Consider the following 72,089-nt stretch of genomic DNA (forward strand, 5'->3'; position numbering starts at 1 on the left):
AATTTATATGTAACCGCATTATGTAACATTTCCTTGACCCTAACTATGATTTTGTTAACATGGACTGACGTTAAATCAATAAAGAACTATTACAGTATCTGGAGCCTAGATTTTGCATCTAATATTAGAGTAAAGCGCCTATAACTGCGGTCTGACCGAAAATGTGGAGTCTTATCAATTTATGCTATTTGAATCTACACAGTCTGCAGTTTGCACCAGTGGCCGATACCATAAGCCTCAATATGGCTCTGAGGTCTGAGTTTTCTGATGTTTCCGATAGGAATCTTACATAAGTCACATCATAAGCTTCTACAGTCCGAAATGTTTATTTCTGCAGAAATGTAAACCGAGGCCTATATAAGAACGGAGTCGTAGTCTGAGCTTTTAAGGGGGGGGTAGGGTCTAACGGGTATAAAAAAACACCATTTTCACGATTTTTTTCTAGAGCTATTGTTCAAACAAATGTATTCAAATTTTTTGCATTATGCAAAGCATTGTTAAAAGAACATTAAGTAATTTTTTCGTAGAAAAATATTGAAAAATGAGCCGGTGACGGAGCATTTTCGAGGATGCCTTTTAGAAAACAGGATTTGCGGTGGACACTGTATCTCAGCACAGAATCATCTGAATTAAAAAAATCAGAGCAAAATATTTTTAATAGATGTTTTTCTGGACCCCAACGTTTTTATTTAACTAAAAAAATTTTTTTCTGAAATTTTTGTGACTGTTTGAAGTAAAAACTACGATTTTTCACTTAAAAATCCGCAATTTTTCACCTATAAAATCTCCCCAAAGTAAAAAAATCAAAAAAGAAAAACGTTGGGGTCTGGTATTTTATATGTAGAAACTATGTTCCAAATTTGAAAAGAATCGGATAAGTAGTTTTCAAATGACGATGTCCACGGACTTTAAAAATGTGCTTTCGAGAAAAACGCGATTGAAGTTTCTGCTCTTGCTTTCTTGCAGTATTAGATAGGAGGAGATAAAGGCATATAACTTCTACAGTTTTGCTTCAATTGACTTGAAAATTTGACACAACATTCTTGAAATGTTTAACAATAAGAAAATAAAAAAATAAAAAAATCGATTTTTTGAAAGTGTTAGACCCTACCCCCCCCTTCAGTGAAAGCGAGATCCCAAAATCAGAATTGTAATCCAGAAGAAATATTGAAATAAGTCTTGAATGATTTAAAGGTCCAACTTTTAACGCAGTAAAAAAACTATAAATTTTAAGTACCGGAATCAGATAAAATTCAGTTTAAATTCTAGTTTTGGAGTTGTAAAATGCTTATTTGAAATTTTGGAAGTGTTCTTGTTTATAAATGCTTTTTGCTCATTTCGGCAACTCCATAAGAAAAGAAATGTTTCTGATGGATGATCGAATTCGCTTTGCTTTGGTCCAAGTCCATTTTTGGACAAATAATTGAAAAATATAAATAATAAAGAAAATCTTCACTTTAATTAATTAATCATGTTTCGGATAACAGACTTGTATAACTTTCATAATAAGAAAAGTAAAAATCCATTTGATTAATCATCAAGCTTTGATGAGATGATAAGCTGTTAAGTGTGATGATAGCTTATTGATCTAATAGCCTTTTATCCAAAAAGAATTGAAAGAGCTATGAAAAAGTTAACTTGAGAGGCAATCAAATTAATCTAAAACCTAAAACGTGGAAAGAATTTATATATTAAGTAACATTGAAAGAAGTAATTAGAAATTTAAACCTAAAAAAATCCTGCTTCTGATGGTGATATTGAATGCGTCAGTTTGGTCCTGCTGAGATATAAATGATGAATGTCTATGGTGTCAAATCGGATTCAATGTGGTGTGTTCCTTTGGCTTGAAAATGTATCTGAGTATGTGATGTGATCTAGTTGTATACCTAATACAGGTTCAAATGTGATTTGAACGCTAAACCGTGTTGGTTTTTACCGTAGATGCCCCAACTGTTTGCTTCTCGGTTCGAGGGCAAGGTGTGAAATTCAGAGATACTGATAAAAGGTCTCAGTGATTGGAGGTGGCTGCTGATATGTAGTGTAGCTCCGCTTTGTATCTAAGTTCGAGGACAGAGTTTTGGATCTGATTGAGGCCGTCTTTTTTCACAATCTCAAAAGATGTTATTCTATCAGTGGGAATGCATGGTGGGGTTGTTCATATTCCTATATCTGATCCTAGCTGGGACCTTCTTCATATTCCTATATCTAATTGCCGTCTGAGTTGAAGTTGGGGAATATAAACAGAATTCTATTCTCCAGTTTAAGTGCTGAAAAGAAAAAAAAGATGTACTAACTCAAGAGCACTGGAATATGATGAAACTGGATCCAAGCCATAAAATGCTGATACTGGTAATTTTTTAACTATCAAAGAGGATGATTGGCGTTCTCTAGCAGATGTTCGATAATTGGATTGTGCAGTTTTGTCTTTGCTAGTGGTGATCCAAAATTCACTGTTTTCAGTGAAATTGGTTTAAAGATGCACGTACACTTCGTTCAACGACTTATTTTGTGTATTTCCAGAACGGTAGGAAGTAGCAAACAGGGTTTTCGCACTATTTTGCCTGTATAGAAGCCACACAGATGAGTTGATTGGCAGAGGTTTACAATAATCGACTTTTTTTTCATTGAGTTGGATAAAAATTAATTGGGCAGCAAACGTTTTGATTATCCCTGCCAACCGGAACGGTGTTGTGTTGTTGTTGTTGTGTTTTGACAGATTGGCACATATTGACAGATTGGCGTTATACTGCGTTACTCTCGACGTAACTCCTCATGAAAAAAAAAAAACAATATACACTGAAATACAGAATAATGTAATTTAGTTATTATTTTAACCCTGCTTATGAATTAGGGCTCAATATATTAAAGAATGTTAGGTCTGTTCAGTGTTGCAAATAAAACATAAGGAGAATATTTTTATAAATTGGTCCTAATATTGATAATGCCATTCGAAAGAATCGTATTTTTTTTTTTTTTAAAGTTGAAATAAATTGAGTTGATTATAGTTCTAGATGATTTTGATGTAGATGATCATTGCTCGAAGAATTGAAGCAGTATAATGATTTAATTGTTTGCTGTTGTGTGAAATTCAAGACGGCGTTTATAGAAACCGACATGTGTTTAATGAAAATATTGTTTTGTTTTAAATTGAAATACTTTTGATCCAAATAAAAGTTAGTTCATAAAAGAAATCATCAGCTGACAGTTCGTCATGTGCCGCAGAAAAGAAAAGGTATTATTCTGATGAATTAAAAAGAGAAATGAAAGAATTCTTTGATTTCATAAATCAATAAACGGATGTGAAATACGAATTAACTAAAAAAATCTTTTCATATTTTATGAATGCGGTTATTCCGAGCATTGGAAAAGAATTAAAACATTAAAAAAATTATCTTTTTTTAAATGATCGATCAGTACTCCGAAAACAAGTAAATTTTGAATTAATATGAAATCGAACTTCAGAATAGGGGTGAAGGCGAATGTAGGGAATAAGATAAGTAGAAATAAAGACATGAATAATATGAACATAAAACAGAGTAGGAAATAAATAACAGGAATATAATTAAAATAATAAAAAGAATTAAATTAAATGAAATTTAATAAATGGCAACACTTTTATAAAAAGTCGCCGAGCACAAGGATCAACCCTGCGGTTGATAGGTTGAGTTGAAAGTTGACAGCACAAGTATCAACCCTGAGATTGAAAGGCGAAGCCGTTAAACGGAAAGGATCTGAGACGCAGCGAGATTGAGAAAAATCAGTTTACTGACTAGTTTTGCGAAGTGATGATGTTATTTGAAGCAGTGAAAAAAAATCGACGGGAAAAAGACCAAATATACCGGTCGATCACGACAAAGTGGTTTTTTTTAGAATCAAAACGAGTTAGAAATTGTCAACGAATGTTTACTATATATATCCTACAACACCAAAAAGAGTATATTGAAATGATATTTCAAAATATTAAGGAGAAATGGGAGAAACCAGGATATTTTAGGCCATTAAAATAGTGACAATTAGTTGCTAGTTATGTGACTTACCTGGCAATTATGACTTTTAAAAAATATTTTCTCTAATTGAAAATTATCGTTTTCAGTTTTTGTTCATTTTGTTGCCAATTTTTAATGAAAAGTCAAAATGTTATTTTTTTTTCGGACTATTCGAAGAAATAGAGATTAGAAAATATCATTCATGAGAAAATGTTTAATTTCGAAAAGTGTTTTGCAAAGAGGAGTACCGTGAAACGGGGTAACATTGATCACCGGGGTAAATTTGACCAACAATAATTTTTTTCACATTATCATCAATAACTCAGTCTATTGTTTGAATTTTTAAAAAATGTGTTCAATGTTTGAAACCTTATAAATTGAGTATAAAATAGGAAAAATTTGGTTTGTGTTTGATTTTTTTTCTGTTTTAAAAAATGTAATTTAAAAATTTTAAAATACCTATTTTTTTAAGACTCGCAAACAAACAGCTCTCCTGATGATACCAAAAAGCATTTAGAAGCAAACGGGTTGTTGATTGTGATAGAACAACTTTATTTTCTTGTATATGTATAGTTAGAGTGTTATTTTTATAGTTATTGAATGATAAATTTGTGATATTTAAAAAATAAGGATATTTTCATAGAGTAAGCCGGTATTGGACAAATGGATAGAAACCCTGTCAAATGGTTAACTTTGAAGAAAAAATTAAAATGAAAATAATGGGAGAGCCTAGGGGAATGTGTGATGTTAAAATTTCATTTGTATTTCTAAGCCAAAACTATTTAGCAATTGTTATAATTTTTGCCCCTATATGGTATCCCTATATTAAACCCAAACTTTTTATTTTGAATTTTGCTTGCATTTGATTTGCCCAATATTTTTTTTTTATCTTTTCCGACATCCTTGCTCTAGGAAAGCTTCAAGGTGATGCAAACATACTTACAGAGGTAAAAATTACCCTTCCCTTTTGCTTGCAGTGAAAATTGAAATGCACTATGTTCTGAAAAATTTTGAATATCTTTTGAATGACTAATCTGAGCCAAACATTAAACTTCTTCTGCTTTTGAATTCCGACTTCTGCATTCCTGAATTTTAAAAGTTCAAATACTCTTTTTCGATCGAGAAATCATCTTTTTGTGAATTTTTGCCAAATGTACTCTTGTTTTGTTGAAAGACATTTGATCAGAAAAACTAACGTATTTTTTCCATTTTATGAAGTTGTTACACATCTTATGAAAAAAACTACGAAGGAAATACAGCTTACAGCTTGCGCCTTTGAGTATGCAGACAGTAATCAATATGCACAATTTTCTTCTTATGTCATCTATAAATTGTGAAATGAGAACAAACATGACCAAAATAGTCGATTAACATTCTATCTTGGGGTTTTGTTTGATTTTTATACAAGGATTAGGGCTTCCAGAATAAAAGATCAAGTCTTCTTCAAAAGGGGATCAAGTCTCCCCTAACTTCAGAAAAATCGCAATTTTTTTACTCCCACGAAAATGCTTCTTGTTCATCAACGGGTTCAAGTATCGTTCTAATTTTTGGAGCATAGAAACTTGAAGTTACAAGCTGTCAGAAAATGTCAAATACGGCGAGTTGCTAAATTTTTCCAAAAAGATATGGTGAAAATAAGAAAAGGGGATCAAGTATCCCCACTCTCCCCTATTGAGCACGTAAACATTGAAAATCATTGGATACATTTAGGGGTATTTAATTCAACAGAATACCTTGCAGGGGCAATTTGAGTTGAGCTACGAACCAAGAAACAGTTTGTTTACATTTCCAAGCACCCAACCGATGTTTGTTCAATAATTGGTACATGCATTTCTTTTCGAAAAATATATGGCAAGATTGAACGTTCAATAATTGAAACATTGGCGTTTGCGGTGATCCAATGATTGAACACTTTTATTTGTAAAATTTTAAGAACATACAGATAATAAAGGCTGCCACTCTTATAGAAATCATTAGAGAACACTTGTTGGAAAAAAGTCAGGATATTACTACCGCGTTTTATTTGATTTTTATCCAAATTTTCACCAAACCAAAAAAGGGCTGTTTTCTTCATCCAGTCAAAAAATCATGTCAAAATTTGAACAAATATTAAAGTTTCACAGATCGTGGCTTTTAGAATCCAAAATTCTTGCTAAAAATTCGAACCGAGGTAGAAAATGCTTCAACAGTGACACTACGATTTTTGTTTGATTTTTCTACCGTATATAATTGTGTTAACTGGTTTATTTTTTACTAGTGCTCAATATCTGGTACATGTTCAATAACTAGTGCTTCTACCCTATTTGAAAGTCTTTCATTTCTCTTTAAAATAAAAAAAAAATCCAATCAAAAACTTTACTCAGTATGACGGATTGGCTTAATGATAAAACCTACAAAGTTTTAACTGGTTTAATCATCCTAATCCAACATTGTTGGTGTAAACCAGGCATGTCAAACTCGTTTAAGTGTGCGGGCCGCATTAAAAATTTTCTATGACGTAGAGGGCCGCAGCCAAAATCAGTTAGAAAACCAAACATATTAGTTTTGCGGAGATAAGATGTAAGCTTTTAATGTTTAATATTCTTATATTATAATGCATTAGGGCTAAGTGGGGTAATTCTGAACAAACGCCGTAAGCGCCGTTAAGGACATAGTAGGGACTCAAATCTGATCAAATGTCATAGTCTGTCATTCTATTGATAAGTTACAGTTACAACTTGCAAACCAAACTGTATAAATTTCGTAGTTAGAATTATTAAAATAAAATAATGTCTCTGAGAAACGAAAATCGTGTTGAGACGTGTCTTATAAATTGACTCCCTCTTCAATGTGAATGGAGATAAAATGTTTTTTTTTTAAGTTTTACGTTTGGTAATTGATGCTTCATGTGGTGTGATATGATTTTATGATGAAAAAAAATTCCACCCACGCACAAAGAAGTGTTCATATTTACTTCATAATTTTCAAGATGCGGGGTTCTCTGCATGCATTGGTTTATGATTAAAATTTACTTTTATCTTCAAAATCACGAAAACCATCCAAACCTTGAAAATAAGCCTAAAACATTACTTCATATCGTTTTTAGAATTGTGGATCTGTGATTATTTGAAAAGATGCCTTCCAGCTATGTAAAGCTGAAAATAACCAATAACTTCTCAACAGTAAATTTAAAAAATCAACAAATCTCAGTACAATGCTACAGGAATAAAGGATACAATGCAATAGGAATAAATCCAATTCCAAAAGTCGTCACATAACAAGAATCGTTACAGTATTCAAAATTACCCCATAGACAAAGGGGTAATTATGAACAAGCGTTCTACGCCCATAATCTGCAACTTAAAAATTAGAAAAAAATCTTAAAATGAAGAAGGGAACAAGCCATTCATTTTTGGTTACTTTCCAGAATTCCAAAATTAAAGAGCTACTTGTTTGAGCTGATAGTATGAAAAACTGAGTAATTTTGTTCATAATTTCCCCACCTAGCCCTATATCTATTGTCAGGTTGACTTTATTTGTCACTGACACTTTCATTTTTGATGATAAATTTTTATCAGATAATCTCGAACGATGAGGAGTTTTTCTAGCTTACATTTTGGAAAGAAAACTGTTCACATAGATAGCTACTTGCAAACATAGCAAGAATTCTGGCAACAAATTTCCATAACTCAACGTAGCGTTCAAGCAAATAGCTGTAAAATTTTGGTACAGCCACTTCAATGTATTTAGCTTATAATAAAGAATCGCACTGCAGCAGCTCTATCAACTCTAGTTGCAAATTATCTGCAGCATTTTAGGAGCAAACGAAAATGGAGATACAAACAACGAAAATTCTTGCTCGTAGAATTATAGTTACGAAAATCGCTTAGAATTCATCTAGTAACGATTCTAGGTGAAGTACGTATTTATCAAATGATGCAGCCTCATTTATTCTTTTCAGTTCTTGACACGTAGAGAAGTGCACAAGGTTTTCTTTGAAAATTTGGTTCATCCATCAACTTAACTTCGCTTGAAAGTATTTTACATCATCACAAGCAGTTATGATATTATTTTTTTCTTTTCCTTTAAACATTAAGTTCAAATCTTGCAGGTGGCCATTGACATCAATGTCAAATGCCAAATCCTGAACCCAGTCGTCTGCTTGAAAATGTTCAACAGGTTCACCTTTCATTTCCAAAAATAATATTAATATTTCCTCTCGTAGCCAAAAAATCTTTTTAATATTTTGTGGCAGGAGAGCCAGCGTTCTTCTGTGTAGTATGGAATTTTGTGAAAATTTAAGACAGGGCTACGCGGGCCGCGTGGACCAAAGCCGCGGGCCGCATGCGGCCCGCGAACCCCCAGTTTGACATGCCTGGTGTAAACATATTTTTCAAACAATCAACACGCCTTTGCATGCATTCCGGCGCACTGCTCGGTTCTTGATACATTTTATTTATCTATTTAACCGACGTTTCTGGCAAAATCAGGTTTAGACTTGCCAAAAATGTCAATTTAATACCGTTTTTAGATATTTATTCCATGCAGGTCATTCTTCCTCAAGATTTTACCATATGGTGATGGTAAAACACATATTTGCATGCATAAGCAGGGTTCTACTGTAGGGGAGAGTGGGGATACTTGATCCCCTTTTCTTATTTTCACCATATCTTTTTAGAAAAATTTAGCAACTCGCCGTCTTTGACATTTTCTGACAGCTTGTAACTTCAAGTTTCTATGCTCCAAAAATTAGAACGATACTTGAACCCGTTGATGAACTAGAAGCATTTTCGTGGGAGTAAAAAAATTGCGATTTTTCTGAAGTTAGGGGAGACTTGATCCCCTATTGAAGGAGACTTGATCTTTTATTCAGGAAGCCCTAATCCTTGTATAAAAATCAAACAAAACCCCAAGATAGTATGTTAATTGACTATTTTGGTCATGTTTGTTCTCATTTCACAATTTATAGCAGACATAAGAAGAAAATTCTATAACTTTGTTTCAACGCTAATAACATTGCATACTTAAAGGCGCTATTTTTTTATAATTAGGAGAAAATTAATTATTTTTGCTCTTTTCTTCAGACAATTGGTTGATAAATATTAGTTTTTGGATAAATATTAGTAATTTCGTAATCAGCAATCATAACGATCAATTCAGAAGAAGAATATGCCGTTTGGAAGGGGGATCAATTGTACCCAACTCTAGGGGATCAATTGTACCCATAATCAACATTTTAGAAAACTTTTCCTGAAAAAAGTTGAGAGTTTTCCATTACTTTGAAAATATGGAATTATGAAGTTCATTTTACGCTCGAACGATTGATACATTGGAACAAATATTTTTTTCATAATTTTCCCATGTAAGGAACATTTTAAAGTGATGAAAAAAGATCTTCAAGTTACATTTTGTTAAATTTTTCAAACAAAGTTCAATTACTCAAACAATTATTTTGTTAAAATTTTTTTAACTGCAAGCATTGTTATTTTGCTCATTTTGGCACATTTTTCTAGAACATTTGATCTTCGTAAGACATTCCAGTTTCGAGATATAGCTAAGGAATCAAGTATCCCCAGGGATCAAGTATCCTCATTCTCCCCTACATATTACGTGCTACCTGAGGCACCGAGATTTTTCAATCCAATCAAAAACTGTAAATATGTATCTTAGAGGTTATGTGACTTAGATGACAATCAAAAAATTTCTTCCAAAATATTCTAGTACTACACCTAAATTTTGTGCATATTCAAATTTTGTGCATAAAATTTCACAATAAAAAAGCACACCAATTTCTTGAACGCAAAAGAGTACATGTACCTACTCTTGAAAGAGTACGTAAGGTATCCTTAGTAAACGTCAAATTATCAAAATTTAAATCGCAATATTCAAAGTCCTTCTATCGATTCGTTACAATGCAATGTGCTAGATCTCGATTCGATTGAACTTGACCTACGATCTTGGCGCATTGAAGAGTCGCGTGCCACATTGCCCTACATTCCAGGCTGTCCAATGTCGGTGGGATTTATCTCTATCGCTATGATTGATTTCTTATCTGTACACCCGACAGTTAGATGGGCTGTAGAATATGTCGTTTGATTGTTTCAAGATTTGAACATTTTTCTTCCCTAGGCACACTTGATAACAAAAAAAAACTAAGATTGTATTTGAGAATTGACACTTGAAAAGAAAGCTTCGAGCTTTGGGTGTAGATCGATTAAAACAAAAAATCAACAATTCGTTGATTGGTTGACCATATCCGTTCTTTACGACAGAAGCGATTTGTTTTGCAAAACCCTTGCTGTTTCCATGATTATAAAAATCTGATGACTTTCTCTTGTCATCATCAGTATCGATAGACATTTCATACCTATAGCTTAAAAAGTTTTTCTCAAAAAAATGCTAGTCATTATAATAAGCTTAGTGCTTCTAGTAGAAAGCTCATTTGGTAAGCTTCGCGAAGTAATTCTTAAAAAATAAAAATATATATTTTTCGTTCGTTCTTCTAGCTGCTCCATCGAATCTTATAATCAACGGAACAGATGCTTCCATTGAAGATTTTCCATTCATGATTTCGCTCAGGAGTTACGGTGGATCGCACTCATGTGGAGGGAGTATACTTTCCAAAAAATGGATTTTGACTGCGGCGCATTGTGTTAATGCTGGAACAACCCCATTGACCCAAACTATTCAGATTGGGCGTACGAATATTTCTCAAACAGAGGACTATTCTGTGTATACAATTGAACAAGTCATCAGACATCCCAACTACACAGCCGGCGGAAGTTACCGCAATGACATAGCCGTTGTAAAGTTATTTGATGAATTACAATTTTCGGACACTATCCAACCAGTGAAACTCCCGGAGCCTTGTTTTGAGGTCAGCGAAAATGACAACGGAGTAACTTTGATAGGATGGGGTATAACGGATAGTGGAATGGTAGCAGAAACATTACAAAAAGTTCAATACTACGTTGTACCCAATGAAGAGTGTAATGAACTTCTCTGGACAACGACAATCTATCCCAGTCAGATCTGTGCTGCGTATCCGGGTGGAGGAAAAGGTCAATGCAGTGTAAGTTTCTTGTTATTAAAGTAAGAGATTTACAGCTTATTATTGTGTATCATCTCTTCTAGGGAGATTCTGGTGGGCCGCTTTTACATGACGGGATCCAAGTTGGAATAGTTTCGTGGAGTATCAAACCCTGTACTGTTGCGCCGTATCCAGGAGTTCTGACTAAGGTGTCACACCATCTACCATTTATCTATGAACATACCGACTTAGATTCAACAGGTATAGATCTTCGCAGCTGTGATGAAATTTGAACTAGAGTTTGAAGTTTCCTGATAAAATAAATTTTGAAACGCGAAATTATGCTTTTTTTAATGGATTAATTTGGACCCTCTGCATATTATACCGATAGAGGAAAATGACTACCTACATATGTTATCTTTTGCATCTACAAACAAACTAATTGCTGATCAGATCAGCATCAGATCAGATTTTTGGGCTGGTCGTAATGGAAGTTGATGAGCTGAAGTCTCTCGTCCCGAGCTTTCCTCCCAGGGGTGGGCTTCCAAAGAAGACTAAACAAAATGGTGTTGGTGAAATGAGGGAAGTTTGTGTAGGTTCACAAACTTATCGTACTTTCACTTGCACACAAGCTACCGCCAGAGAACTTTGACGACTTTGACGCGATGGGGTCGTCGTAGACTAGGGATACCATACGTACTCTTTTAAGAGTACATGTACTCTTTTCCGATCGATGAATGTGCGTACTCTTCTTGTGAAATTTGACCAAATGTACTCTTTTCTTGTTGAAAGACATTTGATCAGAAAATCAAACGAATTTCTTCCATTTCATGAAGTTTCACATCTTATTCAAAAACTTAAAAAGGAATACAGCTTACGGAGAATTACTTTAATTTTGTTTTTAAATAAAGAAGCACTGCAGGCGATAAGCGCCTTTGAGTATGCAAATAGTAATCAATATGCACAAAATTTAGGTATAGTGCAAGAAAATTTAAAAAAAAAAGTTTCAAATTGTCATGTTAGTCACATAACATCCAAGACATAAGCAGTATTTAATTAAATTGATATATCTCGGTGCCATATCAGAGAGCACAAAATATGTACATTAGAACTCCGCTCATCCCAACTCCGGTTATCTGGGCCACAATTTTTATCTAAAATCCGCATAAAATGTGTTTTATCATAGCGATATATTTGAAATTGATGTCTCTGTCAAGTTTATCATCCAAACTTGCCAGAAACGTTGAATAAATAGAAAAATAAAATCCAAGTAAGAACCGAGCTATGCGCCTGGATGATATGCAATACCAGAACAAAAAGGTTTGTCAATGTATTTCGTTTAATCCGAGGAGGTCCCTCCTCCAAAGATCTCGGGTAAACAGGGTTCTACTGTACATCATTTTGCATACCATTCGGGCGCGGAGCATTGATAATATTATATGGACGTTTTTCTTGATTTTTGGATAAATGATCTCAATGTACTCTTTTTGGTGTCACGAGATATGGTAACCCTACCGTAGACTCGATTCACAACTTGCGCGACACCTACTACTATGACGAATCTCAAAAATCGACTGAATAACTTTTCCTTTTGGTCTCCAAGAATACTCCATTTTCCATCCTTCCATAGGAAAGCCACCTTTGGTAGCTGATGGTGACTGTCAGAATAACGATAAGTTATTCCGCAGTTCTTATGGGTGGAATTTACATTTTACCGAAATATCACATTTCAGTACATAAAGATCCACTCCCTACAAGACTGACATTATACATGTTCAAATTATGCATTGGAGAAACTACGGATATTACCACTTTGCCAAATACGAGCCGTTACCGGCTTCAGAAAACTTAATGTCCATTAGAGTGCCCCAAATGACCCGACTTTTGAGAAAGTTATGCGCTGCAGGCTAATTATTGTTTATTAGAATAAAATCAACGGATCATATGTAGATCCTAATGATAACTTAATAGTAATTACAATACAAGATAAAAAATTAATACAGGTCTATACAGTTCTTGAAATATTTAAAATTTTTCTCCGGAACACGTTCCTCGAAACATCGAAGTCGAAATGCGCAGAAAAGCGATTGAACGTTTTCAATATGCCGATAAATGCGCTGTTCGCTCCGTAGTTGTTGAGACGAATAGGAACATAGAGCTGCAAAAGCTGGTTTCTCAATCCTCGGGGACGCACGCTGAGAGGAATGGCAAAACGGGACAGTCGACTCTGGACGTTAAGAGATCAGCAACAAATAGAGCGCGCGTAGCGTTTCTGCGAGCTTGAAGCGTATCTAGGTTTATGAGGCGGCAGCGATTCTCATAACTTGGTAAAGTGAACGGGTCTTGCCAGTTCAGATGACGTAGGGCATACCGCATGAAGCGACGCTGGATAGCCTCGATTCGTTCAACCCCATTCTGGTAGAAAGGGCACCAAACAGCTGAAGCATACTCGAGGATGGAACGAACTATACAGCAGTAAAGACTTTTCAGGCAATACACGTCTTTGAAGTCTTTGGCCATGCGAAATAAGAATCCAAGGTTTCTGGAAGCTTTGTCGACGATGTAGTTTGTGTAAGTCTTAAACTCCACCCGTTGATCGAGAATAACGCCCAGATCGTTGATGTGGTCCACCCGAGAAATGATTCCATCTCCGAGAGCGTACTCCGCATAAAGAGGGTGTCGCTTACGAGAAAATGATACGACCGAGCATTTACTGCGATTCAGGGGCAGGCAATTCAAGGGGCCGTTCACTAATTACGTAAGTACATAGAGGGGGTGGGGGGTTTCACATTTGCTTACGATCTCTTACTAGGGGGGTAGGGGAGGTTTCCAAAAATCTTACGTAAGAAAGGTTACATTGATAAATTCGTCACACCCATACGAAACCATATTACTCAGGTTTTTTTCACTACCTATTTGTTGGCAAAAATTGCCAGTTCCAAAAAATTTATAGTGAACCAATTCAAACCAACATGCCATCGAAAACACTATATCACGTTATTCGAAAAGATCGTCGCTTTACACTTTTCATCACCCGAGCAGACTTTTATGGCAAAATTATAGCAAATTTTGCTATCACGCCCTGAGAGCCGAATTTGCTCTCATTTTGCTTGACATAAGGTGGTACACAGCAAAAATGAGAGCAAAGATTTTCATACTTGGTTAGCAAAGTGATGCCTAATTTTGCTAAAACTGAGAGCCGAACTACACCTCATTTTCCGATAGCTTGGAGAGCACAATGATGCCAGTATAAGGTATCACATAATTTTGCCTGACATCAAAATTTGGCATTATTTTGCTTTCAAAATTTTATCAAAACTACAGCAAAATGAAGTATAATTTTGTTATCCCTGTTTAAAAATTGCGTTTTATTTTTGCTATGTTCTACCTTAAGTCAACCGAAATGAGAACGAACTTGCTGATCAAGGCGTGATAGCAAAGTTCAATCTTGTAATTTTGTCACATTTTAAATAATAATTATTGTACTACTTGGGTGCAAACAGTTGCTAAAATCGCCTGCACTTATGCAATATACCGGTCTTAGGCAGCGAATATGAAATAATTCTTCATGTATAGGAAAATCGCCTTTTGTTATGCAATGTTTTTTACGAGAATTCACCACTACGTGGCATTTTTGCCCAACACAATGATTAAACAAAAAATCATTCTATAATTTGGGCATCAAAATCTACTTGGGATATGGCATTCGTGTCGTGTTAATGCAAATCTTTCTAACCTCGGATAATTGAATAAATTTATTTCAAAAAAAAGTTTTCCTGGCCCAACTTTTAAAAAATAGCATGTTCCTATTTCTAATATTCTAAATTAAAAAACATCAAACATGTTCCTTTTTTGTCTCCGTTAAATCAATAAAAAAAAATCAAAGCAATCGAGAGACTCCTATGAATTCAACCACGGTATAAGAAAAGATCTAATAGCGGAATTTCGACAGCGTCTTCTTCAGTGATTCGATCGAAAACACTTAGGTACTGAAGATAATAAGTAACTTTTCTTATAACGTAGTTGAATTAGAAGGAATCTTTCGATTACTTTGATTCAGTAGATCATTGTATAAATTACATTGCGATGTGTAAAATTTGGTTACATAAACTTCCAGGGACAAACATTTTTAGAGAAAAAATGTTGTTGACAGAATTTCGGACAATTTTCATCATTTTCTAAAATACCGATTACTTAACGTTATTCTAATTAACATTATTGGAATTGCAAAAAATTAATCATTAGAAATTTTAAAAACCTGATTTAACAAACTGTAAATTAATCAAGCTAAACAAATTCTATCAGCATATCTACTTATTGATAATACAAATCGATGTTCCAATCCTTTTTCAATACATCTATCTTTAATTTTTAAAGAATAAAATTAATGATACTTTACACGCTCACGAATCAGACGCTGTTAGGACTGAAGAATGCGTCCGACTACACAAAACGTCTGATTTCAAATAGTAACGTAGAAAATACTTGGCATTATTTCGCCCAAATACCGTATTTTTTTATCATATCGAAAAACCGATCGATTTGTGAATATTAAACGGACAAATGAAAACGTCTTCTTTGAAAAACATTTTTAATGCACGTTGAATTTTTAAGAAAATTTTGAATTATGTAATTGAACGAAACGTACACTAACAAATGGACTCGACCTCACCTCTCACCTTGGCGTGTATTATTTATACTAATGAAGGCAATATCCATGATGGCAATGAGTAATGAAAACCGCAACTTCATTCATGCAAATTCTTGTGCAACATGCTACATTCCTATGAATATTTCGTACTCTAAACCTGACAAGTCGATATTCATACTACTTTGCAATTATAGTTAAATCGCCTTTACTTATGCAACTGCTACAGTGAAGACGCTTTTCGTAATGGCACTGATAAGTTCAGCGCACTGTAACGACTTAATGTATAGGAATGTTATGTCTTCATAAATGTGTTTGCTCAGAAATTGGTCGAATCCAAAATATTGTCTTTGGCAATATACCATTCGTTAGCAGAATCTCGCAAAGCGTTTAACGATGTACATTGTACGATGATACAAGAAATGTATCCAAGGGCTTTCTAAAATTATTTGACAAACTGCTCCCGAACGTTTATTAAACCATAATTCAAACTTTAAAATGTATTCGCGAGAAGGAAAATCAATGTCTTGGGAATAAAGAATAAGAAATGGTTCTTGATTGAATTAAAATATATTCTACTTACTAATTATTTTAGGAATTATGTTCGTTAAGTTATGTTGTGAGACGCAATATTATGAAAATAAAATTTAAAAAATCTACTAACCTTTTTACTGGTCCAATACCCACGCTGGACTGAATAAAGAAATGTTCCTGGAACCGCAATTGTGAACGTAGAATGATTGATCCACTTCCGGCAGAAAGAAATAACCAAAGGCAGCTGTATCGATTACTCGTGTGTGATACCGTCACTAAAAAGAACAGTATGGTATGTTGTTGGATTCAGCCAATTTGAAAATAAATTTGTTCCTAGTTGGTGGAACAGCTGCCGAAGTTCATAACGTGACAAAAGAACGTGAATTTCAGTGAAGTTCTGCCAATTCTGCAAGAAAAAATTAAAAAAATGTCAAGGAAAAGTATTATTCAACTAAAGTTCTTACCACTATAAATTTGGCGCGGGATGTTCATGTCATTTTTAGATGTTTCGACTGCTCCTGCAGTTCCAACTGGTTCCTGTGATGCTGGAAACGTTTTTGTCGGGAACAGTGGAAGTATCCGAATGAGCCGAGAGGAAAAACTATTCTTCCTCTGTGTTGATTGTTGTTGTCTGTCCATCAGTCTTGCATGAATTCGTCCACCTATAGATTCGTCCGTGGCGAATTGTTTCCTCCAGGAGTCTATCGCTACGAAAACCGGCAAGCAGGAATAGAACCTTTGGGAGAAGCTCTTCATTTTTGTCATCGTCTTCTGCCACTACATCCAGTACGACATTCTTTTCTGGAATCCACTGTGAAAGGCAACAGTCAACTTCTGTTGTTTTAACACTTTCGGAACCGCGAGTAAACAACAACAGTTCGAAACGAGCGAAAAAAAACCAAATAAAACAAAACAATCTTTAGACCATGATGAATCTAGTATGGTGGTCTCAAATGCCAAATCGCATGATCAGCCATATTGAACAATTTTTGACAGCTGGCTGAAGTGTTTACGAAAAAGGGGGTCCATGGATGCCTGGTGTTTGAGATAAAAAATCAGAGAAATTTAGAAAAAAAAGTTTATGTTTTTTTTGGATGCTCCGAAATAGCTGTGACTAACCGTGATAATAGGAAGGACCTTTTAAGTGTGGACCAAACAATCAAAATCCTAAACCGAATGTTGCTTGTCTGATCGATGGCATCAAGGTCGAACTCAGGGTGTTCATCATCGAAGCGGCAGTCGAGGCTACGTCACTGCCACCGCTGTCGCCGCCCTCTCCATAACCCTTCAGCTCATCGGTTCCCTCGTTCAGAAGGGCCAAAAACTCCATCTGGTTCTCCCAAATGATACCCATCAGATAGCAACAGACGGGGGTCCCCCTGAAGCAGCTGTTTCATCTCGATGAAGATCAGATGTTCCTGCAGGAAGGCCAGCCGCTTCTCGGACGATGGAATGTCATGCCTCGCCATGTTACCATCCGATTCGATGACTTTTCGCTGCACCGTCATCTATTGGTCAAACGACTTCCAGCAGAGCACCTGGCATCCCAGCCAGCTGTCAAATTTCGGCTGCGTTTCGCCCCCACCATCGCATCCAACTCGCCTCTACTTTTTTTCCAAAGTGAGACCACCATACTAGATTCATCATGCTTTTGACATTACGCTTGTTGATGCCTACAAAGATGCCAGGTGCATTAAAATTGCAGTTAGGTGCAAATAGTAGTGTAAAATTAAATGCAGGTTCAACCGAAAATAGGTCTTTAAAACTGAAAACTAGATCTTTTCCGTATTAGATCCGTATTAATTAATCATAACGAAAATTGATGATGTCTAATTTTGCTACAGGGAATAATTGACATCCTATGATGCTATCGTTTAGGTCTCTGATTTTTACTGTTATAAAATTAAAATCTAATTTCAACCAAGTTTTACTATCAGATGCTAATCTACATCAAATTGTGCTAACATCTAGTGGTGGTAGCGTATTGTGGTTTCATAATGGTATCAAATAAGTTTTTTTTCGTCATAAGGATGCCTAGTTTTGCTATCAAAGTCTACCCGGGTTGTTTCCTTTTTAATAAAACGATAGTTTCTTGATAGGAGTTGAATGAGTTAAAAGTAAATAAAATTTCAGAAATTTTCGGTTCTAACCAAAATTTCTTTCGTTAAATTGTGAATTATCTGTGCTTGTATTGATTCTGAAAAATATGGATAGCTCATTGATCCTTATTTTTGCTACCAATATCAAATTTTACACAGAAACATTACATTCTTTACCAGTTTTTCCTGTCGGGGTTTTTTTTTGTAAGTAATATTTGAAACCTCCATTATACCTTGTTTTGCTGTCAAATTAATTTCTATACCAAATTTTGCTTACTGTTTGCTACCGATACCTAAATGTGGTCTCAGCTTGCTGTCAAATGAAAATATATGAAACCTTATTTATGCCTTATTTTGCTCTCATACAAAATTTAAAAGCAAAAGATGCTATCAGTTAGCTGTTGACACCTTATTATGGTTTCAGTTTGCTATCAATTTGGGCATCAAAGTCTGCTCGGGCAATAACAAACTTTTTAATTGAGAAACTTATAGAAACAAAAAGGAAAGTGGTATGTTGTGGCACCACGATTTGTAAACATCATATTTAGAAAACGGCTTCATCAAGAAAAAATATTTAAAAAAAAATATGAGGCGTTTTAAATAATGATTTTCTTGACAGTTTTTTCAGTGATAGACACTACCAACTCTAAATATTACAAACGATTTACCAAAAAAGCCTCAAACTTTATCGATCACCGATGAAATCAGTCCGAGCTTTTAAGTTAGTTGACAACGTAATTGTCGTTAACCGTTTGGCACCAATTCAAGAAGTATAAAATGAATTTTTATGGTTTTCAGTTATAAAGAATTATAAAGAATTTTTACTTAAAATGAGCTTTGCCTTGAAGCATGGATGTCACATTGTAATATATTCAACCTATTTTTGTAAAAAAAAAGTGTCAATTTCTGAAAGAATGAAAAACGTAAGATCTTACTAGGGGGGGAGGGGGGGGTTTCGGAAAATCTTACTTTTTCTTACCAGGGGGGGAGGGAGGGTTAAAAATTTCCAAAATCGTGCTTACGTAATTAGTGAACGGCCCTCAAGTCACACCATTGAGCAAACACATTGAACTACTGCTGCAGGAAATTGATGTCCTCTTGGCCGTTTATGGTGTGAAAGAGTTTCAGGTCGTGGGCATATACAAGTTTTTTGCAGTCAAGGAGCGAGAGTACGTCGTTAAAATATATCACGAAAATTAGTGGTCCTAAATGACTTCCTTGAGGCACGCCGGAGCAGGCAAGAAAATGATTTGAAAAGGAGTCACCAATACGAACGGATAACTTTCGACCTGTTAAGTAACTATGGAACCAGTGCAAAAGGGATCCACAGAAACCCAGACGTTCCAGCTTAGCGATAGCGATATCGTGGTTCACCTAGTCGAATGCAGCAGAAAGGTCAGTATATATGGCGTCAGTTTGGGTTTTCATAGCAAAGCTGTCTTGCACAAAAGATGTGAAGGTGAGTAAGTTGGTAGTCGTGGATCGTTTAGGCATGAACCCGTGTTGATCATTGGAAAGTTGGTGCTTGAAGAACGAATTAATGGGATCCAAGATAACCAATTCAAACAATTTGGCCACCGCGCATAGAGCTGAAATTCCGCGGTAGTTGTTAACTTCTCTCTTGTCACCCTTCTTGTGAACAGGAAACATGTAAGCTTCCTTCCATAGTGAGGGAAAGATTCCAACATCCAGCGATGATTGGAAAATATGCCGAATAGGAAACAGCAAAAGTGGCATAAAACGCTTCAAAAAAGTAGCAGGTATACCATCCGGGCCCAGAGATGTAGAGTTTTTCAGCTTAACTGTCGCTTTCGATATGGATGCACCTTCGATTGTGAAACCGTTAACGAAGAAGCTGTGGGCAATATATTTCTCACAGTTCTAGCCAGTTGCTCAGGAGAAATGGATCCAGTTGTAAAAATGCTAGAGAACTTTTCGGCAAATAGATTACAAATTTCGGGGTCAGAGTTCACTGTGTCGCTGTTCAGGAACATGTGAGACGGAAGCCCTGATTCCCTCCGCTGATTTTTACGTGCTTACAAAAAGATTTCGGGCTGCTCTTGAGATTCTGTTGTAACCGATTAATATAATTCTGGTAGCAGCGCTTACTGGCTTTCTTATAGGCAGAATTCAATTTGCGATATTTGTCCTTAGTGTAGAGGGACTTGTGTTTGTTGTAGTTGCGTAGTGCGCGCTGCTTAGCCGTCTTAAGTCTCCGAAGACTTCCAGTAACCCAAGGGATCCGTAGAATTGTAGCCGTGCTACGTTTCGGCACATGGCGATCGATGATATAGTTCAGGATGTTCGCAAACGTCTCGGCAGCTGCATTGGGATTAGAGAAATCGAGCTCAGCCTCCCAATCAATGGATTGCAGGACGAGGGATACAGCTTCGAAATCAACGTTCTTAAAATCGTGATAGACAGATGCGGTTTTCTCTTCTGAGCCAAGTATTTTAGTGATATCGAGTGAAATCACTAAGGCTGGATGATGTGGGACAGTTTTAACCAGAGGAGCAGGAGCAGATTCAATCGTCGGATTCTTGATTCGTTCACGAAGCAGAGATCAAGCATACGGCCGTTTTCATTTTCAATTTTGTTGATCTGTCGAAGAGTCGCGGTACTCAAGGAGTCTAGGAAGATGTTAGAGGATGCTGAGAATGATGAACGAGCAGGATCCGGAAATAAAAAGCCGCTTGGGGAGGAGCACCATTTCAAACCAGGTAGATTGAAGTCGCCGATGATGAGTACATATGTCGTCTGCCGGAGAGAAAATCGAGCTTAAAGCTTAGTTCTTTTAGAAATGGGACACTTTGTTTTGCTAATAGCTCGTTTACTAGTGATCGGATATTCAAAATATTCACAGCATTTTGCTGCCTGTGAAAAGTACTATCCGACCTATTTTTCTTAAAATTTTAAATTAATGCGTTTTTGAGATATTTACGATACAAAAGAAAATGGAAAAAATAATTTTGCACAGTTTCCTTCAAAATCCATCATTATCAAATTGATAGCTGACAAAACCGTTAATTATTCAAAGAATTACAGTGTGTGAGTGGTGGAAAAGTATGCAAACACTGTCAAAAATGTCCACAAAATTCAAATCCAGCATTGAAGTGAAGCACATGATCGGCAAATACGGTTAAGGGTCATCTGAGAAGTCAAGTCTCGTTAGCAGCATTTTTTATTTGGAATAAGCGCAAAACTTAGGGTGGATCGCTGAAATGTCCAAAAAAAATTTCTCTGATGTGCTGAAAGTGTTACCTAGTAATAAGTCATTCAAACCCAACCTTAAACATCAATTTTTTGCTAGTTCAAGAGCTCGTAAGCTGTATAACCGGTACCGAAGCAACGAGATAAATGATTTCTAATGAACAACAAAACTTATGAAATACCCTATTTCAACAAATTCCTGCGTTTGAATCCTATACCATGTCTGCTCGTGGCAAGGTCTTGAGCATATTAAAGTATGTATTTGCTAGTTGTTTTGTATAAAATATAATGATTTATCAAAATTCTGCACCTGTTGAAAAAAGCAACAATTTTCAAAAAGAAAACTTTGGTTTTCGCTGTTTCCAAAAGCCTTGAAAGAGTAATCTTGTATGTACTCTTCGCAACCAACGATCTAGACTAACCGATTATACTTTAAATTGAATCTCATGATGGTTTTACTTCGTTTTTGTCAGATTTTGCCAGCAGAAATTCTACGTAAAACGCATTAAAGTGGCTCAAAAATAACCAAGTTTTGTTAATTTCGAAACTGCTGTATCCACTTAATTGCACTCAGTATCATTTCAAAGAGAAGTATTGGACCGAAAAGTAGCAGAAATTGAAGGAGGAGGATGTAGCAATTTGAAATTCAGATTAGACGAAGCATAAGTTTTAAAAAACTGATCAATACCAGTAATGAAAAAAGTGTGCCCTGGCCGATGGGAGGTACCGAGAGTAAAGTAGATTTTTTTCTTACAAAAAACGATAAATATTTTTTTTCAAATTTTTTCATGAATCATCATAAAATTACCTTCATTTGCTTCATAGAAAGTATTTAGGTCAAACGAACGGTTTTCGAGATACACGCATTCGTAACTGTTCCCTTTTCTAAAAGAACTAAGCTTTACTTTAGAGAGGCAGAGCGAAAAAGATTCAGCTAAAGCCAAGTCTCCAGAACGGTCAGGGGGCACGTACACTACGCACAAGTAAAGTTTCCGATCTCCGAAATCAATGCGAATCCAAACAAGTTCTAAATTGGCCCAGGAATCGTCTTCAATTGGCTTAGCTGGAAACGCAGATTTCACGGCGAGTAACACTTCACCACCAGTAGACTTTTTGCTGTTACGAGGACTACGGTCGCAACGGAACACTGCGTAATCTGGGCCAATAATCTGACTAGAGAGGGTCCGGTCGTTGAGCCAGGTTTCGGTGAAGGCAATGACGTCGTAGCAGGAACACGAAGTCGCCAACAAGTAGTCAATCAAACAACTATTAACCCCACCGACGTATGTGTTCAAAGAAAAAGTATTATGATTGCTGCATACATTTAGGGATAAAAAGACTGATAAAAATATTCTACTAGCTGAAATCATAACTTATTGTTTTGATGGATGAAATTTTGAAACTAACAAACTCGTGAGGCAACACAATCATATTCCAGCATAAGGAAACGTGATTTAAAAGGTAATTTTTTTTTATTTTCATTTTGATGCATTTTAGACCAGACTGGTAACTGAATTATAAAATTTTTATTTAAAAAAAATTGGTGATTGTCCGAAAAATATTTTTACATCAACTGTGTTGGTATAGGAAAATAAAAACAAAATGAAGTTTGTAGGTGACATCATTAAGCGAATCCGTCATACTGGGTTAAGTTTTTTACGGCATCGAATAATGTAAAGCTTTGCACTTCTTTTAACCTTTTTTTTTAATTTTCTATGAGAAATAAAAAAATGAAAAAACTATCTCATGATGTGAGAAACCCCGTCATCATCATTTTGATATCATTAAATGATAACTTTGTTACATGATATTTAAATCAAAATTGAATAAGTGTTGTTGTATACAAATGTTGCATTTTACCCTGCTGTTGCATGATGCCCCGTTTGTTGGTAAAGAGTAGGGTTACCATATACCGTAACAAAAAAAGAGTACTTTGAGATTTTTATCCAAACAGTCAGGATAAACGTTAAACAGTAGAACCCCGCTTATCCAAACTCCAGTTTCTGAGCTTCCGCATTACCTTAGACTAGTGATACCATACGTACTCTTTTAAGAGTACATGTACTCTTTTTCGATCGAGAAATGGGCGTACTCTTCTTTTCATGAAATTTTATCAAATGTACTCTTTGTTTTGTTGAAAGACATTTGATCAGAAAAACCTGCGTATTTCTTCCATTTTGTGAGGTTGTTTTAACATCTTACGCAAAACTAAAAAAGGAATACAGTTAACAACAAATTACTTTAACATCTTGTTTCCATTAATGCTTTTAAGACTCAATAAAGCGATAAGCGCCTTTGAGTATGCAAACAGTAATCAAGATGTACAAAATTTAATACAAAATCTAATAATGATTGTAGAGGAAATGTACGTGTGAATAAAAAAGCTTTTTTCAAATGGATTCTTTTATGATGTTTTTTTTGTGGTTTGTCAGCACAACATCTAAATACTGCTTCTTCTTCAGATAAATAATCGAACTTTTACATAACCATAAATTGACAGTATTTGATGGGATGGCTGAGAGCTCACGAAACTGGAGTTGTATAGTTTTTCCTGATTTTTTGGGTTAAAGATCTCAATGTTCTCTTTTTGGTGTTACGGGATCTGGTAACCCTACCTTAGACGTCAGGTAGACACAAGATCCATATATTTACTAAGCTTTGCGCCCGGATGGTATGCAAAAGGATGTACAGTAGAACCTTGGTTACCCGAGGTAATGGGGGGAGGGATGACCTCGAATAAGTGAAACCTTGGATTAAACGAAATACATTAAAAAACGCTATCCTCTTTGCTGTGGTTTTGCATATCTTTCAGGCGCACAGCCTGGTTCTTAAATACATGGATTTTATTTTTCTATTCAATGGACGTTTCTGGAAAAAATAGATTTTGAACTTGCCAAAAACGTCAATTTAATACCTTAAAAATATATCGCGATGATAAAACACATTTTTAAACGGATTTTGGATTAAAATGGTGACTCCGATAACGCGGAAGCTCGGATAACCAGAGCTCGTATGAGCAGGGTTCTACTGCACATATTACGAGCTATCTGAGGCACGTAGATGTTTCAATTCAATCAAATACTGTTAATGTCTTGGAGGTTATGTGAATTAAATGACTATTATAAACTTTCTTTTAAAATATTCTCCTACTGTACCTAAATTGTACCTAATATTGATTACTATTTGCATACTCAAAGGCGCTTATCGCGCTCGCTGTATATAAGGTATATAACAGAACGACTAAAAATGTATGATTGTAAAACAAAATGTTAAAATATTTTTTTTAAGCTGTATTTCTTTTGTAGTTTTTACATAAGATGTGAAGCAGCTTCAAAAAATGGAAGAAATACGTAGATTTTTTTTTCTGATCAAATGCCTTTCAACATAAAAAGAGTAGGGTAGAATGAGGATACTTGATCCCAGGCGATACTTGATTACTTCGCTATATATCGAAACAGAAATGTCTTACAAATATCAAATGTTTTCGGAAAATGTGCCAAGTAGGACAAAAAACAATCCTGTTATCTCAACAAATCTAAAAAAATTTATTGAACTTTTCTTGAAAATTTTACAAATGTGATTTGAAGATCTTTTTTTATCACTTTAAAATGTTCCTCACAAGAAAAGTTTTTCACAGAAATATCTTCCAATGTGTCAATCATACGAATAGGATTTGAACTTCATAATGCCATATTTTCGAAGCAATAGTGAACTCTCAATTTTTTTAAAGAGAAGTTTTCCAAAATGTTTGTTATGGGTGTCGGATTCTTCTAAGCCATCTTCCGGACAAACACTTGGAAAACGTTCGTTACTGCCAAAATTCATCAATCAACTGATGCTTCACGAACATTTGTATTTCCTCATCTCTTCTTTTATTCTAACCGTTTCTTAAATTGTACGTCTCGGTGGTCGAGTGGTTAGCGTGGTAAGACTCTGGTCCACTGATGGCATGGGTTCGATTCCCATTTCGGTACTGGGTGTTAAATGTTAATCTTAAGTTGTCCGCGTCATTTATTCAGTCTGCAAAGCCTAAATCGGCTAAGACGGTGTATGTCTTTAATGAAACTAAAGGAATGAAACGCAAAATTTCAAAAATATTTTGCAAAATAGGTAAATGTGACTCATAAATGTTACCGAATCCACCAAATTGCAAACAATCATGGGTCACTTTTTTCAAAGTAAAACTTAACATTTCTTGGTTGCTAGCTTGACCCTATTGCTCCTTGAATGTATACTTAGCAAAGAATGCCCCTAAATGTTTGCCAGAAACTTAATGATTTCCATGTTGATTTTCGGGTGTTGTCATGGATTTCTCTGTGACTTAACATTTTGAGCAATTTGACTAATAATGGTTACGGATTTCAATTTTGATCTATATTTGTGGTTTTGAAAAACGTTTATTGTTTCGGTAAATTATGTCATTTAAAAATAATTTGAAATATAATCATTAGACTGGCCCATAACAAAAAAAAATCTTTATATTCCACGCGGCACGCCCTAGGTTGGTGCATTTAGGTGAAAAAATGACTTTCTGAAAGTTTCAGATCATTTGAAAGAAGCACGAGCTGGCGCAAAGGAATTGAAATTTGTATGGAGATTTTCGGCAAAATGTATGAAAAATCAACATACTTTCACTCTTTGTGTTCTAAAATATGTATCCAGTATGCTAGAAAGCTCAGAATTTCAGGAATTGTAGTTCAAACAATTACAAACAAGTTTGTACAAGATTGCGACGCGATACGAGTTGACTGTGATGAGTTATTTGCAATTGAATGTGTGATTTTTTGCGCATTTCATCGATATATCGTGTATACTTAGGTGGGTTATTAGTACTAACTTGATCGCATTGTCACACAATGAGAATTACTGATAGAAAGTTCGTATCTTCGGCAAAGTTGTAGCTTATTTTATAACAAATATCTTTGCAAAAAGTTGAAAGAATTGTTTGAAAAACTATAAACTGCTGCATTGTGCGACGACGCGATCAAGTTAGTGCGATTATTAGCCCATACACCGTTCACGATATATCAATGAAATGCGAAATCACACATTCAGTTGCGGATAACTTATCACAGTCAACTCGTATCGCGTCACAATCTTCTACAAACTTGTTTTTCATTGTTTGAACTACAATTCCTGAAGTTCTGAGCTTTCTAGCTTACTGGATACATATTTTAGAACACAAAGAGAAGTATGTCGATTTTTCATACATTTTGCCGAAAATCTCCATACAAATTTCAAGTCCATTGCGCCAGCTCGTGCTTCTTCCAAATGATCTGAAACTTTCAGAAAGTCTTTTTTTCACCTAAATGCACCAACCTAGGGGGTGCCGCGTTGAAAAAAAATGTTGTAAAAATCATCCCATACAAAGTTGGGCCAGTCTAATAATCATATTTAAAATCAAAGAAGGAATATTTGATGAGTGAAATTCATGCTTGGTTGAATTTCAATCATCAAATCAATCAAATTTATTTCAGACAAAACAAAAAATACTACAATCAGTTACTTTTCAATAACTTATGGCCCTCATGACAAATTTATGTATAAATATAATGGTTTGCATTAGATTCCTCGTTATAAACCAAATAGGTTGCAAATATTTTTTTACTTTTTACCCTACGAGAGGTGCGTGATTCGAGCCAAACGAATGACAACCTTGATTTTGTTCAATACTTTTTTGCCCTACATTTTGCTAGAGGTCGATGTCGATCAGAAATTCCCAAGTCCATGACGATTTCGTTCGTTATCGATAAACCCAATCAGAATCTACGTTGTGATGCAGTTAAATCATCGGTTTTCATCCATATCTAGGAAGATCTTTGTTAGTGGGATTCATTTTAATTACATTGCGACTGTTAAAATGATTATAAAAATCTGTTCGCTTTTACCGACCACTATCAGTTACAAGCTAAATTTCACTCACTAAGTTGCAATTTCACATTGTTTACTAGAATGCTGCCTTCGGTTATCAGTGCACTGCTGCTGGTGGGAGGCACGTTTGGTACAGTATCTAAGATAAATCTGCTCTGAGATAAGAGGCCATAAAATTTGATTTTTGTTTTTTGAATAGCTGTTCCGGTGAATCCAAGAGCACGGATAATAAACGGAACTGACGCATCCATTGAAGATTTCCCATTCATGATCTCGTTACGAAGTTACACTGGGTCTCATTCTTGCGGAGGAAGCATCGTGTCGAAAAAGTGGATTATGACTGCTGCACATTGCGTCAACAATAGTACCACGCCTTTCTTGCAAACAATCCAAGTTGGGCGATCCAATATTTCGAAACCTGAAGACAGTTCTGTTTATAAAATTTCGAAAGTTATCATACATCCAGGTTACAGTCCAGAGAACAGCTACGTGAACGACATTGCCGTGTTTCAGTTAGTGGGAGAGCTGGAGTTTTCGGATTACGTACAACCGGTTCAGCTACCGGAGGCATGTTTTGAGGTCGATGCCGATGATTCCGGAGTTACTCTGATAGGTTGGGGTCTCACTGACGATGGAGTAGTACCGAGCACCCTGCAGAAAGTGAACTACTATGTAGTGCCCAACTACGAGTGTAACGACATCCATTCCTCTGCAACGATCCATTCCAGTCAAATTTGTGCAGCCTATCCGGGTGGAGGAAAAGGTCAATGCAGTGTAAGTAGCTTTTTCGTGGTACAGTTCAAACATTTAAAAAATCCTTTCTCACAATTTCTTTTTCAGGGGGACTCTGGTGGACCTCTTTTGCACAATGACGTTCAAGTCGGTGTCGTATCGTGGAGCATAAAACCTTGTACCGTGGCACCGTATCCCGGCGTGCTGACAAAGGTTTCTCACCATTTACCATTCATTTACGAAAACACCGATCTCGATTCGACAGGAGTAGACCTGCGGTATTGTCTTGGTTTTTGAATGATGTTAAATAAATTATCACTTCAAGGTAAATGGGAGTGCATCTTTCTTAAAAATTTTATTTCTGTCATTTTTTTCATACTTGTTTGTTTTTTTGAAATCCTTGTTTTGTGTTTTGATTTGTGTTGAAGAAACGTGATATTGAATCTCAACAACATTGATCACCCTGAAATTATTGGCGCCTGTATGTATACTAGGCGTTTAACCGTTAAAAACCAGTTCTAAAATACATATTTTCAAATTCAATTCTTTTGTTATTGTTACTAAGTTAACGCGATATGTTGTGTTTTGAAGAGATACAAAAAGAATCAAAGAAATAGGTTTACTGCTTTTCAAAAATAAATGTGTAAATTGTTGGAAGGAAATATTTGGAAAACCTATACCTACCTAACTAAGAGTCCGGCGCCGATTGACCGGCGTATAGGGCTGAGATAAAAGATCTCCACTGCTAGTGATCCGGAGCCAGCGTCTTCACTCGCTGCCAGTCAAGGTTCTCGTCAACTGTAAGGATTCCAGCGGCTAGACTACGCCGCCACGAGCTTCTGGGCGGCCTGCCTCTTCTTCGATGCCCATCTGGATTCCAGTCAAGCGCCTCTCTGCAAATGTCGTTTTCATCTCTTCGCAGCGTGTGCCCAATCCATCTCCACTTACGTTCCCGAATCTCAATTTCTAGCGCCTCGGTTTGGTCTACAGTCAACCGATCCAGTCAAGGTTTCATCCATTACGATAAGAAAAAGCAGCGGTGATAAATTACATCCTTGTCTCACTCCAGCAGTTACCGGAATTGGCTCGGACAAGACACCATCGTGCAAGACTTTGCACGAAAATGCCTCGTACCTTCGATGAAATGAACCAGTTTCTCTGGGACTCCTCGTTGCCTTAGAGCCGCTAAGATGTTTTCATGGTTAAGTCGGTCAAATGCTTTCTCGAAATCAACGAACACCAGCAGAAAAGAGTCCTGGAATTCGTTGATTTGTTCCAGTATTATTCGTAGCCTTGTGATGTAGTCCACTCATGATCGTCCAGATCGGAATTAAGCTTGTTGCCGTCGGGGTGTAGACGCCATAAAAATTATAATGAATTGTTCTCTTCATTAATAGATAGTGAATATGTGCACGATTCCAAAATGGTATAATTTATGGAAATCGGTTCACTTGTTTTGAAGATACAGCCAAAATGGTAAAATAGTAGTCTATATGACCCTAGCCGGCTAATTGTCCTCTTTTTACCCGCAAAGGAAGATTAAACATCGAATTTGGGACGTCCCACAAGTGAAATGCAAATCGAAATAGCTTCTAAGCAGTTCAAATCTTGGATTAGACCAGGGGTGGGCAACCTTTTGAACCAACGGGCCAATTTAATTTTGAAATTTTGTCGGCGGGCCGCAGTTAAAATATTTTTTTTAAATAATTAGCAGAGCTTCACGTCATATTTTAAAAAGTACATACTTTTGGCCAAATGAAATCTGAAATAGGAAAGATAAAACGAATTCGCGTGTAAAAACAGAAATTCAACACGACTTTTTAAAACCCCATATTAAAAAGCTACATCACTAAATCTTTGCCATTTTAAATTTTTTCAATTTTTTCAATTTCACATATTTTTAAGCAACTATATTCAAAACTACATTCTCGATTCTTTGATTTCTATCCAGGTTTATAATTTTTAATCTAAGTGAGATATCATTGGGAAAGGATTTCTAAAGCTATATTATTACTTTTGTACTTTGGAATGAGTTAATTATAAGTTAAATAACTGAATTTATCGATGTTTGTTATAAATTTTCTTTCAAATTACTGAAAAAAAAACATCACATTTAATTGCAAAGACCTTTTGGATCGAATCACAGAATTTCAGATATCTCTTGTTTTCATAAAGAACTAATAATTTTTGTTTTATGTTGATAAAAAATCTAAAATCGTTCACCCAGGTTTTATAATAAAACTTTCGTAATTTTCGTCAATATTCAGAAATGAAAAATATTTCACATGGTTTTGGTTTTTTTTTGCCAGTATTTGAATACTAACAGAACCAGCCTTTTTGTCGAGTTAGATAAAATAATTTAAAAAAATCCGCTGAGTATATTTTATATCATATTACCTTATTTTAGCTTGAAACGAAAATAATGACTTCGGTAACGGACTTCGAAATTCCTTTGATCATGTGTAGCTTCCGATTTTCGGCTGTTCTTCCGATTCACTTTGATGGATTTTATTTTCTGAAGTGGTAAATAATTAAGAAAAATGTATCCTGAATAAAAAAAAACTCCAATATTACGTTATGCCAATAAAAATGCAAATGCAGATAAGTGCATATTTGATCAAGTTATGTAAAGTTAAGGCATAAAAATTAGAAAAAAGCTTCGCGGGCCGCACAAAAGGATCTCGCGGGCCACATGCGGCCCGCGGGCCGCGTGTTGCTCACCCCTGGATTAGGCTGTTTAATGATATCAAAGTTACTGAAAGAAATATCCGGACGTTATGATAATGATCAACTAGTCTGGTTGGTAGTCGGAAGAAAAAAAGAGGCTTTACTCAACCTCTATCACACATTCGTCGAACACGCATTCTCTCTGCAATCTACCTAATTCTCTTTACGTCGAATGGGCTTCGGCCCATGAGTTCGAAAGCTTTTCACACTTAGTGTGGATACTTCAACTTCTCTAAATAACTTTTATGACAAATTATAGTTTTCGGAATATCTACTCAAATATCAACTTTTCTGAACTGTATCTAAATAAGTTTAAACTTTTCTAAATATATTAAAGTATAAAATTAATGGTAATATTCACTTGAAAATTTGCAACGGGAGGCAGTTGGGGCATGGGAGTAATCTGGGTGCTAAGCGGATGATTTATCCTCCTGTTTGATGCTTGCCCGGCTAAGAGACCCATAAATAGGGTGGTATATTATGTATGGCCCTTGATCACCAATCACCCCACCGTTCCTCGACCTGTTGACCCTCAAACAAGATTCCCGAACAAATTCGCAGGAAAACAACCTGGATAATAGATAAGTTCTCCGGTTGGCTACCAAAACACGAACTTAATAAGAATAAGATTCTCAAATCAAATCCTCACAGGGCCCACTTTCCCCGACCAAAATTCCCCAGATTTGCTTAGGAGGTAAGAAAGGGGGCTGAAAACTAAGAGTCAAAAACGAAAGTCAACCCAGACTTCCTGTAAAAACGGAAACCGAAAAAGAAAACGTGACCTTTAAACTCTCAATTAAAGCTACATCAAAATAACGTTTAAAGTAGAATTCTTTATGCTAAAATTATGCATGTGTTAGTGGGGGTTGGTTTACAATTTCATTTTCCGAATTTTCCTAGCTGCTTACATTTTCGTGAGGGAGACTTTCCCTCTAACTATCAGTGCTCGCAAGCGCTGCCTGGCTTACTTTTTCCCTCAGAAATCTAACTTAGAAAGAGTGCATTTGCTTAAATTGTGGAATTTGTGTGGAATTTTTCCTAGGAAATTCCCATCTCTCTTAGTGCGATTTTAGGGTTTGGGTTTGGGTTTGGTTTGAGTGATGTGATTAATTACCCATCGGATATGCTCGAGCAATCAGTTTTCAAGTGCGGCCGTAGCGTGGCACTTACAAAAATAAAATTGTTTCCTTTACAAGATTCGAACTCACAACCTCGGGGGTACACATCATAATTCTATGTGCACCGCCCGAACCAACTGAGCTGTTAGCGGGGGAGCCTCTAAAATGGGGATCTGCATAGGGACAGAAGAACATTGATGGTGTTTTCAATTCAGTACTCACTCGAGTTGGATGGTTGCTCAAACCTGATTTTACACCAGAAGCGGAAAAGTTTCCGGAAAATCGCCGTCGATCGGCTGTGGGATGAAGCGATGCCACTCTTGGATCCAAAACAACCGTTGCCGCCTCGCGTCTGCCGTTTCGCCAATCTGCGATGTCTACTGTCGGTCGAAACGTACCACGTGATGGAGATGGGTTTGCCGTTGACGATCGCTGGGTGCGTTGGGTAACCTCTCTCTCCCTGGCTGGATGATAGCGGGTTGTATGTAGATCGGTTCCTCCGAGAATCTGTGTGTTACATTAGTTCTCATATCCAAAATCCAAGAACTTCGTAATTATTATCGAACTGATAATCACGAGATCTCCGAAGAAAATTTCTTCTTATCAAGATTTTTTCATCTCATCCGAGGTTTTGATCTCCGATCTCGGGTCTAAGTTCGGGTGAAGCGAAATCAACAACCTGGTTACCACTACATTAATACTAGACTAGTGACGGGGTTAATAACCGGACGCATATCAACCAGCTGGTGACGACAGGCTTCATATAAACCAAACGCTAAGCTATTACTCCAGTTGCAATCATATCTCATTTAGTTCCTTCGTGACGTTATATCTGGAGTGCTCTTAGGCGGTGGGGTTCGACGTCGTTGAGTGCCTCGATTAAAGAGCACTCTCGTGAGTTCCAGTTACTGATGCGGGAGTCTGGGAGTACTATCCCTGAGTGGCTAAGGGTTTGAAGCCAGAGAATGCTCTGGGAAGTAGCATTCTAAAAATAACTTTTAGGGATGCACGAGCAAAACAACAAAATATCGATACTGTTAAAAATTCATTCGCTTTTTTTTTCTTTTTCTTTTCAATAGTAAATCAAATCTTGTTAACGTCTCTTCTGAAATCTTCGATCAGAACTTCTCACTTAAACAGTTCAAACATTCAAAACATTGTTACCCACGGCCAACGCATCTTCTCCATCTTTTCCTTGGTATATAAAACAATCGACAGGGTAACCAAAAACAATTGGAATCCGAATCTTGAGCTTGAGCTTGCTATCAACTACGGTCCACCTGCGGCCCCTCCCGGCCAATGGCATAATGGTTGCACTCCGTGATTGGTTCGAGATAATCAACATTGCACAATGAACTAATTGAAAGATTGCTGGGAACAAGCAATACAATCTCACTGTACAGTTTTGAGGATCTCCTACTTTTAAATGAACCAATAACGACGCTGGCCAAGTCCGTGTAGTCGATAAGAGGAAGGGAAGTGCAGCACATGTGATGATTTGTTTTGCGGAGACCGGCTGTACGCCATCCCTCCACAAATCTCACGCTGAATGTTTGGGGGTAAAGGTATTATGGCATGGAAATCACTATGGTAAGTGATGTGGCCATTTGAAACCTAAGCTCTCACACCTCCTGAATCCTATGTTTCATATTGAAACACCTAAAAACTCCTTAGAGGCCATATAAAAAAAGAATTAAAAGACACACTGTAGAACAGTTACCGTGGTTAACATGAGTCACAACACTTTTTAATGATAAAAAAAAATCTTTTATAACGAGCTAGCATATAAGCACAATTATTCATCTCAATTTCATCTATATTAAGACTTAAACCTAATTTAGAACAATTAAGTGTCCCTATCTGAGCTTGGCCTCAATTATTGAAAGCTGTGAGAATTTGTTGGTTGACCCTCAGTCCTCACTGATATAGATACACTTTTATTCGATTTGTTTAATATTGGAAAGACTTAACTATTCCATATAAAACGGCAGAATATTTAAAAATCTACACTTTTGATTGTATTTTAATTGTCTGCCTGAAATATGAAGCTATTTAATATTCTGGTAAAATGGATCAAGCAAGTTCTAATCCACGAAGAGTTAAACCATCTTAAAAAAAATGAAATTAATATTTCTGTGATGCAAGAAAATAAACAAATCACTTCTGCTAAATTTGCTATAATGATTTCCCACCTTGACATTAACATCGTTAATTGACCCAGGGCGAGAAGTAAAACCGGTAGAATCTCATATTTCCCTTTTCAAAACACGGGAATCTTATGCACCATGAGTAAAACATTATTGCCATCCCCCTCGCACTCTTGAAAATAATATATTGAATAAAGAAAATACATTTCATTTACGACATTCAACTGGTCAACGCCTACTTCTCCTTTCCCAAAAAAAAAAATCGGAATCCGAATCCGAATAAAAACTTTTCCATTTCATTTTCTTCACCGCGTCCAAGGTTCTTAGATACAGATTAGGTTCTCCGACTTTCACAGTAAGTAGGCGAGGAGTGAGCGGGGCTCTCAATGAGTTTGTTTATTTTTTGCTTAGCTTTTCTGGGGTTTGTTGGTAAACAAACTTCATGAGTTCCGTATAGTTGCATAGCCTACATAGCCAAAATGGCTGAATCGGGAATTCGTTATTCGGGAACACCTCCTGAATATATACTCACCTTGACCGCGTCGCCTTTTGCTGTTGTCAAACCATCTTTTTCTCGCTAAACAAAATGAACTGCTTTTCTCCATCGAGAAGCCGGCATCAACTTCAGTTGGCGCTGTGCTAAACTGTGCTAAACTAATCCTTCCTCCTGGTATCACACTCAATATTTTCAATAAATCTTTCCTCTGTCCGTAAGTGGACGCTCTCCTCTGTGATCCTCGGCTTAGCACACGCAATTCTCCAATCGACACAGAAAATGTCGAACCATGTCCGCTTTAGCTAAGGTATAAAATCGTTGTCGCATTAAAGTACCACAATGTGTACTCGTTTGTGTGTACAGAATTCTCTCCTCTCTCATTTGCCTCTCTGGCAAGTTACACAAAAACCACAAAACCAAAGCCTCACCATTCTTTGTCACACTTTATTCTTTTGTTATATGATTTTAATCGCCGCAATTTGTATGATTATAATTTTAATGGCATGTGCGGCGGAATGAAATCTAGAGAATTTTATTTTATAGACATTTGAAAGAAAGGTGGATAGACATAGGAGAAAGCTTGATAGGTGTTGAATTTTTAGGCTAGAGGGCATGTTGATGAAAATCTCCCATGAATTGCTCCCGCCTTTGCTCTGCACTAGCTAACTATACATGAGACACTTCGAAAGAGAATTCCCAAAATTACTAAAAAGAATATCCGGACGTTTTGAAAAAGATCAGCAGATCGGTTGGTTGTCGGTAGAAGAATGGTTTAATTCAACCTGTATCATACATTTCTCGAACCCTCAATCTCTCTGCAATCCATCTAATTATCTCTTCATCGAATGGAGTTCGGCCCATGAGTTCGAAAGCTTTACACACCTATTTAGTGTGGATACCACAGACTGGAGACATCTGAGCGGAGTGTTGTTTAGCCTTTTCAAACAAAAAACATCATAACTTCGTAAAACTGAATTTGGGCCAACAAGTTTTTCAACAAAAACATGGAAATATGCCGCCGGTCGTGGCCTAGAGGATAGCGTTCCAGTCTTCTAAGCCAGAGTCCATGAGATCGAATCCCGATCACGGCACATATAGTATTCTTTCTGTGGTCTGATGGTTTTAGCATTTGTAAGATGCTAGCCATAATATCCTTGAAAGATGTACGCCTTAGAGTTAAGTAAAATTAAATCTCTTCAAAGAAACATGAAGTAACACTGAGATCCTAGATGTGTGTGTTCGTTTAAAAAAAATAGTTTGCACATTTTAAGGATAATTGTTTGTTATTTGGATCGACTTTTTAGGCGAGGAATAAAGTGAAAGATGGAGCCATGCAAGTTTGTTACTTAGCTGCCCCACAGAGTTGTGCCACCCCGATCCTAAACACTGTTTAGTAAACAGGTAACCAGAGTTTGTTTTCCGGCTTTGCACGGTATTTTCCTTGCAAATGTATTTAAGTGTTTTAAAACTAAATTTTAATTCTCGTTTTCAAACACACGAGCTTCAAAATTTACTATGCCTTTTGTGCCAATAAAGCTTCCGATAGCTTTAATAGATAAAAGCTTCAGTAGCGCATGCGCAAAAGTATGATGCTATTCCACGTTCCTTTTGCATTTTGATGTAGCCCTCTTCAATTGAAGATTTATTTTATAAGCTTAAAATGATTGAACAAATATCCCTCGTTTGTCGCAGTAATTTTTGTATGAAATTCTCTAGGATGCTTTTAGCTTCATCGTTATTAAAGGCATCTGATAATAGACCGAATGCATTTTTAATTTTTTTTTCTTCTGAGTTTTACTATTTGATTCATTCATGTCTTACTTGTGTTCAATAACTGTCACTTGTTCATCAAAAAGTGCTTCTACCCTACTTAGTTTCATACCGATATAAAAAGAATTCTGTTATTCGAACGACAGCACCCTGTAATCTTATCGTTGAAAGCTTAACGTGTCACCCAAATGCGAACGCAAAGCTTACGAGCAAGTAGAGCTTTCCGTTTTATTTGCTCTTCGTTTACTCAGATGAATGCATAAACCAAAACTGAGGGGAAATTAGGTTCATTGCTGATTTCCTGCTGTTATCATACGCAGTCCAATTTGATACGTTCACGTTTCGAAATATCTTTAACATTTGCACATATGTACATACCTGGTATTGTAAGATCAATTATATATTTGAGTTATGTTAAACAATTCTAAACCGTTATTAAGACGAATTAAAAAAGAGATGTCAGGTAGTTCTGTCTAAAATCCGAAAACTATCAGGATTTTTCAAGACGAAACCTAAGCGAAAACTATGAAAGGAATACAGCTTACAACAAATTATTTTAAAATTTTATTTCAATAAACATGCCTTTTAAGTCGTTATAATTAGTGATCGTGAAAAGCGCCTTTGAGTATGCAAACAGAAATCGATATTCACAAAATTCAGATATAGTACAAGAATATTTTGAACGAAAATTCTATTTGTCATGTAAGTGTTATGTTACCAAGGCATTGGTAGTGTATTTGATTGAATTGAAATATCTCGGTGCCACTTCAGATAACACGACACGATACGATAACTGTACATACAGTAGGGTGTTCCAAAATTGCATAACTTCTGGGAATCTGGGGACTCACCCTCCAAATGGTAGGATGTGGAGAACAAACTTTTGTATGGGGCCGACTTAAAAAAAAAACATTTTTAGAGGTTCCACCACATTTGATGGTATTGAGATTAACCCATTTTTTCCTAAACTTTACTTTTGAAATGAAAAATTAGGGAGGTTTTGATATGGAATTAATATTTCAATTTTGTTTGTTTTTCTCATTAAAGCATTCTTATTAGAGTGTCTGTCCCGGGATTTCCCGGGAATTTGAAAAATTCGGGAATTCCCAATTCCCGGGAATCATAGTTTCATTCCCGGGAATTCCCGACATGTATAAAATTATTTCTCTGGAAAAGTCTGATAGCCTCCGGAACCATTCTTATTATTATTTCTGAAAATGTAGTCGTACAAAATTCATTGAGAATATGCCGATTCCTGTGACAGTAGACATACATTTTGCAGCTATTTGGTGCAATTTTTCTATTCAAATAGATAAGTTTAAAAAGATTATATGTATTTCCACACCGTTTTCATTAAACGTAAACCCACAACACTTCGAAAAATATATGAAAAATCCGACTCTTTTTAATGCCTCCAGATTTCAAGATTAGACAGAGTGTGGTTTCTCGAAAGTAACAATTTATGCACTTGTTTCCCTCTGACTTTGGAAGCCAGAAATTTTCAAAACATAAAAGTGAAGAATACATCGTTTTTTTCCATATGAGAGCAAATATGTAAAGTGTTCTGAAAAACGAAAAAAGGTTGGAATAATCAAACAATTAAAAAGTTTTTTTTAACCCCTAATTGCATGACTTAATTTTCTTCATTTGACTCATTCAGGTTATTTTATAGTTTGTTTGATTGTTTTAATTTATCATTTATCAACACGAGACCCCATAGTGGTCATATCACCTCTTATTCACAACTCCTATCTCTACCTCCCCGCGGTGCCGGCTGGGGTGCGAGTAACCTAAGCGGAGATCGGGTACCCAATCCCGGTGGATGCTTTGGTCGCATGCAGACTGAGAAGGTGGCCGCACGCGTCTGTTCCCCAGGTCAGGGGCGGCGTGCAACAACAAACGAGCGTCTGTTCTCCAGGTCAGGGGCGGCTCAAACAGCGTCTGTCTTGCAGCAAGCGGCTGAATTTATGAAATGCGGCTCCCGCCAGCTAAGTCCAAGATGGCAGCCCCATCGCGGGATAGGGACTTTAGGCTAACAACCTACTGCTCCCGATTCATAACTTGTTACGGAATCCGAAAGAAATGACCGATCTGGAACTTTGGCGACGACCTTTAGCATGAAAACACGGACACGAATTGGAACTTGGAATGTTTTAACCCTTGCCCAACAAGGCAAACTGGAACAACTTGCTAGAGAGGCTAGCCGCCTCAAGCTTGAAATTCTGGGACTGAGCGAAGTCCGTTGGCCTAATACTGGAGAACACAAGACACAATCCGGGCAAGTCCTGCTTTACTCTGGCATACGAGGAGAACATGCTACTCGGGAACGAGGAGTTGGTTTCCTGTTAAGCCCGCAGGCCTACGCGGCCCTCATTAGATGGGAACCGATAAACGAAAGAATAATCGTAGCCAGATTTAGAACACGGGTTAGAAACCTTACAATGGTCCAGTGTTATGCGCCAACTGACGTTGCCGATTTGCAAGAGAAAGAGCAGTTTTACAGTCAACTGAACAGCGTGTTAGAGAGAATTCCGAAGGGTGACATTCAAATCCATTTGGGCGACTTCAACGCAAAGATTGGCTCCGACAATCAGGACCTTGAGCGCATCATGGGGCGCCATGGCCTAGGACAGATGAGCGAAAACGGAGAGCTGTTTGTAGAATTTTGTGGCAACAACAACATGGTGATCGGCGGATCGCTCTTCCCCCATCGACCAGCACATAAGGTCACTTGGGTATCCCGAGATGGCCGAACAGAAAATCAAATTGACCACATCTGCATCAGCCGAAAATGGAGAAGGAGCCTTCTTGATGTCCGCAACAAGCGAAGCGCAGACATTGCATCTGACCATCACCTCGTCCTTGGCGAGATACGACTGAGAGTTGCGCGTGTCCAACGGCGCGAGGAGAAAGTCGGGTGTCGATACGACGTCCGCCGGTTGGAGAATCCAGAGGTGAAAAGGGCATACGTTGAACAGCTAGAATCCCGAGCCTCGGAGCTGCCGACAGACGGAACAGTCGAAGAACAGTGGTGTGGAATCAAGAATGCCTTTATTACGACGAGCCATGGTACTCTCGGTAAAGTTTGTGGAAGAAGAAGTGAATGGATGTCGGATGAAACTTGGAGGATGGTCGATGATCGGAGAAAGGCGAAAGTCGGAATTGAGCAGGCATGTACCGGGTCAGCCAAAGCAGCCGCCCGCTTACGATATGCGGAGCTGGAAAAGGCAGTTAAACGAGCTTGTAGAAGAGACAAGAGAGCCTGGACAAACTCCCTAGCCGAAGAGGGAGAAAGAGCCGCCGCCAATGGAGATATCCGATTACTTTATGACATTTCTCGCCGCCTCAGTGGTGCAAGGACTAATGCAAGAATGCCGCTGAAAGACCGAGCAGGTCAGTTATTGACCGATCGAACAGATCAGCTCAAACGATGGACTGAGCACTTCGAACAACTCTTCCGAGTCACGAATAGCGATGGCCAACAGAACCCGCAGCTTGAAGCGCCAACAGTAAGTCGCATAAATGGCGTCAACTCGGAAGCGCCCTCGCTGGCTGAAATAGAAGCGGCAATCAAAAACATGAAATCCAACAAAGCACCTGGGATCGATTGCATCCCTGCTGAAATGCTGAAAGCCGACCCTGCCCTGTCAGCACAAATGTTGCACCGTCTTTTCGCTGACATCTGGGATACTGCAACATTCCCGGCCGACTGGATGCAGGGTATCCTCGTAAAGGTCCCGAAGAAAGGAGACCTGACAGAGTGCGGTAACTGGCGAGGCATAACGTTGATCTGTACAACCCTCAAAGTACTCTGCAAAGTGATCCTGAACAGGATCCAGGAGAAAATCGACGCTACACTCCGACGGCAACAAGCTGGATTCCGATCCGGACGATCATGTGTGGACCACATCACAACGCTACGAATCATACTGGAACAAATCAACGAATTCCAGGACTCTCTTCTGCTGGTGTTCGTTGATTTCGAAAAAGCATTTGACCGACTTAATCATGAAAACATCTGGGCGGCTCTAAGGCGACGAGGGGTCCCAGAGAAACTAGTCCATCTCATCGAAGCACAATACGAGGCATTTTCGTGCAAGGTCTTGCACGATGGTGTCTTGTCCGAACCAATCCCGGTAACTGCTGGAGTGAGACAAGGATGTATCTTATCACCGCTACTTTTTCTCATCGTAATGGATGAGATTCTGACTGGATCGATCGACTGTGCACCGAACCGAGGATTGCCGTGGAATCCTTTAACAATGGAGCAACTGAACGACCTTGACCTGGCTGACGATATTGTTTTGCTCGCCCAAACACAACCGGACATGCAGAGCAAACTCGACGACCTCACCGAAAGTTCCAAGGCAGCAGGTCTCAAAGTCAATGTCGGAAAGACCAAGTCGATGGAGATCAACACAGGAAATCCCTCCAGTTTCATGGTAGCTGGGCAACAAGTTGAGAAAGTGGAGTGCTTCCAGTATCTTGGTAGCCAGATAACGCCTGATGGTGGTACCAGGAAAGACATCGAAACCCGGATCAGAAAGGCCCGATTTGCGTTTGCGAGTCTCCGAAACATCTGGCGGTCACGCCAGATCTCTCTACGAACAAAAAACCGAATCTTCAACTCAAACGTCAAATCCGTATTGCTGTACGGGTGCGAAACTTGGTGCACATATGCGGTGACGACGCGAAAACTGCAAGTATTTGTAAACCGCTGCCTGCGGAATATCATCCGCGCTTGGTGGCCTGGCAACTGGATCTCGAATGAGGAACTGCATCGCCGGTGTCATCAAAGGGCGCTAGAAATCGAGATTCGGGAACGTAAGTGGAGATGGATTGGGCACACGCTGCGAAGAGATGAAAACGACATTTGCAGAGAGGCGCTTGACTGGAATCCAGATGGGCATCGAAGAAGAGGCAGACCCAGAAATTCGTGGCGGCGAAGCCTAGCCGCTGAAATCCGAACTGTCGACGAGAATCTTGACTGGGACCAGGTGAAGACGCTGGCTCCGGATCGTCAACAGTGGAGGTCTTTTACCACGGCCCTATGCACCGGAGGATCGGCGCGGGATCATTAAGTTAAGTAAGTAAGTAAAACATTTTTATTAATTTAATTAAAAATAAATCTAAAAACATTATTTTTGAACAAATTATGGGCTTGTACGCAAGAAATGTTCGATAAGCTATGTATATTTGAATCAAAGTGCATATATTTTACATATTTTTGAATGTTTCCCGGGATCCCGGGAATTCCCGGGAAACAGGCAACCAGATTTCCCGATTCCCGGGAATGGGGAAATGGCCGGGAAATGGACACTCTAATTCTTATGCTGTCATCGGTAATCTTATAGAGGTATGTGATGTGAGCTTTAAAAAACATATGCAATTAACATCATTATCTTCAAATATTGTTTCAATTGGAGCAAACCAAATACATCTGATAATCGCCAAAGCTTGCACCACGAAATGGCCATCCAAATTGACAGTGCTCGTGCTCGAGCTTAAAACGGGAGGGGCAGAAAGTGCGTCTAAAAATAGTGGCCTTTCATTTGACTGACATTGTGGAGCGACACGCGTACGTATCTATGCGTTGTCGTCGTCGGGATGATTTATTGATCCTTTGTTAGTTTATTTGGTGACGGGCGGGAAATCGCGGTCTGACGAATGGTCGGGTGGAAGTCACTGACACATTGATCCGTTCATTAGTAGGTATGTATCCTGGAGTTTGAAATTATGACTCAATTCAACTGATTGAGCTCGAGCGTCGACGTCGTCTATTCCTGGAAGCAAGCCCCATTTAATTAGTCCCATGTCTCACGTTGATTGATTTGGCAGCCGAATGAAAAAAAAAATCGTTTGTGATTGTAAATGGAAGGATCAACTTTGGATGAAAAACTACATTCGGGAAATTAAGATACCGTACGCATGCAAAACTTTTTAACATCAATGGCTTCTAAAAACTTAATGTCCACAGATAATGATACCGCTTGTACATCAAAAGTTTAAGACATCAAATTTACGAAGTCAGAAAAATTATTGGTTCTGCCAATTATTTTTAGATTTACAAAAACATGCGATTTTCACCCTACTAAGAAAAGGGGTAAGTTGCACCAAACTATATTTTTAATGAAAAATCCAATGAAAACGGTTTAAAATTTATAGTTTTCGATATATTTGTGATGCCATGACAAGCACCAATTGCAGTAATTTTGGGTTTTGTTCACACTGAATTAACATTTTTTCGATCAAAACTGATTTTAAAGAAAATGTGCTGCATACATTTAGGGGTAAAAAACTACAAAAAATTTTACAATCTGATATCATAAAAAAATAATTTTTGGATGGATGAAACTCTGAAATTAACAAACACATGATGCAAAACTATCATATTACTCTATATGGAAACGAGATTTAAAAGGGTGAATCTTAAATTTGCATTTTGAAGCATTTTAGCCCAGACTGCAACTGGTACCGTCAACTGGGGCAACATGCAACAATTTTCAACTTCAATGGCTTCTAAAAAACTTATGTTCACAGTTAATCGTATCCTTTATGCATCAAAAGTTTTAAGGATGCTGGGGCATCAAATTGGCGTAATTAAAAAAATTATTGGTTTCTTCAGTTATTTTTAATTTTCAAAATCATGCGATTTTCACACCACTTAGAAAATGGGGTAACTTGCAACAAACTTTGTTTTTAATGAAAAATCTTATGAACACGTACGAAAATTCATAGTTTTTAATATATTTGCGATGCCTTAAAGACTTTTACGCATGACAACACCAATTGCAGTAGTTTTTGGGTCTGTAAAAAAAAATTTTTTTTTGAAAATAAGGATGCTGCATACATTTAGGGGTTAAATAATACTACGAAAATTTCTACAAACTGAAATCATAAAAATAAATGTTTGGATGATTGAAATTTAAATGTTTACAAACGCGTGATGCAAAACAGCACATGGAAGCGAGATTTACAAGGTATTTCTTTGATTTGCATTTTGTCGCATTTAACCCCAGACACCTAACTGAATTTTAAAAATATTAATTTAAAAAAATTGGGTGATTGTTCGAAAAATATTTTTACACCAACAATGTTGGTATAACATGAGGAAACCTGTAAAAAGTTTGTACGTAATTTTATCAAGCCGATCCGTCATACTGGGTAAAGTTTTTTTCGGCATCAAAAAATGTTAAAATTTGTACATTTATTGCTCGATTTTTTAAATTTTACAGAAAAATAATAAACTTAAGACAACTAGCTTAAGATGCGAGAAATTATGTCATCATCATTTTGTTATCATTAAAAGATAACTTTATTACAATACAATAAATTAAAAATTGATTCAATGTAGTGTTGTATAAATGTTGCATCGAACCCCGCTGTTGCATGATGCCCCGTTTGACGGTAACTGGTAAAATGTTATGATTGTCCAAAAATATTTTTACTCAATCAGTGTTGGTATAGGGAAAGAGGGCTATCATGGACCACTTTTTTCCCTTTGGTTTTGTTTTAGGTTTTCCAAAATGCTCCAAATTGTATGTAATGGCCAATGATACCCCACAACCTATAATTTCAAATTGGTTACGTTAGAGTGACTTATTGCTAATTCACGAAAAAATCCTTTTGAATGTCAAAGATCAAGACATTACTTTAACCATAACTTATGATCCATAAGCATAGGGTAAACAATCTTGAGCGGAACTAAATGGCTCAATTCGACGCAACTCGCAACATTTGATCAAGCGGTATGGATATGGGTTATATCCAAATAATTTTTTTGTTCAGCGGATAGTTCTTGATTTCTGCTTACTAATGAAGATTTGTAGAATTTTTTTAAAGAAATTCTTAATAATTCTAGAGATGTTTCACTGAAGAAAGAATTCTGATCTTGAGTGGAACCATTTTGTGTTGTCAACATATCCAATAGGTCTCAATCCTATTCTTTGTGTAATAGTGAAAACTCCAATTGAAGGCCATTTTTAAAGATTTTCATGTTGAAAAAAATGATGTTTCAACGTAACAAAAACTCAACCTTAATCTTAACATTACTTCAAGAAAGATATAAAATTTCAACTTCAAATCGCTGTATTTTCTTTTGAAAGCATCAATTCTCTACACTCAGAAAAATACTATTATGTATGCCATAAGATTCTCTTATGAAGTGGCGCCATAAGAAAAATTAATGAAATTCATAAGATTGTCTTATGACGCGAATGAATTCTGAAGATGAACGCCTACTTCAATGAGAGGTTGTTGCTTTTCATAAGAGATTCTTATGGAAACAGTAAATCACTTTCTAATAAGAAAAATTCTCGATATTTCATGCTGAAAACATTCACTTTATTGTTTGCCAAATTCGTTTAAAATTAAATCCTTCATTGTCACCATCAGCAGCGCATCAACAGACGGCTCCATCAAAGTTTTTTTTGCCGCATCCTAATCCTCGACCTTTCGTTTTTTGCCGATCAGCTTGCTGAAAAGTAAACAAATAATGTATTTTAGTTTACTAATTACTAATATATTCAACGTTCACACCAAAAACATCAAATCGAACTTACCATTCCGGAGATAACAATAACATTTAACATTGAAGGAAAACTATAATAACTATGAACTGGCGATTGCTTCGTACTGTTAGATGATGGAAAAAAACAGATGCTATGAATGAATGTGTTCATCATTTTTTCACAATGCCGTTTCTTCTATTTTTCATAAAAACATCGTATGAAAATTGAAAGAATTTCATAAGACTCTTATGAAAAATTAGTTTGGACGCAAAAAAGTGGTTCATAAGATGTATCTTATGAAATTTATAATAAGATTTCCTCTGAGTGTAAACTTTTTTAATTATATTTGAATTTGCGCGTCTGGGGTAGGGATACCATACGTACTCTTTTAAGAGCACATGTACCATAATCCGGGGTAATAATGATCACTTTTTTCAATATGTTTCGATTATTTTTTTCTGTAAAGGGAAATGTGGCATGTTTCATATTTTTAAAATCAGTACTCGACTCCAGTGGACGTAAAACATGGTTGCAGATTTTGTCTCTGTTTTGGATTTTATGCTTTGGGGTTACATCGATCAGTCTCTATTTTGACGATTTTAACGAGTTTTCTCGATAATAAAGGATACAAAACACCTTCATAATATTCATAAATGCTAATTTATCAATTTTATCTTGCTTTTTAACGATTTCTTTTAAAAACATTTAAAATTGAAAAAAGTACTATTGTGTTGCATACATTTAGGGGCAAAAATTAAAACAATTGCTAAATAGTTTGAGCTAAAAAATACAAATGAAATGTACCTTAACACACTCCTCTGAGCTTACTCTCTATTTCATATTTTTATTTTTTCTTCAAAGTTAACCATTTGATAGGGTTTATATCCATTTGTCCAATACGGGCTTACTCTTGGAAAATGTCCTTATTTTTTAAATATCAAAAATTTATCTCTAAAATACTATAAAAATAGCACGTTAACTATACATATTCAACAACCCGTTTGCTTCTAAATGGTTTTTGGTTTCATCAGGAGAGCGGTTTGTTGGCAAGGTTTTGAAAAAGTAGATATTTAAGGATTTGGAAATTACTTTTTTACTTACAGAAAAAAAAAATCAAATTCATACCAAATTTCGTTTATTTGATACTTAATTTATAGGCTTTCAAACGTAGAAAACAGTTTACAAAAATTCAAACTATAGACTGAATTATTGATGATAATGTGCAAAAAATTTATTGTTGGTCAAAGATACCCCGGTGATCAAAGTTACCCCGTTTTAAGGTACTCTTTTTCGATCGAGAAATGAGCGTAAACTTCTTTATGTGAAATTTTACGAAACGTACTCTTTTTTGAGGAAGGAGTTAGATAAAACTTTCTCATACATATTAACTTATTTCTTCCTATACATAAATTTTGTATCCTTAAAAATACAAGAGATCCGACTTTTTATGCATTCGTTGCACAACACTTCAATTTTGCTTCTTTTGTTGAATGTTTCGAAGGATGGATACCAGTGGAAGGAATCACGAGTACATTAACGATTTCAATCGGGATTTTTCGTTCAAAAAAAAGCGCCTTAGAGTATGCAATGAGCTCCCGGACAGCAGACAATATGCATAACAACAACTTGCTTAAATAAAGGCCTAGTGCACAAATCGTGCGCGCACGAATCAGCAATATTGATTTTAAGGAATTATAAAAAACACGCCTCTATAAAAAAAACACTATTTTAAAAATGCTGTTTTTTTCGTCAACTTCGGTGTGCTTTCTCAGCATATAATCGAAAACTTTGAATAATCCAACTTTAAATTCTGAGCTTTTGTCATGTAAGTCATATATCTTGCCACAAATTGGCGGTTTTTGAATAACCTAAAACATCGTGGTTTTTGAATAAACGACGTTTGTCTTAACTGTTTTTTTTTTCAATGTTCTCTTTTTGGCGTTGCAGGATATGGTAACTCTAGTCTAGGGTCATGTTTACTCGAACAATTTATGAAGGTAGAGGGAACGTCAGTAATACAAAAGTATGCTTTAAATTACAGATTTGGCAAAATTAACTGTACATTGTTCTAAACAACTTATTCATAGAATTTAGTTTGTATTTAATTCAAGTTTCTTTTGAATCACGATAAAATTTGTTTATATTTTGAAATTATATATATATGTATATTAGACTGCCCCAAATTTGTATGGGAATTTTAAAACCTGTGAAATGTTATACGCTGCAGGCTTAAATTGATCCTGGGCCTAGTACAAGATCTCATGCCAAATTTGGGCCAGATCGGACCGCGGGAAGGGGTCGCTCAACGAGCCTGAATTTTGTATGGGATTTTGAGACATTTTGTTCGAGAGGAACATGAAAAACCAGTATTTCGTCAAAAACTTTTGTTTCCCTCGGCCGATTTCTTTCAAAAACGGGTTTTCTTAAAGCCTAAATTATGACAAACATTTCATCCGAAGGTTGCATTTCAATTAAAGTTAATATAAAAAAGTTATTAAGCTTCAAAAATTGGCTATCTTTTTTAAGGGTGATATTCATCACTTTTTTAATGAGGCGACTAAATGTCCGACCGAACACTCAATGTGAAATGCATGCCGTTTCGTCAAATAATGACCGATTTTAACCATTGTTGTTGCGTTCGATTGCAACTTTTTAATCTTTTTAAAATATTTGAGTTTGGATGATATTCACTTGATAGTTCGGAAAGAATTAAGGGCGGAAAAATGCTAGACAATTAAAAAAAAATTGCATAACCACAGGGGCTTTGGAACATGACTGAACAATTTGTGATGACAATAAAAAACAAGTTTTCATCAACGACTTTGGTTCCCGTGGACCGATTTCTTTCAAATATGGTATTTCTTAAAGCCTAAACTACGAAAAATATTTAATCCGGAGACTTATTTCGATAAGTGTTAAGAAGATGGTTTACCTAAAGACTTTTTAAAAGAAAATCTTTACAAATAGAATCAAAACCGAGACTATGTAAAATCCAGAGAGGTTTTAAAGACGGTAACCGAAGTGAACGACTGTGCCGAAAGAGAAGTTGCATTGATTTCGGAATTTAATGGTAAAATAACCAAAAATGAAGAACAACTGCAACAACAACACAAAAAGTAATTTGATCTCAAATGTTGTGTATAAAGTTTGAACATTGTAAGTTACTCTTTGAATAAGAAAAAGATTTTGAAATATAATTTTTTTTTAGTTTAAAACCTACTAGGAAATAACTTCACGTGTCAACCTTTTTTTTTGTAATAAAAAACACTCTTAACAAAATGATATACTTTGTTTTAACTACATCTAAAATTAAAGAAAAACGTGAGAAGACAGTAAATGGACCGGTTTTTTGAACATTTGTTTTTTATTGGCATCACAAATTGTTCAGTCATGTTCCTAAGCCCCTGTGGTTATGCAATTTTTTTTAAATTGTCAAGCATTTTTCCGCCCTTAATTCTTTCCGAACTATCAAGTGAATATCATCCAAACACAAATATTTGAAAAAGATTATAAAGTTGCAATCGAGCGCAACAACAATGGTTAAAATCGGTCATTATTTGACGAAACGGCATGCATTTCACATTGAGTGTTCTGGCCGGACATTTAGTCGCCTCATTAAAACAGTGATGAATATCACCCTTAAAAAAGATAGCCAATTTTTGAAGCTTAAGAACTTTTTTATATTAACTTTAATTGAAATGCAACCTTCGGATGAAATGTTTGTCATAATTTAGGCTTTAAGAAAACCCGTTTTTGAAAGAAATCGGCCGAGGGAAACAAAAGTTTTTGACGAATGATAGATTTGAAAATTCTGAACAATGATTAAAGAATTTCGACCGCAGTAAATCCAAAATCAATTTAAAAAATTAGGATAGAATTAAATAGAAATAATCATAATTTTTCATATTAATAATATGATTTACAACTAATTGGAGATTTTTAAATGACTGGATTCTGGAATATCTTGTATGATCCCGTTTCTTTGACATTATAGTCTCATTCCTCTTTTTGCAGTCAAAACATATGGTAACTTTAAAATGGAAGAGATATAAAAATTAAGAATACAATTTAAAAAAGTTTCCAAATCATGTTTTTCAAATAATTCAACCTCTCAAGTGAAGGAAGCGGATACATAAAAAAATTGGGAAAAATTACAAATGCTAGAGTAAAATTCGTTGAGGCAACGAAGAGTACAATAATCGATCGAATTAACCGTAGATATTAAATTTTTTAACTATTTTGAAATGACAATACTGTCAAGTCTTTCAAGTTTTGTCAATTTTGTCGATTTTATCAATTTTGAAAATATTGTTGATTTTGTCATTTTTTTCAATTTTGTCAATTTTTTTCAATTTTATCAGTTTGGTCAATTTTGTCATTTTTTTTCAATTTTGTGGGCTTTGTCAATTTCGTCAATTTGGTTCATTTTGTCAATTTTGTGAATTTTGTCAGTTTTGTCAGTTTTGTCAATTTTGTTCATTTAGTCAATATTGTCATTTTTTTTAATTTTGTCAATTCGGTCTATTTGGTCAATTTTGTCAATTTGGTCAATTTGTCAACTTTGTCAATTTTGTCAATATTGACAGTTTTGTCATTTTTTTTTCAATTTTGTCAATTTTATCAGTTTGGCCAATTTTGTCAATTTTTTCAGTTATGTCAATTTTGTCCATTCAGTCAATTTTGTCACTTTTTCAATTTTGTCAATTCGGTCTGTTTGGTCAGTTTTGTCAATTCGGTCAATAGAGTCAATTGGTCAACTTTGTCAGTTTTGTCAATATTGTCTATTTTTTCAATTTTGTAAGTTTTGTCAATTTTGGCAATCTTGTCAATTTTGTCCAGTTCGTCAATTTCTTTCCAAATTTGATCAGTTTTCTCAATTTGGTCAATTTTGTCAGTTTTTTTGTAAGTTTTATTAATATTGTCTATTTTGTCAATTTTGACAAGCGTGGTTCGCCCCACAACCGGGAAAACGTTCGCATTGCAAATTTTTCCGCTTAATTATGGGGCGAACCACGCTTGGCTTACTAATGTGTGGTGGTAGAAGTAATTCTATCTGTATTTACCACTTCATAGTAGTTGGCCCGTTTGGAACCAAAATTTGATATGTGATGATATTGCTTCAAAAGAAATTCTACCCGCTCATTTTTCACCATCTCTCTTTTCATCTAACCTTCTATCCATCTATAAAATTCCATAATCTTTAGATGTCCCTACTAAAAAGGACATCACTCTACTCCGATAAGGCCGATAAATTGAAGTAACAAACATAAAATTTCGGTGATTAATCTCTTCATAAAATTACTGAGATGTTATATAAAATTATTCAAGTGTTGTATTCCATTCATGAAAAAATATACTTCAGAAATGTCTGCTCTTATGTGAGAACTGTTTGCACATTTTTCGTATATTTTTGTAAAACGTTTTTTTTTCTGTCGGCTTGTCTTGGAAGCACCTTGTCATAACAGAGTATTGCTCATTAACTTTAAAAAAATAACATGAGCAGCTAATTCGCTTTCAATTACATGCATGTTCCTAAAACTACCCAAATGCTCTGTTATTATCTTCCATGCTGGTTATTATCTTGCCGTCAGCTAGTGGCATATCTGATTGACTGCCATCCCGTCATTGGCTTTGCTAGACACTGACAACAATAACAATTGCACAAGTTTGTGAATGCGAAAGAAAAGCTTTCATCGCGCAACGTTAGATCTTAAGAGAGGAAGGAAAAAGGGAACGAAAAATCTAGCCCGAGAGCTTTAATCTCGAAACAAATGAGTAGTATTTGTTTGATTGGAGTCAATTCGCTTCCACGGGCGAAATTCTCTCCTGTCGTTTATGCTTAGGAAAAAGCTTCCTGAACGGCAAACGGCAGATGTGAGAGGATGAGATGAAAATATGTGGCCTTACTCCCGAGCAAAGAAAACGGATTGTGCACTGTGAGGGATATTTGAATCAGTAAGCTAGCCAAGGAAGAAGGTGTGAATGTCGGAGAAGTTCAAACCACGTCGAGAAAGTATAGAGTACAGTGTACTCTCGATGATTCCCCGAAACGCGGTAGGAAATTTTGTTTGAAATGTATTTCTTTATCTTCGTCATTTGCGAAGCTTTTCTTATTTGCAATACATTATGAAAGCCTAATGCTGTTCTCTCTGCCACTTTATATGTAAAAAGTAATTTTGTCTCAGTTCAAATGATTATGAATATCTACCGCAAATGAACTCCAAAAATTTAGGTTGTATTTTCTCAGTTGCAGGATACTTCAATGTCCCATCTGAGTTTTTCACACTCAGAAATCGATGAGATGGTAGACCAGAAACGCTCATCTTCTTCATACGTTCAGCGCTTAGTAGATGTATAGCAAAGTAGCTTGCAAAAATACTGTCTGTTGCCGCTCGCTTATTATATTCATCAATTTCCAATGAAGAAATTTCGAAGTTATCGTGTTCAGTATACTGCACCTGTTATGAGATGTAATGACTTATTATAAAAATTAAATTTTCGACTGTATTTGGTAAGCACAGCGACCTGGGTGCCATATAACATGGAATGGGCAATCACTGTTTCGCATATAATCCGCCCAAGGTTGGTCTCTTTTAAGAAAACCCATGATGGCTTTTCGGCACCTCGTTCGTGTAGTCATTGGCCTCTGTAATCTGGAAGTTAAATAGATCCCCAAGTACCGTAGAGGCTCCGTAGTCTTATGATTAGGAATAGCTTCGCCGTTTGGCTCCCTTATAAGTGTCTTACATTTTTTCTCGTTCAAATTGAGACCAATGTAGGAGAGATATTCTTGCAGTTTCGAAAAAATTATCTCAGCATCCTCTCTGGTTTCCGCAATGATTATAAGGTCATTTGCGAATGCTAAAGGCAGAGTGAAAAATTCGGACTGATTAAGCCTCAGATTCCCAATTTCATCTCAACTGATTCGAGTTTTTCACACTCAGGAATCGATGAGATGGTAGACCAGAAACGCTCATCGTCTTTATACGTTCAGCGCTCAGTAGATGTAAAGCAATGTAGCTTGCATAAATATTGTCTGTTGCTGCTCGCTTATTATATTCATCAATTTCCGAAGAAGAAATTTCGAAGTTATCGTTTCAGTAAACTGCACCTGTAATGTTATGTAATGACTTATAATTAAATTGACAATTTAGACATTAAGAATCCTGAATAAAGCTTATAAAGAGTTCGTAAAATGTCTGAATATCAATAATAAAAATCTAGAAAATCGATCTTTCGGGGCTATGTCTCGGTGTTTCTTATTTTTATGTGTTCCTTGTATATTTATTAGGATACTCACCTTGTAATGTGTTTACAGACTGGGAATCCTCATCGCTGACAACAATTTTTCCGGATCTACAGGCTGCACTCTTAAAAAATGGTAGCTTCTGAGTGCTGCCTTTTTTTTTCCCCTTTGACCGGAAACCTGAAAATAAACTTTGTTAAAATAAATATTCATTAATTAAAATTTACGTTCATGCATACCGCGGGAATTTTTATTTTTTGCAGCATCCATATTCGGATCCATTTTAGTATTTTCCATCCTTTAACTTCTCGAACAAAACTTTGATGCAATGGACGCCAATAGATAGCAATTATACTACTTTACTACTAGGGCTATGATCATTTAGAATCCGGGCAGTTACAAACGTGTGTATTTTATAATCCATTCATTTGATCGAAAAACTTTATATGGAGGAAACTTAGTTGTTAATGTGATATTCTATGTAAAAATATTTTTAAAAAATATGATTGATTACAAGAAATCCTCTTACTTTTTCAAAAAATCTTTTTTTTTTCTTTGCATACTTTTTTCAGTCCATTATTGATCTATTATTTTTACCACAGAATCGAAATCTTTGCAAAATCATGGTATTTTACACAAATTCACCAGGAAAAAAAAAGTTTTGCGTTGATATGGGTTCTTTCTTTTGAGTTCTGAATGAATGAACTCATTCTTGAGTTCGTTCATGTGCTCCAACACCTTTGTTTCTACAAAATGGTGCTACAAGAAACATCTTCTTGACATCATTCAACTGCATCTATTGATCATCACTTAATCTTTCCTCATCTCGTTCCAGACTTTTGCCTGTTTCGCCATCCAGGGACCCAACGGATTCCTACAAAGTTGTACGTATCCCAAACTTCAGCCAAAAACCGTAGCCCAAGAGGCATCGCCGATTAAAATCTGGCGCAACAAGGACGGACAACAACCTCATTGAAGGTGACCGAGTCATCTACGGACCCTATGCCCTACAGAAATTAGCCTCTACCTGTCGAAAGTTGAATATTGGTAGGTAACATTTTCGATTTGAGTAATCGGATCAGCTTTTTACTTCCTGCCTAATGTAGTTTTGTATGCTCCACTATCCAAAAGGGCCACGATAGAAATCCCCATCAGATTGACTTTCGCAAATGGACGAGAATCGTTATCAAGGTTGACGAGCAATGTTGCAATCTCGAAGTCCTTGATAACGTCTTCTCCCGCTTGCGAATAGCCTAGCTGGTGAACGATTTTTTCCGAAGACTGACTCAAGATGGTGATGTAAAGATCGATTTTCAAAAAGACTGCCCGGCCTCACTAGGCAATCTTTGTCACGTTTCCGGATTCTGGATTCCTCTCGGCTTTGATGGTTGGCCGAAGCGTATAGCTATGACCAACCTCTTCGACCTGAGCTGATCTACCCACAAAACGTCTACCCTCCCTAGAATATAATTGCCAGTTTATTGAGCAAAATGCTTACCAAAATCCTTCGTTTTAGGTATCGTGCTGAAGTTTGCGGCTAACTTGGCGATACGGCAGTCCTCACGGGTGTTGCGGAACAGTCGGAGCAGTGGATTGCGATACCGTTTTCGACCACATACCGAAGAGATGTCACCATAGGAGATTTTGGTGTCAAGCCTTAGTTTTTGTTTGTTGGCAGAAAAAGCACCTCCGTATAACAGGACACGGTACTCAACGTTTTACTACGTTAAGACACGTTAAGTGTCATTTATTTGGTAACAAATCAACAGATCACATGTTGATCCCAATGATTAAAAGTATATAAAACAAGTCTATTAAAATTAAATATCAAAACACTACACAAACTACACTGTTCTAAACATAATTAAAATTTTTCTTCTGAATAAATCCCTCGATTCATCAAATTCAAAGTATTCAGAAAATCGGTTGAACGTCCTGATAACACCGATCAGTGCACTATTAGCGCCGTAGTTGTTCTGACGAAGAGGAGTGTAGAGCAGTAGATTCCGGTTTCGTAGTCCTTGGGGTCGAACACTTAGATTAACTGATTCCAAAAGCGAAGGACAGTCAATTCTCGAGGCCTGGATATCGGAGATAAGTAAGGCCCGTGTAGCTGCTCGACGGGCTTGTAGCGTGTCTAGGCTAATGAGGTTGCAGCGGTTCTCGTAGCTTGGAAGGTGGAACGGGTAACTGGTCTGAACAGGTAGCAAAAAGGTTGAAATGTCTTTGCAGAGAAACAGTGTTTTCAGGACCTTTTATTGCGTTAAACAATTTCAAATCATCGGCGTAGGCGAGTTTTGGTCCATCAAGCAATAGGAGAGCGTCATTGAAATAAATGAGAAAAATTATCGGTCCAAGGTGGCACCCTTGCGGAACTCCGGATGTGGCAGGGAACTGTCTCAATAACAAATCCGCCGATTTAACGGTTAGCTTTCTTCCAGTAAGGTAACTACGGAACCAATCTCATAAGGAACCACAGATACCTAGACGTCCGAGTTTTGCAATAGCGATTTCATGATTGACCTTGTCAAAGGCAGCGGACAGGTCTGTATAAATTGCATCGGTTTGGATACCCGCTGTAAAGCTGTCTTGCACAAAAGATGTAAATGTTAATAAGTTTGTGCTCGTTGAGCGCTTGGGCATAAAACCATGTTGATCATTGGAAAAATATTGCTTGGAAAAATAAAAAATAGGATCCAGGATTACCAGTTCAAACAATTTTGAAATGGCACATAAGGCGAAAATTCCTCTGTAGTTATTTACGTCCCTTTTGTCCCCTTTTTTGTGAAGCATCCTTCCATAGCGAAGGGAAAAGAGCTCTTTCCAGCGATGCTTGAAATATTCGTTTGATAGGAAACAATAAATGAATCATGAAGCGTTTCAAAAAAGTGGCGGGTATTCCGTCCGGGCCAATGGAAAGAGAGTTTTTCATCTTAGTCATGTGCTGTAATACCGTCAAACGGGGCATCATGCAACAGCGGGGTTCGATGCAACATTTATATAACACTACATTGAATCAATTTTTAATTTAATGTATTGTAATAAATTCATCTTTTAATGATAACAAAATGATGATGACATAATTTCTCGCACCTCAAGCTAGTTGTCTTAAGTTTTTTATTTTTATGTAAATTTTGAAAAATCGAGCAATAAATGTACAAATTTTAACATTTTTTGATGCCGAAAAAAACTTTACCCAGTATGACGGATCGGCTTGATCAAATTACCTACAAACTTTTTATAGGTTTCCTCATGTTATACCAACATTGTTGGTGTAAAAATATTTTTCGAAAAAACACCCAATTTTTTTAAATGAATATTTTAAAAATTCAGTTAGGTGTCTGGGGTTAAATGCAACAAAATGCAAATCAAAGAAATACCTTGTAAATCTCGTTTCCATGTGGTGGAATATGAATGTTTTGCATCACGCGTTTGTAAACATTTAAATTTCATTCATCCAAACATTTATTTTTATGATTTCAGCTTGTAGAATTTTTCGTAGCATTATTTAACCCCTAAATGTATGCAGCATCCTTATTTTCAAAAAAGGTGATAATTTGTTTTTACAGACCCAAAAATTACTACAATTGGTGTTGTCATGCGTAATGGTCTTTAAGGCATCGCAAATGTATTAAAAACTATGGATTTTCGTACGTGTTCATAAGATTTTTCATTAAAAACAAAGTTTGTTGCAAGTTACCCCATTTTCTAAGGAGTGTGAAAATCAGATGTTTTAAGAAAATTAAAAATAACTGAAGAAACCAATAATTTTTTTAACTACGCCAATTTGATACCCCAGCATCCTTAAAACTTTTAATGCATAAAGGATACGATTAACTGTGAACATAAGTTTTTTAGAAGCCATTGAAGTTGAAAATTGTTGCATGTTGCCCCAGTTGACGGTACTTCGTTTGTTATTTGTATAACAGTTTTTCGATCACTATTTTGTTACTGGAAAATTGGTAGGGTTTCTAGTAATTGAACATAGGTTCCAGATATTGATCACTAGTAAAGCAAACCATAAAATAAGGAATAAAATATATGAATGTCCTGAAAAGCTACCCAAGCTTGAGGATTCAAAAAAATCAATAAACACCTTCAAATAAGGATATCTAACTTCAAAGACAAGGAATTTAAATTGATTCTTACTTACTTGCTAATGTGCTCCGAGATTATCGTTCATAGTAGTGGACACGGGACCAAATACCTACTCGTTTTTGCATATCGTCGTTGCGAATAACGATACCTTCCTCTTCCAGCACCTTCACATATTCGACCAATTTTCGGAATATCATGTCTGGTCGAAAAAAATAAAAATCTCAAGTGTGGATCAAGATTTCCGAACATTACGTAAACACGAAGCATTTTATGACGAGCAGTTGCATTTCCGATCGCATTTACTACCATCTCTGTAGAATCATGGTATATAATGAAATTCCGTCCTTAAAGCTTGATTTGAATTTCAACCCATCAGGAAAGCTGGTAGAAAAAAACCTGCGATTACAGGATTGTTGGTTTTTATTTCATTTTTTTTATCGTCTACACGACGAAAGGAGATGTTGTAACGGTAAAAACTTTGCGTCGTTACAAACGATTTTCTGGTTGCACACCTCGTAGAACAAAACAAAAGGCTGTCCCTGGGTATATGATTCACAGCATGGCTTCGTACAGCTACGAGATTTGAGTCTACCGAACAACAACCAACAACATTGCATTGATAAAATGCAGTAATTATTTTGTGCTCAATGCGTGCGGTGTGCTTTAAGAGAGTTAAAATTCACATCACGATAATAAATCGCCCAAGCATAATAAGATCTGTATCGGAAAGTCATTAACAAATTTTATAACTAGTGTACTCAAAAATGGGTCATTTTTTTTCTATGTGAATGCGAGAAAAAGTTTGTTTACAAGCTTAAAAAGTGTTGTGCAATCTATATGTTCGGAGTAGTTTTTACATCTTCGCTATGGTTCGTATTGATCTTGAAACTAGAAAGAAAATTCTGCGCACTTGGTGCACTTCAAAGGGTGTTACGTACAACCAAATCGCAAAACGGTTCAAAGTACACCACACAAGCGGAAAAATATCATTGACAAGTATTGCAAAGAGTCGTCCTTGAAGGATCTGCCTGATCCGGAAAAAAATTCTGATTTCAGTCAGCCCCAGTTGGATGCTAAAGTAGTCCTCCATATCAAACGTATCCGATCGGTTTCAACGCCTGATCTGGCTAAAAAGTTAAAAACCAACATTGGGATGATTCAGAGAATCAAGGCCAGGAACTCCTTCGAGACGTATAAGAAGCGGAAGGTACCTAAGAAATCAGTAAGGCAACAATCTCGAGCAAAAACAAGGGCACGGAACAGCAACAGGTGCATCTTAATGGATGACGAGACCTATGTCAAATAGGATTCAGGAACGCTTCTAGGGCCACAATTCTACACGAAAGCGATGGACAAGGAGGTGGATGATGCCGACTGCACGATTGCGATGGAAAAATTTCTAGAAGATTCTAGTATGGCAAGCTATTTGTACCTGTGGTCTGCGGTCAAGTAATTTCTTCACAAAAGGTATAATAAATGCTCAAGTTCACAAAGATGAATGCTATAAAAAGAATTAGTATCCCCTTCTCTTCTGGCCGGATTTGGCATCTGCCAATACACCAAGCCTGTACAGCAGTGGCTTTTAGACAATAACATCCAAATCGTCGAGAAAAACATCAATTCAATAAATTGTCCAGATCTCTGACCGATTGAACGATACTGGCCGATATTGAGGAGGATCTTTAGGATGGAGGAGACAGTTTCTTAAAGTAAGGTAGAATTCGAGAAAATTGGAAGGCAGCATTCAGGTCCCAGCAAACATTTAGGAAGGTATATCGCAGGAACATTAGAATTAATCAATCAAATATACTAGATGAAAAGATTGTATTAAACTTACTTAAATAGCATATAGCTACAAAAGTTCAGGCGATATATCTATAATGACAAGATTCCAACGATTCGATTTCCCCACAAAAAGCAAAAAAAAACTATTTAAAGTAATTCGAGTAACACGTAACAAATGTTCCTTGACTGAGATTTGAGCTTCAGTCTTCCGAGTTTGCTGTCCGACATCCTATTTACCACGATGCCAACTCATCAGTTGATATGATCCGCGCTAAAGCTCTATAGGTGAGATTTTCTTTTTACAAACAAGTCAAAGGAAGAAAGAGAGAAACCAGGTAGAGTGTCAATTGAAGGACCGCTCATTTATAGTAAATCAGCTCGTTGTTAGATAGCTCAGATCGTTAATGTTGAATTAGCATGTTCTCAACTTTTTGGAGACATATTTACGAATTAATTGAACTGCTATCCGATTCCACTGCTTTTGGTCAAAGCTTGTCGTAGATGAACGATAGAAAATCACTCAATACCAACGTATTTACGATAGTTATTGAAAATGTCTTAATAGTCGGTTTGTATTATCATTTCTATTACGATTTCATGTTAGCTGAAGTACTGCACAAAAGCTACTGTGCGGATGCTGATGGAAGGCATTTCATCAAAAGTGCGATTATTCTTTAGAACATAATTTTCTGACTTATGTCAACACTTTCGTCGCCATGGGGCTCATAATTGGGTGACGGCTCTCTTACGCAAGATAGCTGTTTAATTTTGCCTGTTTCTTGTCATACTAATAGTCAATAAATCGAATAGAAAAAAATAAAATAATAAACGTACTTAATTTTTGTTCACGGAAAGATGTTTCTAAAGAGTTTTCGTTGCATTCCTTTCTTTCTACTTTTATTCATTCGAAATGTGACTGCACAAAGCGTTTATGGTCAAGCAAGAGATTGTGCACAAATTGCGCTTTGGACATTCATTTTTACCTTCAACTCACTAAGGCAATAAATTTAAAAAATATCAAAAAATGTAAAAAAAAACATTGGGATAAAGTTTTGTTCACAAATGGATTTAGATTCGCTCCGTAATTTCTGATCGAAGTACAGTGCAATTCTTTTTATCCGAGCTTCCGCATTATCTGAGCCATCATTTTCATACAAAATCGATGGATGTTCTGATCTTTAACCGCGATGAATTGTTATGCTGCTTAATCTACGTTCCGCAAGTGTAAACTTGTCCGAAAACGTATATTGAATAGCATAACAAAATCCATGTATTTACCGAGCCGTGCGCCTGAATGGTATGCAATACCATAGCAAAAGTTTCGTTTAATCCGAGGTTTCACATATCCGAGTTGGTGCTTTTCCCAACTACCTTGGATAAGTGGATTCTACTGTACACAGATTCTGCTTAAACTAATACCGTATTTGTTTTCTCCCCTCGTTCAGTGTTCCACCGTACCCGATAAAAACAAACACAAATCGTCGCTAGTGTATTTCTACCTCACTCACTCACACGCTCTCTTGTAACACTGACAAAATTTTCGGGGCAACACCGCCCGATGGCAGTGCAACACTGTCCAAATAAACAAACAGTTTGACAGCACCTAGTGGTGCACCAGTGCAACACTCGGCATAAACAAATAGGGGGGAGTGGGGATACTTGATCCTTTTCTTATTTTCCCCATATCTTTTTGGAAAAATTTAGCAACTCGCCGTCTTTGACATTTTCTGACAGCTTGTAACTTAGGGTTGCCATCCGTCCCGCAAAAGCGGGACATGTCCCGCTTTTTTGATGAATGTCCCGCTGTCCCGCTTTTTCCTCAAAATGTACCGCTTTTTTTTGGAAAACTTTTACAAAATTAACTAACAAACACTGAAAAAAATCCAACTTTAGTCTCAATTTGAATTCTGTGATAAACGAAAAAAATTTCAAAAACGTCTTTTTCTCTAAATAGGCAGCATTTTTCATAGTCTTTATGAGACAATACTGAATAACTCTAAAGCTCTTGGCATAACAGTAAGATCCTAGTTCAGTTAAGTGTTCTTGGAACACGTTCAACCAATGCATTGCAATGTATGAAGAAAATATTAATTAAGTTGTTTTAAAATAATTATAGATTAATGAATTGAAGAGATTAATTTTTTCATTGGAATCTTAGTTAAATTGCCTTAAATAATACATCACCTGTTACAACTCATTTGTCCAAAGTGTATAAAGAAGGAAGTTTTTTTGAGAATTCAAGATTTTGAACAAATTACCCAACAAATTAATTTTAAAACAAATAACACAAAGGTGCACAAGGCGCGGAATAAAATGAGCCGTTTACATGCACGGCTTGAAATACTTTCTCTCAAATAATGTGTCAATTTGCGAGAACCGTGGAAAATAACGGTGCATATGGCAAAAACCTTGTAAATAGAAGTCATGTAAGAAAAACTGAGCAAAATCAATTTGCATTTAAAAAAAAGTTTTAGTGTACTTTCTATGTACAACTTTGGCTCATGTTAAGGTATTAGTTCGGCTAGACAATTAAACATTTTTAAGATTTTTTTAATTGTCCCGCTTTTTTCGGCTGTGTCCCGCTTTTTTGTCGTGAAATGTCCCGCTTTTTTCTAAAAGTATCTGGCAAGCCTATTGTAACTTCAAGTTTCTATGCTCCAAAAATAAGAACGATACTTGAACCCGTTGATGAACTAGAAGCATTTTCATAGAAGTAAAAAAATTGCGATTTTTCTGAAGTTAGGGGAGACTTGATCCCCTATTGAAGGAGACTTGATCTTTTATTCAGGAAGCCCTACTCCTTGTATAAAAATCAAACAAAACCCCAAGATAGAATGTTAATTGACTATTTTGGTCATGTTTGTTCTCATTTCACAATTTATAGCACAATTTATAGCATAAGAAGAAAATTCTATAACTTTGTCTCAACGCTAATAACATTGCATACTTAAAGGCGCTATATTTTATAATTAAGAGAAAATTAATCATTTTTGCTCTTTTCTTCAGACAATTGTTTGATAAATATTAGTTTTTGGATAAATATTAGTAATTTCGTGATCAGCAATCTAACGATCAATTCAGAAGAAGAATATGCCGTTTGGAAGGGGGATCAATTGTACCCATAATCAACATTTTATAAAACTTTTCCTGAAAAAAGTTGAGAGTTTTCCATTGCTTTGAAAATATGGCATTCTGAAGTTCATTTTACGCTCGAACGATTGATACGTTGGAACAAATATTTTTTTCATAATTTTCCCATGTAAGGAACATTTTAAAGTGATGAAAAAAGATCTTCAAGATACATTTTGTGAAATTTTTCAAACAAAGTTCAATTACTCAAACAATTATTTTGTTAAAAAAATTTAAACTACAAGTATTGTTACTTTGCTCATTTTGGCACATTTTTCTAGAACATTTGATCTTTGTAAGACATTACAGTTTCGAGATATAGCTAAGGAATCAAGTATCCCCAAGGATCAAGTATCCTCATTCTCCCCTACGGTAGAAATTTATTCGTTGTGTGTCGTAATCACTAATAAATCAACTGTACGCATCTCGAAACTTCTGTTCATTTTCAGATCTGCAAAGTCAGTTAATCACATAACTCTCAGTTGAAGCACGACTTCAAGTTATTTTCAAACGTCCAGTTGAAAAAGCGGATTTTTTTAAATTTTGCGCAAAATAAATTTGCCTCGTTGCACTTTGAGTGACCTTTTTGACAAACTTTCAAAATACAGAATTGTTACGAATTGCGACATAAGGGAGGGGAGAAGTATCCTCAAGGTTACGTAACAATTTCTCTCATTCAACGCTTCTCATTCTGCTGGCAGCTATTTAGACTTTGAGAATACCAAAGTCAGCTTAAAAGCTCTAAACTTCAACATCTTTGAAGCTGGTTTGTATTTCAAAGATTCTTCAAGAGATTTCCTTGAAATCTTATCTGCATTGCTATGAATCTATCGTTTGAAAACCGAATAATACGAAGAATATTACTTGACCTTAAAAGGTGTTTAATAATAAGTGTTGACGAACAAGTCAGAAATTTGGTTCGCCTCCGGCGGAATTTACACTTTTATCAACCTTATTTCATTTGAAGACACTTCTGTTATGTTCAACAGTTATGTATGTATAAACATGCCCCATCTACAAGAAGGGCGACAAATTGGACTGTGAGAACTACCGAGCGATCACTGTCCTCAATGCCGCCTACAAAGTGTTATCCCGAATCCTACTCCGCCGCCTAACGCCACAAGCAAACAGATTCGTGGGAAGTCATCAGGCCGGCTTCATGGAGGGACGGTCAACGACGGACCAGATATTCACATTACGGCAAATCCTCCAAAAATGCCGTGAACACCAAGTCCCTACGCACCATCTATTCATCGACTTCAAAGCCGCATACGACACGATCGACCGTAACGAGCTATGGAAAATCATGGACGAGAACGGCTTTTCCGGGAAGCTGATCAGACTGATCAAGGCGACGATGGATGGAACGCAGTGCTGTGTGCGGATTTCGGGTGAATTGTCGAGTTCATTCGAATCGCGCAGGGGGCTTCGACAAGGTGATGGTCTATCCTGCATGATGTTCAACGTGGCGCTAGAAGGTGTTATTCGACGAGCGGTGGGCGAAATGCGGGGCACGATTTTCAACAGATCCAGTCAACTTATCTGCTTTGCCGATGACATTGATATAGTCGGCAGATCATCTGCGGCGGTGGAGGAGATCTACCGCAAACTGAAACACGAAGCAGGAAGGATTGGGTTGATGATTAATACGTCCAAGACGAAGTACATGCTGGCCTGCGGATCCGAGACCGACCGAACCCGCTTGTCCAGTAATAACAAGGTCACGATCGACGGCGACGAGCTGGAGATAGTCGAAGACTTTGTCTATCTCGGCTCACTGGTGACCGCAGACAATGACACCAGCCGTGAGATCCGGAGCAACTGCGGTCGAGAAGACTTAGCCCTCGCACGAAGTGTAACCTGTATACGACGCTTATTAGACCGGTTGTTCTCTACGGGCACGAGACATGGATATTGCTCGAGGAGGACCTGCGTACACTCGGAGTATTCGAGCGACGAGTGTTAAGAACCATCTTTGGCGGCGTACAGGAGAACGGAATGTGGAGGCGAAGGATGAACCACGAGCTCGCGCGACTCTACGGCGAACCCAGTATCCAGAAGGTGGTGAAGGCTGGCCGGATACGCTGGGCGGGACATGTTGCGAGAATGCCGGATGACTGTCCTGCAAAACAGGTGTTCGCCACGAATCCGGCAGGAACAAGACGAGCGGGGGCGCAACGAGCGAGGTGGTTAGACCAAGTGGAGCGTAATCTGGCGAACGTGGGGTGCCCGAGAAATTGGAGAACGGTTGCCATGGACCGAGTGAATTTTAGGAATTATGTTCGTCAAGCTATGTCGTAAGACGGAATACTATGTAAATAAAATAAATAAGTATAAACATTGATGTCAAAAAATTATTTTAATGATTTTTTAACTGATTTCAGAAAATCAGCAAGAAGTTGAAAGATCTTACTCTCCTCGGCCAGGAACCTCGCAAATGTTAAAAAACGGTAAGAAACCATACCGCCTGGAAATGTTGTCATAAACATTAGAAGACAGTTTTTGCTTTGAAAAATAGAGCTATATCAAACCAGTAGAAACCTGTGATTTTCTGCAGTAAATTAAACGAAGGCGTTAAAAAACGGTCAAATATTTGAAAAGTACAGCGAAAATGGCCACGATGTTTTTCTATGAATACTATGAATACAGACAAATTGCTTACTTCTTATTTCAAATATTTAATTTAAAATGTTGGTATAATAGAAACTTTTTTTTTGTAATTCCTAGAAACATAAAATAAATAGTTATGTTTGATCATACAAAGAATGATTTTTTATTCCTATTTTCTTTTTCAGATCCCTGTAGTTCAAAGGCAGTGTGGCTGGAGAATGACGTAAAACTGTTGTTGTTCCACTACAAGACTTTTGCTCTTCTGCTTGGAAAATCAGCAAAGTGCAGGACAAAACAAAGCCTGTATAGAAGCATAAGTGTTGCCAAGTGGAAGTAAAGTGAAGGAACTTGGTGTCCAAATATAAGATTGACGTTAACCATAACAACAGAACTGGTCGAAATCGGCCTCCCTCATTGGTTTCTTCCCACTGGAAGGAAAGAGGGGTATAAAATATTCGTAGGAACATTTCTCGTACAAAAATACCTTCCATGCCAAATTGGTTTGATTATAAAATCCCAAAAAAAAATTGGTTTGATTCGCTTAAGAGAGAGAGTCAAGCTATGCAAATATTTGTCTTTTCTTTGAGAAATCCCCTGTGAGTGGGAGGGGTGGGAGGTTTGCACTTGCCCCGGGGTACCTTATAGATTTATTTGAATGGAAAATAAACTTGAAAAATCTGCTTTAAAAAAAACCTTACTGGATATATTTTTGTAGCGTTTAAATAGCTGTAGGAAGCTGACGCTTTGAAGGAAAACTAGGCTATAGATACTAAAATTGTCGCCTTTGTTTTTGACTATAAATATTGGCAAACGTTTCTGCAACCGTGGTTGCTTCCTTCAGGCAGAGCTGCTTCCGAGGGAAATCCCTTGGTCTGGTTCGACTTAATCACCATGTGTCCGCAGCCGCTGTCATCCTTCGAGAGCAGAAAGTGATGTGTAGCCATTTCCATTTTCTGCAAATTCTGGGCACAAGTCGTACATCAACGGATGGCCACCCTGTGACTTGGACACGGTGGGACTCTATTCAACTAATTTAACCTAATTACAAAATAATTTTCAGTTATTACATTCAAACTTGGGAAATTTCAACTAAAGCTACCCACCAGAGCTGGATTTTGCTGAACCACATCGCAATCTTGTGCATCCACTTCTCGGGGCACTGGAATAGCATTTTTTTTTGCTGGTATAACTTCGTCCGGCCTTTCCCAGGAATTTTGTCTGGTGACACGTCAGAAGTAGATTCGTCTGTCCGGGACATTTTGTTCCGTCCATTCACTGACCGGTACCGACGAAACCACCATCTTATAGGATTGTCTGGATAAGGTCTGCTGGCTCCTCCAATTGTTGCTGCAGCACCTGGCGGTCCGACTCCGGGTGGGGATGCACTGAATGGAACCATCGCAGAAAAAGAAACCCTCCGTCGAGTTTGTTTTCTAGCCCGTTACGAAACGCATCGAAATTTTCCCGGTGATCTGTTTCGATCTGTCTGGAAATTCGTGTGTAAAACGCACAAAACACGCATTAGTATTGGTGAACGTATGTTCAACGGAAGACCTGGTTGAAATCGATCGAAGTCAATTGGAAAGAGACAGATTATCAACTGTCAAAATCCATTCCTACTTCTTTCGACCTGTTTCAACCTGTTTCGACCAACTTTCATTGAACACACATACTATTGAGTACTGGGACGCTATCAGGACAAATGTGGACTCCGATAGTGAAGATATGTTGCTATATAATTTGACCTTCAATAACTTGTTGAGTTTGGAAATATTTTATAACATATCATATTGACTAAATCCTCAAATAACTTTTGTTTTATATATTCAGAAGAACGTTTTAATATAATTGTTTCAATTTTTTTGCGAGCCTTCGAAGCTCAAAATTTTAAAATAAGAAACGATGGTGGGGAGGGAGTATGTTTCAGCGTTACGTAATTTTCAGCGTTACGTTGCAGCGAAACTATTTGTGACATACGGAGTGGAGGGGGTCAAAATAGTGAATTTTTGCGTTACGTAATTTATGGATGCCACCTTAATAATATCGCCGACAAACTTAATATTTTATTTTCTTAAACCACCATTGTTGATGTAAAAATATTTTTCAGTCTATCAGCAATTTTCATAAATAAATATTTTTATAATTCAGTTACCAGTCATGTATAAAATGCAACAAATGGTATGTCAATGTGACACCTTGTAAGTCTCGTTTCTAAATGCTGGAATATGATTGCTTTGCATCATGCCTTTTTTCAATCAAAATTTCGTCCATCCACACATCATTTTTGTGATTTCAGCTAGTAGATTTTTGCAGATTGTTTTACCCCTAAATGTATGCAACACTCTTATGCTTTTTATTATAACTGCTAACTTGCCACAAAGAATTATAAATTTACTTCGGACAGAACCAAAACTTATTGCAATTAGTGTTTTTTTTTTCACATTATGGCATCACAAATCTATCAAAAACTATGAAGTTTCAAACGTTTTCATTAGATTTTTCATCATTTATAAAATGGTGGTGGGTCATTTATAAAATGTTCGAGAGCTTTTTAAATAAGAAGGTTTTTTTTGAGGATTTTGCATCACAATTTCCGGAGCTTGGTATGTTTTTCTCAATAACTATCTGTTTTTTATTTCAATTGTTAGTTTGTTAGTTTTATTGATTAGATCCTAGGCTTCAGGCCCTTTATCTTATTCTATAATATAAATGACACTTAATAACTACAGTAATTGTTAATTTGTAAAAGAGCACTGCACAATTCTACTTTTGATTTGTTCTCTGGACATGCTTAGCTGAACAATATCGACGTTTGTGTTGTAAAATGCCATCATTCGGTACATTGGTTCGTTTCTGGCGTAATCCTGGATGCGATTAGCTAGTTGAAACGGCCTTACGCTTCGTAAACTGCTGCGGCCTTCGTACGGAGATATACAAGATAATAAATACGGCGAGTAATATCTTCCACAGATTATGTCCTTTAGAAACAGTGCGTCGATCGATTTTCTTCGGGTTTCCAGCGTGTCCAAACCTACCAGCATGCACATGACTGGATACTCCGGCATTTCTGCTTGCCACCCAAGGTTTCTCCAAGCGTATTTCAAGAACTTCTTCTAAACTCTCTCTAGTCTGTTGTTGTGTATGTTGTAGTACGGTCGCCACACAATGCCGGCATATTCAATGACGGTCCTAACGAATCCAGTGTAGATAGAAACAATCAGGTAGAGGGATTATCCAGCTCGTGACAGATTCTACTAACCATTCCGAACATAGAATTTGCCTTTGCTACAACTTTTTCGATGTGTTTTGAAAAAGTTAACTCCGCGTCCAACTCCACTCCTAAGTCTTTTACTGAGCTTTGCCGAGCAATGATGAAATCGTTTTCTAAGCGGTATTCATAAGTGATATTGCTTATTTTCCGGGAAAATGTTATCACGTTGCATTTCGAGGAATTGATCTTTAGGCCGAATCTACTGAAACACTCTGTGAATCTGTGCAAGGCGTTTTGCAGAGTCACGCAATCCTTCGGGTGACGAATAGGCAAAAACATTTTTAAATCATCGGCATAAACCAGCGCGAACACATCAGTCAGCACTTCAGGAAATTCGTTCATAACAGCGATGAAAAAAAGGGGTCCCAAGTGACTCCCTTGTGGAACACCACTGTTGACCGAGATAGTACTAGATCTCACGTTCTTCAGTTTGACGTATTGCGTTCTTTCGATCAGGTACGAACGAATCCATTGGAGACAGGATCCGGTTATTCCATTCTTGTATAATACCGACAGTAGAGCGTTTATATTGATTACGTCAAAGGCTTTGGGCATGTCAGTGTGTATTGCGGCAACTTGAAAACTTTGCATCATGCACTGCAAGGTTCTCGATACAAACTCTGTTAGGTTCGGTATAACATGCGAGATTTTCCAAAACTTCGGAAATAAACCGGCACGAATCGATGAAGTGAAGAGGAATTGTAAGGGCTCTTCGATTCCACTCACACATTTCTTTAAAAATGAGTTTGGTATTCCATCAGGGCCACAACTTTTCGATTCGTCGAGCGTTAACATCTTTCGTCGTATATCAGATGCCGCTATGGTGCATTCGGGTACGATTTCTACGTGATTGGCGTTCTTGTTCTATTTCTGCGTTGCTCAAACGATACACGCTGTGAAAGTATTCGGCAAAGAGCTCAGATGCATCTTCCAAAGATTCTGCTTTGTTGTTTTTGTAAGAAACATTTTTTGGTATCAAGTTAGACTTACGTTTCGAGTTGAAATATTTCCAAAATCGTTTTGGTTCATATTGTATATTTTGTTGAAGTTCGTTCAAATAGCTGCATCGTTGGGCTCTATGCAAACTATTGAATAAATTAGCCGCTGTTCGGTATGCTGTTTTATCATGCTCAGATTTACTTCTGCGGAATTTGTTATGCTTCTTTCGCTTGTCTTAAAGTAGGCGGATAGTGTCGCTGTCAAACCATTCCAGGTATTTAGAGTGAGACGATTTTACTCTGATGGTTCTACAGTGATTGAGTAATATTCAACAGAAACAGCGTCTACGACAAAGTTTTTCATATCAATCGTTACTTTGCTTTCCTGAGCTGACAGTGCATCTGCATATTGAAGAATATTTAGACAGAAGTTTATCCCCATGGCCTTGTGATGCACCTCATGCTGAGTTATAGGCAAAATCTTATCAACTTGACAACTTTCCTCGTCATTAGTGAATATAAGATCAAGAAACCGGTTATTATGATTAGCGATTCCACAAACTTGCCGCAAATCGAAGGCGGCCATGTCGTCGAAATCGATTCTTCAGGCAAACGGACGTTGTTTGGCAGAAAGTGAGGATCACTAGCTTTATCTCGATACCAAGTGGTATTCTTCAAGTTGAAATCACCAATTATGATCACTTGCTGTCGGGTGATATACTTTCAAACAAAGTACCAACATTTGCAGTATGGGAAAAGGGGCCTTTGACAGCCTGAGGCCGGAGGTATGTAGATACAGCATATGAAATCTCGATTTTGTCTATGACTAGTTTAACTGTGACTCCTTCATTGCAATTTGATTCATTGATCAGAGTGCTCGTAAAACGATTGTTTACAGCGATCAGTACACCACCACCAGAAGTTTATCAGAATTTGTGGGCGATCGGTCACAGCGGTAAACTGAGAAAGTTTCGGGAAAAATCATCCGGTCGCTTATTGATGCATCAAGATTTGTTTCGCAGAACGCGAACACGTCGTAGTCCAACTCAAGTGAAGACAGTAAAACGGTCTCTAGTCTCTTTTTACAACGGATACTATTCATGTTTTGATAATAAATCGTCAAATATTTTTGTCGTTTTGTCTCGATGCCTTGATTTGTTGTTACGATTGAACTGGGATCACGAATGGTGTCATGGGGTTGGTGGTTATTGCTGGTGTTATAGGTTTCGGCTCCCACGCAAACTCCGGTTTGGTACTACGATCGACAGTGAACTCTCGAAATCGAATACCGACAGGCCACGTTTCAGTGGAAAGAGCCTTGTTTTTCAATGCTAATGGTGCCTCAACTTTGAAGGATACAAACGATAACGAATTCAGACTCCTTCCCTTCGGAACAAGTTTCGTCAAACCTATTTCGCTTGTACCTAGATGAGTACGTATCATATCCTTCACTCTTTCTTCGGGCAATGGCCACGGTCGCACTCACACGAATGATGCCGAACTCCTCGGCCATCCAAAGCAGCAAAAGGCGGATCCTGGCAAGTGTGACCACTTCGATCTTGCGGTACGGAGCAGCGGCCTGGAGGCAGGCCTTGGGAGGAAGCTGTAACCTGCAGCGACTTAGCAGCGTTCAGCGGCTGATGAACCTGCGGGTTATCAGCGGATACCGGACCATGTCGTCCGAAGCCGCCTGTGTAGTAGCGGGTGTTATGCCCATCTCGGTTTTGCTCGAGGAGGATGTCTATTGCTACGACAACAAAGACACGCCCAACGTCCGAGATCTCGCCAATGAGGACTCGATGTCCAACTGGCAGCAGCTGTGGGACAGCTCAACGAGAGGAAGGTGGACCCATCGTCTGATCCCGCACATCGGGAGCTGGATCGGAAGAAGGCACGGTGAAGTGGACTTCTATATGACGCAATTCCTGACTGGTCATAGATGCTTCATGAAGTACCACTACCGGTTTGGACATGTGGCTTCGCCATATTGCCCAGATTGTGGTGATGAAGAGGAGACACCCGAACATGTGGTGTTTGTCTGTCCGAGGTTTGCGGCGGTACGTACTTCCATATTTGCCGCCTGTGGGCCTGACACGACAGCAGATAACGTTGTACAGAGGATGTGTGCGGATTCCAACACTTGGCATGCGGTCAGCGATGGGTTCACCCGGATCATGACTGCCCTGCAGAGGAGCTGGAACCAACGGCAGTCCGCGAACGGTGTAGGATGACTCCATCGGCGGGGAGCATCTGAGTAGTGTGCGTCCGATCCCCTGATCGAAGCTTCAAAGATGAGGCATCATCTTCTGCGCAGCGGAGGTCAGGGGTGCGCCGCGAACGTTTGTAGGATACCCCAATGTCGGGGGGTATCCGAGTTGTGCCGCTTCCTAAGAGGGAAACTGCGGGGATAAGACTTTACCTTCCTCGTAGCGGATCTCGAGGGAAGAGGGTTAACCACTGTCGGGGGATACCCACGGGTAGAGAGGCTCTCGTTGCCGGGCGAGCCTCTCGAGTCGGTGTAGGATGTCGTCACCGTCGGGAAACATCCGAGTCGTAGCGTTCCAAGTCCCGAATGTGTGCCGTGACAGGCGCGAGTCTAGGATAAGCTGCTCTCGATTTGGCACACAACGGGCAGGAAAATCCGCGGGCCAAAAATCCTAGGGTTGCCAACCAAGGGGGATAAAGAAGACCGGACAACGGTCGGAGTAGACTGGCCCCATCGACGGGGGGCTGTCGAGTAGAGTGCGTCCGACCCCACGGTTTGAAGTTACAAAGATAAGACAATACCTTCTGCGTAGCGGATGCCGTGGGTGCGCCCCGTTCGTGAGTAGGATGCTCCACCCTCGGGGAGTATCCGAGTAGAGCGGTTCTCAACGACAGAAGCTGCGGGGATAAGACATGACCTTCTTCGCAGTGGAAATCGCTGGGAAAGGGTTATTCCACGTTCGGGGAATACCCACGGGTAGAGTGGCTCTCGACGCCGGGCGAGCCATTCGAGTCGGTGTAGGATGACGTCTTCGTCGGGAATCATCCGAGTCGTTGCGTTAAGTCCCGCGCGTGTGCCGTGACAGGCGCGAGTCTAGGATAAGCTGCTCTCGATCTGGCACACGACGGGCAAGGTGGCAAACTTCGAAACCTGAAGATAAGAGGTCGGGCTTCGAGTCGTTAGAGGAGAGGTCAGGCCTCAAACCTTCAGGCGGAGAGGTTTGTGTGGTCAACCCCGAGTCTTTATGATAAGAGGTCGGGTCCCGAGTCGTAAGAGGAGGGATCAGGCCCCTTACCAACAAGAGGAGGGGTACAAGTGGTCTCCTCGAGTCATTACGAGGAGAGGTCAGATTTCAAGTCGTTAGAGGAGAGATCGGGCCTTGAATCGTGCAGAGGAGAGGTAAACCTCGAGTCGATGCGAGGAGGGGTCGGATCTCAAGTCGTTAGAGGAGAGATCAGGCCTCAAGTCGCGAAGAGGAGAGGTTTGTGTGGGAATCTCGAGTCATTGCGAGGAAATGTCGGTTCTCAAGTCGTTAGAGGAGAGTTCAGTCGTTTTGCTGAAAGTGGTCTCGTTAATGAGTATTGCCTTTGAGCGCATTAGCGCGAATAGACCTCCCACTTTTGAAGCATAGTGTACTAAACAGTTCGAGGTGGGAACCAGGTCTGCGGCCCCAGGTGGAGTTTAGGGAGTAGGGGGTATACACGGAGTATATCATGAGTCTTCCCATTGTACCCATGGACCCAGAGTAGCAAACTGGGGGGACGCGGTGGCTCGCCGTGCCTTGGAATACAATCCGTAAACCGGGATTTACCACCTGTGGTTACCAACTAAAAAAAAAAACTCTTTCTTCGGGTACTCTAGGCCTGATCTCGGATAAGTACAACGAGAATAAGGATGAATTTTGTGGACCATATTGATTGGCAGAAATATCGACATCTGTTAAATTCGTTCCTACTGCGCAAAGACGGGGTTTGAGGCGACGGTCGGGTGTATTATTGCGGAATCCTTCTATTTGTGGGACTCATTCCGGAGTCTAGCGGAGAACCGACAAACTGAATTCCCGCTTGGCCGATCAAGGTCTCTTCGATTGTTCGCAGATTGGCAAAAGCCCGCGACAGTTCTGACGCACAACGGACAAACGAACTCGAAGGCTGACGTGACGGGGCCTG

General features: G+C 37.5%; 2 protein-coding genes across 2 annotated transcripts; both read left to right on the forward strand.

Moving 5' to 3' along the window:
- Window positions 1-10,315: 10,315 nt before the first annotated feature.
- On the forward strand, window positions 10,316-11,334 carry LOC129754846 (trypsin-1-like). Its single transcript, XM_055751078.1, has 3 exons — window positions 10,316-10,410; window positions 10,472-11,037; window positions 11,100-11,334. The coding sequence occupies exons 1-3, from the start codon at window positions 10,362-10,364 to the stop codon at window positions 11,286-11,288; spliced, it is 804 nt and encodes a 267-aa protein (XP_055607053.1). The 5' UTR covers window positions 10,316-10,361; the 3' UTR covers window positions 11,289-11,334.
- A 16,039-nt stretch (window positions 11,335-27,373) lies between these two features.
- LOC129757572 (trypsin-7-like) lies at window positions 27,374-28,447 on the forward strand. The gene is made up of 3 exons (XM_055754846.1): window positions 27,374-27,487; window positions 27,557-28,131; window positions 28,198-28,447. The coding sequence occupies exons 1-3, from the start codon at window positions 27,439-27,441 to the stop codon at window positions 28,384-28,386; spliced, it is 813 nt and encodes a 270-aa protein (XP_055610821.1). The 5' UTR covers window positions 27,374-27,438; the 3' UTR covers window positions 28,387-28,447.
- Window positions 28,448-72,089: the final 43,642 nt, after the last annotated feature.

The sequence above is a fragment of the Uranotaenia lowii genome, chromosome 3, assembly GCF_029784155.1.
Source record: "Uranotaenia lowii strain MFRU-FL chromosome 3, ASM2978415v1, whole genome shotgun sequence".
Classification (NCBI taxonomy): domain Eukaryota; kingdom Metazoa; phylum Arthropoda; class Insecta; order Diptera; family Culicidae; genus Uranotaenia; species Uranotaenia lowii.

Coding starts and splice junctions, on each gene's coding strand:
- LOC129754846 (XM_055751078.1), top strand. CDS start 10,362: ATGCTAGTCATTATAATAAGCTTAGTGCTTCTAGTAGAAAGCTCATTT. Junction 10,411..10,471: donor TCTAGTAGAAAGCTCATTTG/GTAAGCTTCGCG, acceptor TCGTTCTTCTAG/CTGCTCCATCGAATCTTATA. Junction 11,038..11,099: donor GAGGAAAAGGTCAATGCAGT/GTAAGTTTCTTG, acceptor CATCTCTTCTAG/GGAGATTCTGGTGGGCCGCT.
- LOC129757572 (XM_055754846.1), top strand. CDS start 27,439: ATGCTGCCTTCGGTTATCAGTGCACTGCTGCTGGTGGGAGGCACGTTT. Junction 27,488..27,556: donor GCTGGTGGGAGGCACGTTTG/GTACAGTATCTA, acceptor TTTTTTGAATAG/CTGTTCCGGTGAATCCAAGA. Junction 28,132..28,197: donor GAGGAAAAGGTCAATGCAGT/GTAAGTAGCTTT, acceptor TTTCTTTTTCAG/GGGGACTCTGGTGGACCTCT.